This window comes from Patiria miniata, unplaced genomic scaffold (genome assembly GCF_015706575.1).
Source record: "Patiria miniata isolate m_02_andy unplaced genomic scaffold, ASM1570657v1 HiC_scaffold_29, whole genome shotgun sequence".
Classification (NCBI taxonomy): Eukaryota; Metazoa; Echinodermata; class Asteroidea; order Valvatida; family Asterinidae; genus Patiria; species Patiria miniata.
In genome coordinates this window covers 20,601,801-20,669,615 of record NW_024037068.1, presented here as the reverse complement: position 1 = coordinate 20,669,615, position 67,815 = coordinate 20,601,801, and the positions used below count along the sequence as shown (strand labels likewise).

At 41.0% G+C, this 67,815-nt stretch overlaps 5 protein-coding genes across 5 annotated transcripts; 3 read left to right on the top strand and 2 right to left on the bottom strand.

Annotated features, from left to right (window-relative positions):
- Nucleotides 1-4,853: 4,853 nt before the first annotated feature.
- On the top strand, nucleotides 4,854-6,032 carry LOC119735250 (G-protein coupled receptor moody-like). The gene has a single exon (XM_038208954.1). The coding sequence runs from the start codon at nucleotides 4,854-4,856 to the stop codon at nucleotides 6,030-6,032; it is 1,179 nt and encodes a 392-aa protein (XP_038064882.1).
- Nucleotides 6,033-19,805: 13,773 nt separating this feature from the next.
- On the top strand, nucleotides 19,806-30,259 carry LOC119736131 (galectin-4-like). The gene is made up of 9 exons (XM_038210145.1): nucleotides 19,806-19,960; nucleotides 22,282-22,349; nucleotides 22,924-23,012; nucleotides 24,083-24,293; nucleotides 25,736-25,870; nucleotides 26,329-26,466; nucleotides 27,856-27,944; nucleotides 29,089-29,269; nucleotides 29,754-30,259. The coding sequence occupies exons 2-9, from the start codon at nucleotides 22,323-22,325 to the stop codon at nucleotides 29,898-29,900; spliced, it is 1,017 nt and encodes a 338-aa protein (XP_038066073.1). The 5' UTR covers nucleotides 19,806-19,960; nucleotides 22,282-22,322; the 3' UTR covers nucleotides 29,901-30,259.
- A 6,527-nt stretch (nucleotides 30,260-36,786) lies between these two features.
- On the bottom strand, nucleotides 36,787-48,052 carry LOC119736256 (tripartite motif-containing protein 3-like). The gene is made up of 6 exons (XM_038210300.1): nucleotides 47,756-48,052; nucleotides 43,340-43,419; nucleotides 41,529-41,783; nucleotides 40,905-41,096; nucleotides 38,269-39,147; nucleotides 36,787-37,522 (listed from the first exon to the last, which is right to left on the bottom strand). Exons 2-6 carry the CDS (start codon nucleotides 43,392-43,394, stop codon nucleotides 36,897-36,899), a joined length of 2,007 nt encoding a protein of 668 aa, XP_038066228.1. The 5' UTR covers nucleotides 43,395-43,419; nucleotides 47,756-48,052; the 3' UTR covers nucleotides 36,787-36,896.
- Nucleotides 48,053-54,453: 6,401 nt separating this feature from the next.
- LOC119735543 (E3 ubiquitin-protein ligase TRIM33-like) lies at nucleotides 54,454-58,350 on the bottom strand. The gene is made up of 3 exons (XM_038209278.1): nucleotides 58,253-58,350; nucleotides 55,528-56,845; nucleotides 54,454-55,092 (listed from the first exon to the last, which is right to left on the bottom strand). The coding sequence occupies exons 2-3, from the start codon at nucleotides 56,828-56,830 to the stop codon at nucleotides 54,464-54,466; spliced, it is 1,932 nt and encodes a 643-aa protein (XP_038065206.1). The 5' UTR covers nucleotides 56,831-56,845; nucleotides 58,253-58,350; the 3' UTR covers nucleotides 54,454-54,463.
- A 4,262-nt stretch (nucleotides 58,351-62,612) lies between these two features.
- On the top strand, nucleotides 62,613-65,622 carry LOC119735249. The gene is made up of 3 exons (XM_038208953.1): nucleotides 62,613-63,087; nucleotides 63,688-64,053; nucleotides 64,880-65,622. Exons 1-3 carry the CDS (start codon nucleotides 62,613-62,615, stop codon nucleotides 65,530-65,532), a joined length of 1,494 nt encoding a protein of 497 aa, XP_038064881.1. The 3' UTR covers nucleotides 65,533-65,622.
- Nucleotides 65,623-67,815: the final 2,193 nt, after the last annotated feature.

Sequence of the window (67,815 nt, the reverse complement as noted above, 5' to 3'; positions counted from 1 at the left end):
AAAGAATTCGTAATAGAAGCCGTGGTAGATGGCTGCAGCTCTCTGCTCCTCCCCTGTATGTGCGTTGATACCAAATTGTCTGTTGGTATGATGTGAGACAATATGTATTTCAATCACACAAAATGATGATGAAGAGCGCAGTTGAAGTCTTCGTTGTTTTTATCAGCCTAATATTACGACCGGATTGAACCCACACTCCATACAATTAGTCAGATGACCCTGCAGTGATAATATTTAATGGCAGCAGCAATTAGGGTTTTTTTCATGGTCTCCGTTTAAATAATATGGAAAAGTTAAAGGTAGAAGTTTCATCATGTAGTTGGTGATCGAAATTTCAGGGAGATCGCTTAAAGGTTTCTCTATATGCAAATCTAGACAGCGTTCGTAGAATCTAACAGATATAGCAGCGGTCAAAATGGGACGGCCCTGCCTGAAAGTTATGTTCGATTCCCTTCTAGCTGTCGGTCTGGTAGTCTGTATAGATGCTGACAATGGAGCTAGCTAGACTATCCAAAGAGGAGAAATTGAATTTGGAACACTTTTTGGTACATCAATCATTTCTTCCATTTTTTTGTTGACCGTGTGTGTATTTGTGCCCGTTTCCGTTTGTTAAACAGAGTGCTTTATTACCGCTGTTTCTTCTTTTGTCCCTCTTCTTTTCTCCCCTTCTGTACTGCACAACGGATTTTTCTCTTCAAACAGCGGTTAATCACGCCAGTCTCAGCCACTTTGCGACACGAAAGACGACTAATGTTTTCCAAACCAATGGTAAAAAGCTCGACAGTCGGAGGTCGCAGGTTCAAACCCCGCTGCCGTCAAGCATGTCTTCCTTCAACTTTAAAAATTTTTTTTGTAATAGTCAGCCTCCCTTTGTGGTTTATTAGAACAGTTCAAAAAAAGTATCGTTGCTCATTATATTCCCAAAAAAATGTGTACACCACGATGTCTCATGCCGCATGATCATCTTTCTTGGCAAATACCATTGTCATGCTCCTCATATCACCAATAGGCCTAGGGGGGGGGGTGAAATATCTATAAAAATAATAAAAAATAAAAACCACTCCGTGCTGCTATTTAGCAAATTTAATAGGGAAACAAATTATTTCAATAAGTTGCTAAATAAGCTGTTGAGAATTCGTTGATTCCCTTTGGTGAAGGTCATAACTATGAAATTTTAATATTTAGAAATTATCATCTTTAAGTGTACACGGGATCATTTGTCGTTTGTGTTTTTTACGCGGTCAATGGCAACTATACATTTTGAGAAAACAGAGAAAACGTGTACATAATTCTTTAGGTCTCTTGCCTCGATTTCGTGGCTTACGAACTCAAAAGAATGCGCCCGCGAGCACACCTTTTTCGGAACTCTTTGCGAACAAAACAACTTCAGGCGGACTAATTTTCCAGAGTATTCGGTACCATCCAAATTGTCGGACATAGTTCCTCGCGGAGCGGTGTCACTTCCGTGATGTGATTGTTAGAGGTACTGGACAACGTTTGGAAACATTCAAAAACAAAACTGCTAAAATATTACTTGACTGTCAGTAATTAGGCCCCCAAAAAAGTCTCCGGTTTCTGGTATGGAGCTTGCCCAAAGAGTGGTGCGGCGACGCGGCTTTTTTTTTTTTACCTGTTTTTTTTTTTGCTTCAAATGTCGGCCGATGACTGCAAATGGTGCCCGACTAAACTTCGTGCAAATATATGGGAGTCCAGAGAGGCCACATAAAGCTTATTCTCGATCATAACCCCATCTAAAAACATGTTAAAATTGTGCAGCAGCAGGATTCCAGTCAAACCAGTGTGTTTGGCGGTTTGAGACATCATCTTTCATTGAAAAAAAACAACTTTTTTTTTTGCCTTACGTTAAGGATAATTAATACACGAGGAGCGCGCCGTGGGGATGAATGGCCCGAGGGCGATTCTTATTAACCACAAACGGCGCGCTACCGAGTGAATTAACCAACTTAACACCCTCCAAGAACTCTTCATTATTGCTTGAACGAAGGCCTTTGTGAAGGTTCATTGTGAAATTTGTTAAGATAGGCAAATTATGTTTATTCATGAGAAAAGAACAATGAGGCCACATCGTTGTTATTATTTAGTAAATTACATACATTTAAAGCGTTCAAAAGAATGGCAGTCGCCCAGCTGCCACAGTAACGAGATGAGTTATGGATTACAAGGTCCCTGGTTCGAATCCTGCTTATGTCAATTTTTCCTGAGACTATTTTTTCTACTACAACTTTATCGACTGTTTTTATTGAAGGGGGAAAAACGAGAACCAACACCTGAGTGTCTTGCTGTGATTCGATGAAATTTCGGAGTTATTCTTATGTAGCTTCACCCACCAATGCAATATGCATAAAATGCCGAGTGGCACGCTGTGTTCCATTCGTGCTAAGTAATGTCAAGGATAAACGATAGTGTGACGTCACAGGAGGGTGTTAATAGGATCAAGCATCCTGTGCAATCAGTGCGCCTAGTTTGATGTCATTTTCCAATAAAAATGAATTACCGAGTTTATTTCCTCGCGATTGTTTATGGGAATAAAGGCCTAGGTGAAAAAAGACTCCCAATTCATCGAATTAAGTAGTTTGTAATCGGCTGCATATCTGTGGATGGGGATCGTCTACCGATGATCCCCAATACATATGTTCCCCAATACCTATATATGTTCCCCAAAATCCTTAGGGTTAAGGTTAGGGTTAGGTACTATGAGGTTAGGGTTAGGGTTGGAGAACATATTGGTATTGGGTATGCACCCCTGTGGATGAGACGTATTTCCGCAAGAGGGTGCAATTCAAAACGTATTTATGAATATTTTGATATTTTGGAAGGGAGGGCAGGGCTTGCAATGGAAACCTTGCTCTGCGTCTAGAAATACAATGCAGATTTTCACCGTTTTCTCAACAATCAAATCTACTGAGCTGAAATTTCTACATGTTTATTTTTTAATAACCTAATTCAGATTTATTGTACTGTTGTATCCGTGAATCGGCCAATAATATGTTTCGTCGGGTGCCAGGAAGAAGGTCGTAAGGGCGAAAAATGGTCAGAAGGTCAAATTCGGATTTTTCAGGTAATCGATAAAGCTTGGAAATATTTCTCATTTGATGTACATATTGTCTCAAGGGGCTACGTCATTCTGACGTAGTTAACAGTAAACAAAAGTAGGACGGTTTTTTTTTCATTATTTTGTGCCTGGCAAAAGGTCGTAAGGATTTAACATACCGCTTAAGCGTACGTTTAAGGCTTCGGAAGTTCCCGGGAAAGGGTTGTTAGCATAAAAATTGAAATAAAAATAAGTAATATTTTTACATAAAAATGCACAATATTCTTTTAATTATTAACGAATTTCATCAGTCAGAATTTCAACCTTATGCGATTTTTAACCTAGGAATGGCAGCACAAAACCTTTCAACTCGAATATCTCCAAAAGTGCTTTTTGCGTGCCTATTACATGTACCTATTATTGCGATTCTCGTGTGACGTTGAACGCTATTTATGCCTTACAGCGCTGCCAGGAATACTTGAAGCAAGGACAGAAAAGCTTACCGTCGGATGTCAACAACGGGTTTTTTTCTTCACAGTATCCGTTAAACGCATAATGCGGCGTAAGTCTCATTGACAGCTGGGGCTTATAATTTGATGCGTTGAATCGCTGTTGGGAATTTACAGAAACGGCAACAACACAGGCTTTGGGTTTTTTTTTTTCAATTTGTCCTCTGTCAGTGCAAGGCATTTCATGGATATGTTGTAACCAACTGGGCCAATGTGGTAATTACAAAATGTAAAAAGAAAAAAAATATTGCGAAATTTCCACGGGCGGCGATCCGGGGTGAATGGGGAAGTATTCCCCCTTCCACCCCCGCCCGCGATTTTTTTCCCCAAACGACATCCGCATATGGTGTACGCTATCGGACGTTTTGGATTTTACTTCTCTTAAAAACATGGGAGAAAATATAGAATTATAAAAAAAGGAATGAAATCGAACGTAATAAAATTCGGACTTTATTTCCCTTTCAAAAAAAGTCCTCCGAAGCCTCAGAAAAGAAAAAAAAATCGGGTGAAATGATGTTTCGAACCCACATCGCGGGGATCCCTCGCGGTACAAAACCACGACTCTACCGACTGAGCTATCGAACTGCTCGGCTATTCCTGGAAATTCATGGTAATATATACCTGCGTACGTATCATAAAGGTGTCGTAGAGGGCGCTCAACAACCATGTAATGCAGATGTTGTTTAGGGGAAAGAAAATCGCCCCCCCCCCCAACAATTTATCCAAGTGCGTATAGATTTTAACCCAACGTAACAAAATGTTTTAAAAAAATTATAGCTGTAAGATATTGCTTGTTCACTATCCTATTTACGAAAATTGCACATAATGAAAATATTATGTGCATAATTAAATGTGCATACAAACATACATCTGTTTGCAGCGCCCTCTATGGTCACTCCCCACCCCGTCCGTTCCCCCATGCGCTGGAAGATAGCTTTGATTGTTATTACCTCCCACACAGGAAGACGCAGCTCAGCAACTGCAGCGGGCACATTTCCCTGACGACGACACGTGGGAGTTTCAATAGAGAGACTGATATGGAGAAACTAAATCCGAGAACGGATATATATTGTCGTTACCGGACTAGAATCAGTACAATTTGATTGCACCTGTGTCGCGACTTGATCCTTTGAGAAGGTCGTGGATCGGATTTCTACGGGTGCTGTTATATTAGGGATGAGATAAGGTGTAGCACGATGAAGCCAACAGTAGCAGTAGACCATAACATACGGAGTGTACAGTGAAAGTCAACAAGCAAATTCAAGTAAGCTAATAAGACTGAAAGATCCACGATGCAGGACCCTACTCCGACCAAAGCAGACGTGCCGGTGTCGTCGGTGTACGACAGTTTTGCTGAGAAGCAGTTGTTGGCAGCGCTGTACAGCCTCATCTGTTTGATGGGAGTGGTGGGCAATAGTTCTGTCTTGCTGGCCGTGATTCTCTCTCGTAAACCCCGCACCACCACTAACGTCTTCGTGGTCAACTTGGCCGTAGCGGACCTCCTTTCGTGCCTGAATCTTCCCATCATGATCCTGGCGGTGCTGAGCGACAGCAGGGAAGATTTGCTCGTTTCAGAGAGTCTCTGCGCTGTTGAGGGATTCCTGCTCCTCGTGTGCGTGTGGACCAGCCTGAACAACATCACGATCTTCGCCGTTTACCGCGCCTTTATCACTCGCAGGAAAAACCGCAGCCGTTTGTTTAACCGTCGTCGTCTTGCTGCTCTGGTTGTAACAACTTGGCTCGTTCCCTTCGCAGTGGGACTCGTACCCACCGTCATGTACGGATTCAGCTCGTACGGATACGATGATAAACTAAGCACCTGTACCTTCAGCCCAGCTTCAGAGGGCACCGGTGCATTCTCCAGAATCACGACTGCCCTCTTCTACCCGGTTCAACTTACTGTTACCTTTGCTAGTTATGCAGTTATCTTATACACGGTGAGGCAGCACGTCGGTAGAGTCGACGCCATTCCCAAGCAGCCCCTAGCCGTCGTTAGTGGAGTCATGAGCCTCACTTCACAGTCCAGAGGGCCACAACAACTAGTCCATGAGGAAGTTCCAGGGCACAGCCAGCAGCTGCGGGCGCCTACTTCAAACCTACTCTGGTCAGGTACACACAGATCTTTGCACGCCCACCCTCTCCCAACACGCTCCAGCACCGACAGAAGGCAAGCTCGACGCCAATCTCGTCGAAACATCGACATCAATCTGAGTTTGTTCCTCGTCGTGTTCTTCTTCGTGATTTGTTGTGGTCCCTACCCGGTATTGTTGATTCTACTCGGGGACAAGTCCAACAAAGTCGTCCCGTTTTTCGCGGCAATTTTGGTCAGCAACAGCTGCATAAACCCCGTGATTTACACGGCGCGGCACCCAGACTTCAAGACAGTCATCCGCTGTATCTTACTGTGTAGACTCTCCAAGATACCCATGAAATCGGCGTTCCTCCGGCGCATACTGTCACGGTTAGGCTGACCCTAAGATCCGTAGACATTTCGTGAATAGGTCATACTTTTCAACGAAAGTTGACATTTTTAGGATAATAATTGACTGGGTTTCCTAGTTATTGAAACTTGACTATATAGGAATTTAGTTAAACATGCAAAGTTTAATTCACTATGACTAGAAAAAGTAGTTGGATTTGACTCCAATTTTAGTTATTTGCATAACTATTTTTCCTATAGTCAACAATACTTACTGGAAAAATCTAGTCAGATTGACTGATTTTCAGTTGCACCCAGCTGACACTGAATGGCTAGTCAAATTTAACTGTTTTTTTTCTTTTTAGAGTGTACAAACTGCAGATAAATCACAATCCTGGAAAAAATGTAAGAGATTTCAGTGTAATAAAAAAATCAAAGATGATTTTGTTATTTTAATGTAATCTTGAAGATACATCAGCATGGAAAGTAACGTTTAGTATTCATCGGCGCGTACTTTCACTCCGGGTAAGAAATTCTTAGATCTATATCTGTATCTTCGCACTAGTTTTTGCAGTTTCGAACTGACTACCAGATAAACAGCGCACATATTTAACAATGTTGGCCTTTATGACCCCCTTAATGGGCCAGTAAACAGGCCCAAACCAGCCTTCGCAGGCCAAATCACTATTTGCATGCCCCCAAATTCTCTGCTATTAAGGGGTGCATACCTATGTTCCCCAGTACCGATGTTCCCCGAAATCCTTACTCTATAACCCTAATCCTTACCCTATAACCCTAACCACGCTAGCCCTAACCCTAACCCTAATCCTAAGGATATCGGGGAACATCGGTATTGGGGAACATAGGTATTGGGGAACATCGGGTAGACCTCCTTGTAAGTGGGCTATGAACGTGAGGCTCTGTTTAAAAAGAAGAGCGGACAGGGCAGCGAGATTGTATTTCCCTGAACTTTGGAGTGTAGGCATATCATTTTTCAAAATTGCGACGGGCTGATCATCTTTAGATGGAAATTTCTCCGTTAGTCATATCAGATCATCCTAACAAAAAAAAATGAACAGGAAACAAAAGATGTTAAATTAAGTTTTCATTTGATGTGTGTCTTAAGCACCTTGGAGAGTTGAGATTATTTTCCCTGAATTTCGAAGGTGGGCGTATTTATCACTGGGGTCTATGGCAGTCTGCAAACCCTATGCCGCGGACTGTAAGAAAGAATGCAACCAGCAGACTATTTTTCGGACTAATGAACGCTTCGATGACGCTAGTTAATGGGTCAAACAGACGTTAACCTACGTGTAAAGGTTAGTTTAGATTTTGCTACTATTTAAAAAAAAAAGTTGTGTATGATTATATTTTTTGAAAGTCTGTTTTTATTTTATAGGCCACTCAAAAGGATTTAGGAGAGACTAAGAAGTCATTTTTCAAGAGATAATATACTTGTTTTCTGCTGGTAATGGCCATTTCAAATTAACCGGTAATAAACTCCCCCACGGGGATTAAATCTTGAAATGTAATGTAAATCTTTCTGAATCGGCCGGAAAGTAGTTCCAGATTATTTAAATGGCCTTATTGAAATCAAACTGGAACAAAACAGAAAAAAATAGTTGTTTTTATAACACCTCACCCACAGATTCTGTGTCTTGATTGGCCGAGAGCGAGTCACATGTTACTTTCTAATTTTGCTATCTTTCTGTTCACGGCCAAAAGTACTATACCCGTAGCAAGCAAAGTACTATACCATTAGCAGCCAAAGTACTATTTCCACGGCGCGGTATTTACGCGAGTCTAACAAAGTCGTCCCGTTTTTCGCGGCGATTTTGGTCAGCAACAGCTGCATAAACCCCGTGATTTACACGGCGCGGCACCCAGACTTCAAGACAGTCATCCGCTGTATCTTACTGTGTAGACTCTCCAAGATACCCATGAAATCGGCGTTCCTCCGGCGCATACTGTCACGGCTAGGCTGACGATCCGTAGACATTTCGTGAATAGGTCATACTTTTCAACGAAAGTTGACATTTTTAGGATAATAATTGACTGGGTTTCCTAGTTATTGAAACTTGACTATATAGGAATTTAGTTAAACATACAAAGTTTCATACTATGACTAGAAAAAGTAGTTGGATTTGACTCCAATTTTAGTTATTTGCATAACTATTTTTCCTATAGTATACAAATATTGAATGCTTCGAGTGGTGTAGTAAAACTAGCCTCCCGAGGTGATCCATGGACATTCTATTTTCCAGAGGCGAAGCCGAGGGAAAATAGAATGGTCCATGGATCACCGAGGGAGGCTAGTTTTACTTCACTACGAGATAACGCATTTAATATTTGTTTTATAACACTTCACCCACAGATTCTGCTTGATTTTAATATTTTAAATTATCTTAATCTGAACACAGTTGAAATAAACTTCAATTTCAATACAAAATTGGTGGAAAATGTATTTCAGTCTTCCAAACTACCCCTTCACGAAATGTTCGAACCCAAGTCTGTGGCGCGCTCTCTTTGGAACAATACGCGCTACGCGCAACGCGCACACCAGCATGCATTTGCACACAGATACCGCGCCATGGAAATAGTACTTTGGTTGCTAATGGTATAGTACTTTGGTTGCTATGCGCATAGTACTTTTGGCCGTGCACAGAAAGATAGCAAAATTAGAAAGTAACATGTGACTCGCTCTCGGCCAATCAAGACACAGAATCTGTGGGTGAGGTGTTATAATCAACAATACTTCCTGGAAAAATCTAGTCAGATTGACTGATTTTTAGTTGCACCCAGCTGACCCTGAATGGCTATTCAAATTTAACTGGTTTCCAGTCAAATCTGACTGTTGTGTTTTTTAGAGTGTACAAACTGCAGATGAATCACAATCCTGGAAAAAAATGTAAGCGATTTCAGTGTAGTAAAAAATCCAAGATTATTTTGTTATTTTAACGTCATCTTGAAGATACAACAGCATGGAAAGTAACGTTTAGTATTCATCGGCGCGTACTTTCACTCTGGGTAAGAAATTCTTAGATCTATATCTGTATCTTCGCACTAGTATTCGCAGTTTCGAACTGACTACCAGATAAACAGCGCACACATTTAACAATGTTGGCTTTTTATGACCACTTTAATGAGCCAGTAAACAGGCCCAAACCAGCCTTCGCAGGCCAAATCACTATTTGCATGCCCCCAAATTCTCTGCTATTAAGGGGTGCATACCTATGTTCCCCAGTACCGATGTTCCCCGAAATCCTTACCCTATAACCCTAACCCTAGCCCTAACCCTAACCCTAATCCTAAGGATATCGGGGAACATCGGTATTGGGGAACATAGGTATTGGGGAACATCGGGTAGACCCCCTTTTAAGTGGGCTATGAACGTGAGCCTCTGTTTAAAAAGAAGAGCGGACAGGGCAGCAAGATTGTATTTCCGTGACCTTTGGAGTGTAGGCATATCATTTTTCAAAATTGCGACGGGCTGATCATCTTTAGATGGAAATTTCTCCGTTAGTCATATCAGATCACCCTAACAAAAAAAAAATGAACAGGAAATAAAAGATGTTAAATTAAGTTTTCATTTGATGTGTGTCTTAAGCACCTTGGAGAGTTGAGATTATTTTCCCTGAATTTCGAAGGTGGGCGTATTTATCACTGGGGTCTATGGCAGTCTGCAAACCCTATGCCGCGGACTGTAAGAAAGAATGCAACAGACTACTTTTTGAACTAATGAACGTTTCAATGACACTAGTTAATGGGTTAAAACAGACGTGAACCTACGTATAAAGGTTAGTCTAGAATTGCTACGATTTAAAAAAAGGGCCACTCAAAAGGATTTAGGAGAGACTAAGAAGTCATTTATCAAGTGATAATACTTGTTTTCTGCTGGTGATGGCCATTTCAAGTTAATGCCCCACGGGGATTAAATTTTGAGATGTAATGGCAAAAATCTTTCTGAATTGGCCGGAAAGAAGTTTCAGATTATTTAAATGGCCTTATTTAAATCAAACTGACCCGGGGGGGAAACAAAACGGGGAAAAAATAGTTATTTATATCTTACGCGGGACATACTGTAGTGATCATACTGTTGTACACGTACTTCCAGACGTGAATAAGTCACAGATATATGGTGACACATTGACAATTTTATGCCACCCTGAAAAAAAATGTTGATACGCTTATTTTGAATTGTCCGACATCATGGACACAGAAGTGACTTTCTATCAAATTGACGGACATCATGGACACATGTCGTTCGTCCGACATCACGGACACAGAAGTGTCCCTATACTGAATCATCCGACATCATGAAAACATAAGTGTTCGTGTATTGAATTGACCGACATCATGGACACAGAAGCATCTTATTTTAAATTGTCCGACATCACGGACACATGTGTCCCTATACTGAATCGCCCGGCATCATGAACACAGAAGTGTTAGTTTAAGAATTGTCGGACATCATGAACACAGAAGTGTCTTATTCAATTGTCCGACATCATGGACACAGAATTGACTGAACTCGTCCGACATCATGGACATGAACAGATGTATTCGTATATTTGAATTGTCCGACATCAAGCACACAGAAGTGAATGTGTATATAATGATTTGTCCGACAGCATGGACACAGCTAGACGTGTCCGTATATTGAATTAACCAACATCATTGACACATAAGTGTCCGTATATTGACCGACAATCTTGGACACGTGTCCGTTTATAAAATTAACCGACATCGATTGACATAGAAGTGACTGTATATTGAATTGTCCGACATCATAGACAAAGAAGTTGGGGTATAACTGAAAACGAGACTATACACCATGCTGTAAAAACCAAGCAGTCATTTCAGCAGTAGCGTAAACATATTTACGTATTTCAGCGGGGGATAAAAATTGTCAATGTCACAATAAATCTGTGTCTTATTCGCGTCTGAAATACGTGCACAGAAGTATCATGTCTGAAAATACGTGTACAACAGAATGGCCATTGTAATGTGTCCCGCGTCAGACAAAAGCAACTGCCTTTTCCCCTCTCTTCCTCCGAGGTCAGATTCGATGCAGGCCATTCAGATACATGTAATCTGAAACTACTTTCCGGCCATTTCAGAAAGATGTCTGCCCACTACATCTTAGCCTTTAGTCAAGTCCCGTTCGCTTACCCGGAAACGTGACGCACCCCGGATGCTGAGACGTAAAAAGAGGGCCTTTACCATCTCGTGGAGAAAGCTTATGTTTTTCTTTATATTTGTCTACCGATTTGGTAGACATGCATAATGCATTACCCGTTGTGAATTGACCAATGAAAATTCAGAAAAAACGTCTGGACCGCAAACCACCGTTAGATGATTGGTTTATATTGCTTGATTTATATTACGTGAATAAATGAATAAGTGATTAGTTCCACGAGATAGTGAAGGCCCTCGCGGCTTCGCCGCTCGTGCTAGTCTTTACTTGCCAGTATCCGGGGTGCGTTTATACGTGTCCGAAAGGTCCGGGTATAGGCGCGTGGGACTTGACAAAAGGCTAACTACATCTCAAGATTTAATCCCCGTAGGGGATTACCAGTTAGCTTGAAATGGCCATTACCTGCAGAAAATATTCATTATATCACTCTCTCCTAAACCCCTTTGAGTGGCCTAAATACACACAGATTTAGGGGAAGTGGGCCTATATTCGTTTTTAATCATAGCAAAATTTAAACTAACCTTAATAACTTAGGTTCACGTCTGTTAGTGCCCATTAACTACTGTCATTAGAGCCTTCATCCGTTCCCCGTGATTTTCTTTTATTTAACTAGGCCCTATGTCCTGTAAATGTATCTTATTGGAGTTAACTCTGGGTTTTTGTTAAATATTTTTTCTGTTATATCAATATGGCTACGACCACTTTACTAGCTTACATAATAACCCGACAGCTTGGGAATGTTGTTTAGTCTTTACTAGGGCTATTGTTCATTTGTACGTCTGTTTTATGGCGATCGATGGTAGTGCTTGTGAGTTATGTAATAGTCAATGTCCATTCCACCGATACGCTTCCCTTTAATCATTTAAAAAATGACATAATTATTGAACGTTCTCCCTGTAGAACTTCACTAAAAAAAATGGTCCCGAAAAAAAAAATGGTCTGTGTGTATCATACTCAAAGGGGTTTAGGAGAGAGTGATATAATGAATATTTTCTGCAGGTAATGGCCATTTCAAGCTAACTGGTAATCCCCTACGGGGATTAAATCTTGAGATGTAGTTAGCCTTTTGTCAAGTCCCACGCGCCTATACCCGGACCTTTCGGACACGTATAAACGCACCCCGGATGCTGGCAAGTAAAGACTAGCACGAGCGGCGAAGCCGCGAGGGCCTTCACTATCTCGTGGAACTAATCACTTATTCATTTATTCACGTAATATAAATCAAGCAATATAAACCAATCATCTAACGGTGGTTTGCGGTCCAGACGTTTTTTCTGAATTTTCATTGGTCAATTCACAACGGGTAATGCATTATGCATGTCTACCAAATCGGTAGACAAATATAAAGAAAAACATAAGCTTTCTCCACGAGATGGTAAAGGCCCTCTTTTTACGTCTCAGCATCCGGGGTGCGTCACGTTTCCGGGTAAGCGAATGGGACTTGACTAAAGGCTAAGATGTAGTGGGCAGACATCTTTCTGAAATGGCCGGAAAGTATAGTTTCAGATTACATGTATCTGAATGGCCTGCATCGAATCTGACCTCGGAGGAAGACAGGGGAAAAGGCAGTTGCTTTTGTCTGACGCGGGACACATTACAATGGCCATTCTGTTGTACACGTATTTTCAGACATGATACTTCTGTGCACGTATTTCAGACGTGAATAAGACACAGATTTATTGTGACATTGACAATTTTTATCCCCCGCTGAAATACGTAAATATGCTTACGCTACTGCTGAAATGACTGCTTGGTTTTTACAGCATGGTGTATAGTCTCGTTTTCAGTTATACCCCAACTTCTTTGTCTATGATGTCGGACAATTCAATATACAGTCACTTCTGTGTCAATCGATGTCGGTTAATTTTATAAACGGACACGTGTCCAAGATTGTCGGTCAATATACGGACACTTATGTGTCAATGATGTTGGTTAATTCAATATACGGACACGTCTAGCTGTGTCCATGCTGTCGGACAAATCATTATATACACATTCACTTCTGTGTGCTTGATGTCGGACAATTCAAATATACGAATACATCTGTTCATGTCCATGATGTCGGACGAGTTCAGTCAATTCTGTGTCCATGATGTCGGACAATTGAATAAGACACTTCTGTGTTCATGATGTCCGACAATTCTAAAACTAACACTTCTGTGTTCATGATGCCGGGCGATTCAGTATAGGGACACATGTGTCCGTGATGTCGGACAATTTAAAATAAGATGCTTCTGTGTCCATGATGTCGGTCAATTCAATACACGAACACTTATGTTTTCATGATGTCGGATGATTCAGTATAGGGACACTTCTGTGTCCGTGATGTCGGACGAACGACATGTGTCCATGATGTCCGTCAATTTGATAGAAAGTCTGTATATTGAATTGTCCGACATCATAGACAAAGAAGTTGGGGTATAACTGAAAACGAGACTATACACCATGCTGTAAAAACCAAGCAGTCATTTCAGCAGTAGCGTAAGCATATTTACGTATTTCAGCGGGGGATAAAAATTGTCAATGTCACAATAAATCTGTGTCTTATTCACGTCTGAAATACGTGCACAGAAGTATCATGTCTGAAAATACGTGTACAACAGAATGGCCATTGTAATGTGTCCCGCGTCAGACAAAAGCAACTGCCTTTTCCCCTGTCTTCCTCCGAGGTCAGGTTCGATGCAGGCCATTCAGATACATGTAATCTGAAACTATACTTTCCGGCCATTTCAGAAAGATGTCTGCCCACTACATCTTAGCCTTTAGTCAAGTCCCATTCGCTTACCCGGAAACGTGACGCACCCCGGATGCTGAGACGTAAAAAGAGGGCCTTTACCATCTCGTGGAGAAAGCTTATGTTTTTCTTTATATTTGTCTACCGATTTGGTAGACATGCATAATGCATTACCCGTTGTGAATTGACCAATGAAAATTCAGAAAAAACGTCTGGACCGCAAACCACCGTTAGATGATTGGTTTATATTGCTTGATTTATATTACGTGAATAAATGAATAAGTGATTAGTTCCACGAGATAGTGAAGGCCCTCGCGGCTTCGCCGCTCGTGCTAGTCTTTACTTGCCAGTATCCGGGGTGCGTTTATACGTGTCCGAAAGGTCCGGGTATAGGCGCGTGGGACTTGACAAAAGGCTAACTACATCTCAAGATTTAATCCCCGTAGGGGATTACCAGTTAGCTTGAAATGGCCATTACCTGCAGAAAATATTCATTATATCACTCTCTCCTAAACCCCTTTGAGTGGCCTAAATACACACAGATTTAGGGGAAGTGGGCCTATATTCGTTTTTAATCATAGCAAAATTTAAACTAACCTTAATAACTTAGGTTCACGTCTGTTAGTGCCCATTAACTACTGTCATTAGAGCCTTCATCCGTTCCCCGTGATTTTCTTTTATTTAACTAGGCCCTATGTCCTGTAAATGTATCTTATTGGAGTTAACTCTGGGTTTTTGTTAAATATTTTTTCTGTTATATCAATATGGCTACGACCACTTTACTAGCTTACATAATAACCCGACAGCTTGGGAATGTTGTTTAGTCTTTACTAGGGCTATTGTTCATTTGTACGTCTGTTTTATGGCGATCGATGGTAGTGCTTGTGAGTTATGTAATAGTCAATGTCCATTCCACCGATACGCTTCCCTTTAATCATTTAAAAAATGACTTGGTTTTTTTTTCATACAGCTCTTGTACATGGTGAGCCAAAACAAAAAAGAAACCCAAATGTCGGGACCATTTTTTTTAGTGAAGTTCTACAGGGAGAACGTTCAATAATTATGTAGGATTTGAAATCCCAATTCATAATCATTCAAATCACTCATGTACTTGACGTGTTACAGAATTTTAAACACAAACACCGTTTTAAACTTCTGTTCACGGATCACAGAAATAGGTATGTGTTCTTTTAGCAAAATGAAAACAATTGACACACATCCCGATGTGAATTGTTTTCACATTCTCCTGACGACGGACGGGCAGAGCATACTGTTCGAAACGTCGATTCCCTCCGGTTCTTTTCAGAACCACACATACTCACAAAAGAGATTTATTCACATGGTGCTACGGCAAATTTATCTTGTCTTTGAATTGTTTTCGTTTTGCTGAAAGAACACTTACCTTTTTTATTATCCGTGGATAGAACTTCAAAACGGTGTTTGTGTTTAAAATTCCGTAACTTGAAAAGTACATGCGTGATTCGAATATTTCTTATACTAAAGCAAGCTTATGAATTGGGCTTTCATATCCTAGATTACGAATTGCTACATGCAGAACTTCACTTTAAAAAAACATGGTCCCGACATTTGGTTTTCGGGGTTTTTTTACTCACCCTGTAGAACGTCAAACTTACCAAAGATTAGATACTGCTAAACTATTTATGTGACGTCACACCATTGTTAAAAGTGTAGATTATTTTTTTCGAATCTACACTTTACTGTTGATTGTTTTACCAATCTACTTTTTTTTTTAAATAGCCTCTGCAAACAATTCCATGTATAAACGGAACTTTCTACTAGTAGGATTTTTGAAAATAACAGTCCACTTTAAAATGAAAAGAAATGGAAATGTTAATGTGATTTTCCATGAGGACAAATGTAATGTGCATCGTGCTGAATGGAACAAAAGATGTGCGCCCATCCGACGGGTTAACAATAGCATCTTGTCATGATGCAGCACAGGGCCAGGCAAAGTTGAATAAATTGTACGAATCTAAAACTTATGCACAAAGTGGTAAATCGGGGATATTGTTTGCATAAACTATTGATGTTTTAAGAAACTAGCGGGATGGGTTGAGTCCTATCCTAATGTATTACTTTGACCTCAATTTGCATGTTGACCCTAAGTGGGCGTGGTAAATCTTGGTGAAGCAATGATGCCACATTTGTCATCACGAACGTTATGTTTTGCGAAATAGCGATATGTTTTGGAGTGTTTCCATAGAGATAATGTTGTAATATTTAACTATTCAAAGTCTCAAAGAAACAAATTTGCCAAAAAAGCGAAACAAAACAAATAATTTTTTTCCACGTGCTAACCGTGACTTCAGAGGACAGTGAAATCGGTATGATCACATAATCAGAGGAAAAGCTTTTATTAACCATTGTATTCAAGTCATAATTTCAAATATAAACTAAAAACATTCCTTCTTAATTCTCAGAGTGCCTGATTCTTTATTACCTTAAGTTGATTTAGCCATTATTGAAATGTTGTTTATTGTCGTATCTGTTTTGTTATCTGCTTTGTTTAACTGTTACATATTAAATACTGTTATTATTTGTATATTCTATAATTAGTGTCGTTTGTCTTGTTTTGTCTGGTATTGTTGGGCACATCCACCACAAGCCTCGGCTTTCTGGGATGATGCCTCCATAGAGTGGAAATAAATGTTTATTAGATTGAATTGAATTGAATTGAATTGAATTGAACTGAATTGAACTGAACTGAACTGAACTGAACTGAACTGAACTGAACTGAACTGAACTGAACTGAACTGAACTGAACTGAACTGAACTGAACTGAACTGAACTGAACTGAACTGAACTGAACTGAACTGCATTTTGTGCTTCCGCACGCTCCTTAGGCCTTTTACAAAACACGTAACACACAGACATGAGACATCGGACAGACATCAGACAAACATCTAACATACAGAGTAGGATTTTTAATATATGATAGTTTAAGTCGGAGAATAGACTCGGAGCTGTCGATAACTCAGCAAATATACAGTTCCTCGTTCATTGTCCTTAACATTAGCTCTCAAATCTTCAATTCAATCCTCTTATCTTTAAATCATCGGTTTCCAGGGAACTTTGATACTGATCCCGACACAATCTCCCGATTATCTGTTTTCGCATCAGTTTCAAGAAAGGTTTAGGGACAAACTCGTCAAACACTACGTTTCCGCATTTCATTTGAACGCAAGATGTTTTTACAAACGTTTGCGAGAGTATTTGCGATTATCGTGATCTCTCTTGAATTTTCAATTTATCCTTGGTTTTACCGTAACCTGGCTTCATGAAGAGAGCCCTTCATTCGAAATCAATGTCTTTAATTTCTTATTAAATAATAGAGAAGATTAGGCTAGTGGAGGCGTCTCATTGCACATTATTTCTCGATTCCCTCGAATTTCACTTGAGAAATGAGCTCACGTTTAATAGTCAAAAACATTTGTGAGTCACTTTTTATTGAAATACTGCGTTCGGAGCAAAAAAAATAGTATTGTTGGTATATTGCTTTAATCCTGTTACTTTTGTTGAAGGTTGATGCATTTGATGTTGTCCTTCAGCAGATTAATCAAGAAAACAAATATTTCATTATGGATGACTTCCACAGGGCTTCTCCGACACGATTCTCATCTAGCTACTCGGAACTTTGTTAGGCTAATACTAAAAAGCCATTTCAGTAGGCTAATTAGATGGATACCTGGCTTTGGTGGTTCGTAGGACGCATATACAGTTGCTGGATGTAGCGATTGATTACCATGACAAGTTTTCCCTCTACTGCGATCCTTTTTGCGCCCGTAGCCGCCTCAAAACCGTATCATACAGACCCATATGAACAGCGACCTCTATAGTCATATTGGCGTGTAGCTTGGGAGTTCCCCTTTCAGATGCAATCGCAGCGTGTGTACGTGATGCGTGTACATGCAGCAAGCGATAAAGCTATATATAGTCCATCATTATGCACGTACACGATGTACGTACAAGCACTTCCGAGAATAAGCCTGGACAATTTGATCATCCAACATCTAAAACAAACACATCCAAACAGAGATGTTCGTATTAAAATATGGATCATTATGTCGGTCATCAACAGACCCACTCTAGCTTATTTCTTAAACGACTACCAACATCGCAGTCTTCATAGATAATGTAGTTAGACGTCTTTTACGAGGCACCGTACAATTGGCACACAGCCCAGAAAAATGTATACAAACGCGCACTCAGTGCTGTGAACGCGCGAACATCAGCCCTTTTCTGCCTAGCCTGCACACCAAAGTGTGCAATTTGGAGGCCTAGTTCACAACAGCCGTACACTGGCGTTCGGGGAACCTGATTAAAATATTAGAACCAAGAATATTAGGAACCTGGAAATCTTAGGAACCGGGGCAACTTGAGAAATACAAACTTTCTGATTATAATTTATCATTGGCAACTTTATTACAATTTATAGAGCTGGAAGTTGAATCCAAGTCTGTTTTTTGTAACACTTGTTTTGTGAGTTTAGATTGAGATTCAGATCCAGAACTATTGTAATTGATATTGTAAACAAGTAATCTGTAACAAGTTCATGAGACCAAACATAATTTGACTCCTCCTAGTGTTTTGATTTTGTCTGTTTGTCTTGACTCTTCTTGGCGTCCTTAAATCTAATCATTTGAGCGGACCTCCTTAACTTGGCGTACCGCTACAAAAATATCATTTCCAATAATTTTGATGACGTACGTATCTAGTTGTATTCTATTTATTAAAATTACAGATCATCTTCCTATCTTCCAGGTCTCATCATTTAGGCTGCACCTTGTGCTGACAAATTAAGGGTTACTATAACACCATTGTTAATTTTTCGAATGCCTTAATGTGAATTAAACTGATCGGAGTGCAGGCTTTCAATCTATCTCATTCTCAATTTATAAAATTTTCCGATACAAAAAGTTAAATATAAGGCAATCTCTAAACTTTAAAGTTTGATGACACCTGATCGGATTAGGCCTAAAGTATTAACATCAATTGTATCATCAACAAAACAACTGCCTTAAACTAGCAAAAGTACATTTTATGGGTTTTCAAAATGGCAAAGAGAAGTGGCACATATCTAATTGTCAAGTGAAAATAAACAATGATAATTCTCTATCAATTTATAATTTTTGTAAAGTTGTGTTTAGCAATTATTGATCTGTGACACAGCTTTAATTGTTAGGCACATGCATGCTTAGTTTTGCTTGGTCAGACACATCATTCCCAATTTATATAAACTGTTGTGTTGACCAGAACAATTAGTTTTCTTTTAAATGAATTTTGTATTATATTGTCCGAAGATATAAAATAAATAAATAATAATAAATAAATAATACATCCCCCACATGCTTCGGCTTTTTAGGATGCGCCTCCTGCATAGCTTAATAGGATGAACAGTGTGGAATTAAATGTTTTCTCGAATTCATTTGAATTGGATTGAACGCGACATTTCCGGGAACGAAATTAATGTATCTTTTTCGTGGAATTTAAAAGATACCTACAAGTGTCAAACCAACTGGAAAACATTATGCTAACAGTATATAGCTTTGGATATTTCCTCCAGAAAAAAAAATGTATGCCGCCCGGATCGTTAAAAAAGGCGTGCTAAAATCAACGTTATCGCATTCCTCCTTCCATGGTAAATCATGGCATCGACTTTTGTTTTCCTTTTGACCTAGACAGACAAACGTGCTGAATATCTGCCTGTCTGCATGGAGGCATATCCCCGAAGTGAATTTCATGCAGCAAAAACGCGAAGTTCAAAGGTTTTATCCATGCTGCAGTGCTTTATGTGGAGAGAGAAGCCAGGCTACCAAATAGACGGACCTTGAACTGCAGTCATACAAACCATCGCAGTGTACGTGTACGCGCTGCAACGTTTAACATAAAGGGTGGCTTCGCGCGCTCTGATGAAAAGCCTTTCAATGCCGTACTGTATACAGCACCGTCGGGACGCTAGCTGTGTTGTTGCTGCTGCGGTAGTCGAGGCCTAATCTCACGTTGGACGTCATCAAACACTGCCAACAAGGTGATTATATACGGATTTGTTATTGATTATATAATTTATAACACGGTTCACGTGAGTATTTAACGGGATCTCAAACCGTGGATCATGAACGAAGGAATCTATATTCCTTCCATGCGTGGATACTTTCGTGTTGACGGTAGAATTGAATCCTGTACGTAAACACGTACAACCGACAACATAACAATATTATAGAAAGAAACCGGTGACGATCTTCAATTTGTTGCGGCTTTCGGTTCAGTTTTGTGTGTTGTGTTTATCCTTTGGCGAGTCGCTGAGTCGCTGTGTGTACATGTAGTGTGTTTGGAAAAACTGTCAGTTGACTTGAACATTATGTTTTGTTATTCAAATTCAGTTACAATGAAAGCACAAAGTGGCCAATCATGTCACACGTGATGAGGAAAGACCTGCCCACTGTCATGGTGCACCATGGAAATAAGGTCAACCGTGCTCGAATTCTCTCACCATGTTCCAATAATAGACGAGCCTGTCTTACCGAAATACAATATTTAATATTTTACAAGTTAGACATGAACGTCGTTTTAAATGCTCCATTTTCTGTGGGGCTCTCGGCCTATCGTCATAGCGGGTGCGTTCAATCATGGAGGACCATGGTTCAATAGTGCAATACGTATACCATTTCCGCATTCCTTCAGCGGTGAAGGCATGCAAGGATTCCCAATACTGGCATACGGAGGCCTAACGCGGACCCTGTCTGTAAGTGCAAAAGGGGTTTTTGTTCAACCTCGCGTCCTCGTGGTGTGGAGCAGTACTCTCCAAATAGGTGCTCTCTCACCCGATATATACAAGATCATTTGCGTGTTCATTTTGACAGCCTATCAGTAGACTTGAAAATAAGTGACTGAACAGTCGCGTTTTGTCTGTCGGCGTCCTCATATCCCCTAGTACGTACGGCGCAGTGCTTTTCTGGCCTCGACATGTCTAGCGACTTGACTAACATGATTTCGATCCTGATTCATTTATGCGCCCAGCGAATAATGCATGGCATTACGTTGCCATAGCGAGGTCCAATGATACCTCACCTTTACTATACCACTGAGGAAGCATCCATATTTGTTGTTATAATTATTATTTTTTTTTTTATATCGAGGATATATTTTTATAGATCAGCATACTTTTTTCAATTTTTGTTTCAAGATTCTCACAAAAATAATAACCTTTAATTATACAACTTTCGAAAATATAACATGTCAGTATTCTTTCTTTTTTTAAATATGATGGAAACTAATTAACTAAAAAGCTCAGGAATAAGCTGAATGCCGAACTTTTTAGTTTATGAAACAGTTACTATGCATACTTTTCGGTCCGACAAAAATTAGAACTGTTTTTCACGTCATGGACATGCAAAACTTTAACCCTAATAAAAAAGGTCTTCTAAGGGGTTGTTGCTGCCTAAAATAGAATAAAAAGTAGCTTGGTGGGGGGGGGGGCAAAACTTTCTCTATGAACATGGTAGGAGATAACAATGAATTTGCCGAAAACCTTTATATTTTTCTTCTTGCCTCTATACCGTGCACACCCCTGGCACTGTGTAATGGAACATCTCAAAAATAATTATAATTTATTTTAAAGGTGCAGTGGACCATTAATAGCAATCCAAAAGTAACCGACAAAATCATTGTTAAAAAGCTAACTTGCATGTGCGTCGCGAGGAGAAGTATGAGAATATGCAAGAGAAAGTAAAAGGATTTTTTGGGAAATGTGTTTTTGCCCCCCCCCCCCCTTAGAAAAAAATCCTGACGACGACCATGTTTACTTGGTTTAAAAATAGCAATGACACTAAACTCTCTGTGAGATTATTCTTCTGGCATGATGACACGTTGAAGGGAACAATAAAAGGTAATTTCCAAAGATGTGTCAAGTGACACATTTTTTTAAAAAATTACTGGCTGTAGTTGGTTTGTAATTGAACGAATTCGATAATTGGTGCATGCATTGACACTCGACTGCTATTATTCGTCGGTTCAATGTGTGATATTACTAACTACAATCGGCTAAACGAGAATCATGTCCCCAATGCTGATTTCACGAATCTGTCATCTCGAGAGGGTGCAATTCAAAGTATTACACCGCAAAACTTTTTTGAATTGAAAGCGAGATTAAAAATGTCGGTTTTCTCGAAATATTCAGCATTCACAGAGCTAACGCTTCATCGGGTTAGTTGTTCAACACCCGTCTTTAGATTTTGAGCACTTTTCTTGCTTTAAACGAAAATAAATGCACGCATGACAAATGGCCCATTCTGCCTTTAAAGATCCAGTGAACCCTCTTTTTGTAATCATGTTTTGCTCTTCGTTTCACAGATTTCTCATTTCGACTGTAAACAAGAATCAGCTTTGACAAAATGTGTGCCGATATGGTTACTAACCCGGTAAGTGGCAGTATCTTTTGGTGATTTTTATTTTGACAAACCCTGATGAGATATCTGGAGAAAAGGCTACGTCTATGCAACGCATAATAGGCCTTATACGAATGACCTCAGATTTCAAAAGGTTCTGAAAAACGGTGAATCCCTTAAATACATATCAGGCTCAGACGATGTCAACAAGAAGTGTCGGTGTTTTTCTTATTTCATTTTCATAAATGCATTGTTGGTTTTATTTTTCAAGGGGGATCAACGATCTAAACCCTATTTGAAATAAACTAAATATTGGATTTAGGAAAGAAACGGAACAAAGCACTGTTAACTGCTCAACCTTTTAATTGTTATATTGGAAATAACTTTTAAAAAATCATAATAACATGATAATAATGAATTACTTAACAAAAGATGATGAACAAATTCAATCTTTTGAAAGAATTCATTTATGTTTGTATAACTCTTTTGTTATTGTGGACCTTACCCTGAAACTATCCAAATTTCTCACTTGAAATGCAAGAATTACAGCTGATATAATTGTCCAATCCAACCTGATCTAGCCATTGTCTTCGTGATTATATTTTAGGCTATTCCATACAGTGGGCCGATTCCCGGCGGCGTGTTTCCTTCGAAGACCATTCATGTCCAAGGGTTTGTGCCACATGGAAGCCAAAGGTACAACACCTTTCTATGAAAGTTGTTTGTATAGTTTTATATTTAATGGACCGATCCGTTAAGGCCCGCCCAATAATTTTTCGACCAATCACAGCTGTGTCTAATGTTCGACATGTGTGCACGCGCGTATGACGTGCGCGGCTGGAACGTGCAGAGTGGCATCTGAAGAGGTACACGTGTTTAGTTGCCCACGTGTGCAGTGGGCGTGGCTTAATAGATCGGGCTATTGGGGATCCCGTCAAAGAGCTAATTATCCAAAATAATGAGAACACCGTGAAAACAGTTTCCGGTTGAAATTTATAACACAATCTTTTAATTCACGCAAATCACTGTTACAATAAAGTTTACTTTTTCTTTATCATTTTTTAACCGTTTCATTACCAATCAGTGTCAAAAATATTGCATATAATATCACCCCGACTCTTGTGTGGAATGTACGCCTACTAAAAATTCGGTTCCAACCAAATTAAGGCACTGTCGCGGAATTTTCGCTTTGAAGAATTTCCATTGATCCTTACAAGTTCACTATGTGTGCGGACCCCTCGGTACATTATGCGTCATTGTGGGGCATATACTTGGCCCTGTGCGGACTACAAGTATACTCATATCCTGCAGTATGTCAGAAAGCACCTATGGTTGCAGACCAGTAAATAGATTGCCATAGACCTCAGTGATAATTACGCACACTTTAAAAATACTCACAACTTTCCAAGTTGTTTGAGAAGCACATCAAATTAAAGCGTATTTCATCATCTTTAATTTTCCGTTCAATTTTTTCGGGGTTAACTAATGACTTGTGGGAGAAAATTTCATCCAAAGATGATCACCCCTAAAAGCATGCAGTCATGAAGCCCATCGTTATTTTGAAAATGGACGCCTACGAGCCATTGCAAAAAAAGAGCCGTTTTAGTTATTTAGGGCCTAGCTTCATCCAAATTTCACGGCTTTCACCCTTCTTTTTTACACGGCCCTCAAAATGCGCATGTCAATCCTGATTTGGCCGGCGTAGGCGATTTCGGACCTATTTATCATACAGGTCTGCACCCCTATACGCTTGCTGTATTTCTTAGGTTCAGCGTGAACCTCCAGTGTGGAGTTGGCATCAAGGGACCGGACATCGCCTTTCACTTCAACCCCCGTTTCCAGGCGGGCCAGAATCTCATAGTCTGCAACACCCTTAGTGGCGGGAAATGGGGAGCGGAGGAACGTCAACATCAATCCCCCTTTGCTCACGGCCAGAACTTCCACATCATCATTCGTTGCGAGCAAAACTCGTTTAAGGTGAGTCAGAACCAGGATTAGTCCGAGTACCACCCAGGTGACTTGCACCCGTTGTCCAAAGGAGCCCGCTCGCGAATCTTTTTTTCCCAAACAACATCCGCTGCCCATCTTCTGATTGGTCCACTACGTGCATATCTAATGCCTTTTTCTCCACAACACAAACCCAAGATAGGCTTTACGTCTTGTGAGAAATGTTCTTTCCTCACTGTAGTGATTTAAGAGGTAAAATGAGAAGAAGTGAAAAACGCTCTCTGAGATTCGAACTCAAATCACCTGATTAGAAGTCAGGACTATACTTCCAACCAGTCCACGAATGAGCTGCCAATCGTCGGTGATTTATGCACCATTATTCTCTGTTACCCATGTATAACTTATTCCCTAAAGTGCTGGACATCATGAATAAGCATAACGCAGAGAGAGTGCCCTCTTTTGATATTGTCCGATCTCGTTTGGAAAAAAAGAATGAGCAATGCACATTTGGTGCAAGCCCGCGCGCCAGCCAATCTGAGTCGGCTTAGAAATTGTGACTTTATTTCGATTAGAAATGTGGTCTTAGCTGTTGATTGGTCAATTTGGCTGCAATATTTTTTTGTAATACAACCACAGTTTACGGAAGACCGGATAGAATAGGCAGAATCTCAAGATCAAGACACAGTCTCGTTTTGCATGTTTAATCGCCGAATCTGCTCGTATGGCATCTATCCTCTTGCTGCATGCAAGAGGATATGCCATACTAATTGGAGATGGGCACTGTCGAATAAGTTCCAAGCTAAGCGAACAGAATTTGCGAGTAGCCCTGCAAATCGCCAGACAGCCATCCCGTCGGCTTTTTCAGTCACAGTCTGCTTTACCTGAGCAGCCTGTAGATAGACAACGTGGCCGTGACTTTTAAGACATTTTGACCAATCGATGAGCGACGGCCGCGAGGCACATCGAGTGGAGACCACACGGCTTATACAGACCACACGACTTACACGGCCAAAGTGGTTTTCATTTCCGTTTTTCCACTGGCGTTACCTGCTTTTTCCCCCAGGAAAATGACTGAATGAATTTCGTTGTTTTTGGCATTTTATGCCTTAACACCCCCTCCCCAACTGGATACGCCACTGGTTTTCTCCAAACAAAGACCCCCGTGTACGAATATCTTGCCATGAGTTCGAGTATTTTTATTAGGTATCTTTTATTAGGTATCTTACCATGACTACATGAACGTGTGCGAGTACATTTGCACAAGTCATGTTGTGGTACAAGTCATGTACCACAACATGGCCTCCCGTGAGAAGATCTCAGGCACTTGAAAGACGTATGCGACCTGATAGACTTCTGTGTGTAGTCTGCCCTTACTTCATCAAACGTCGGTTTGGTGCCGGTAAACAAACCCGAAAAAACACCCCAAATCGAAAAAAAGCTCAATTTGGTTGACCAACCTCTTCTTTCTTTAGGTGGCTGTCAACGGTCGTCACTTTCTTGAGTACTACTACCGTATTCATAACCTGCAGAGCATTAACGCAGTCATGATAGATGGTACCGTCACCGTCTACAATATCCAATACGAGCCAGCATCTGCAGTTTACATGGTAACCTGAAACTTTGACCAGAAAAAAAAGAGTTTGTTGCTTTTTGTTTGTGTGGATGTGTCACTTTTTCTTCTGCCATTTTTTTTCGGTTGATCTTTTTATCCACAAGGTTATCCACAAGGTTATCACGAAATAGATATATGGATTTTACTCCAAGACTAGGAATTTCCAAGGTGTGTTGATGTGTCGCAAATTGATATTAATTGATATTAATTCCGATTTTCAGCCGAGGATAAAATTATTCTGGTTAAAATAGGAGCATTTTAAATGTACACTTTCAAAATCGCAAACTTTAGTACACGAAAACAAAGAAATGTCTCCACAAAGATACAAATTCAAGTATGTGCGTGTAGATGCGTGTGACTTTTTCTTCTGCCAGTTTTTTTCGGCAGCGGGAGGGGGGAGGGGGTGGAACGCAACATTGATTTGTTTGCATATTTTTTGGTGTTGTCTTGCAGCCACCTCAGCCTGCCTACCCAGCAGCGCAGCCTGCCTACCCAGCAGCGCAGCCGGCCTACCCAGCAGCGCAGCCGGCCTACCCCCATGCCGCAGCCCCACCGGCCTACCCTGCTGGACCAAAGGTCGTCGCCTATCCTGTTAGTACCATTCCTCAATTTTCTCTTTTTGAAATGTAATATATACTAGGCCCGTAGACATGGGGCGGTGGGGTATGGGGTCTGAACGTGACCAGTAGGAAGGTCATGAGTTCAAAGTTGACATCCATTTGTAGAACAGTAAATCTTAATTGTCCTTATACTCTCTGAGTTCAAGCTATAAATCTTAAATTTGTAACCTTCGGAGTTTAGTTGCCGCAGAGCAGTAAAGCTTAATTCTTAACCTTGTCTTGACCTGACCCGAACTGTGAACCTGAATTTTCCTGAACACAGAGTGAATTTATCCATTTGTCTTATTCTAAAAAAAAAACCTTATTGGACATAAATACATCGTTATCAGACAAAACTTCACAACTAAATCTTGGCCCTGCCACAGTAAGAACGACCCTCCCTTCCACCAGGCTTGCTACGGCCCTGTTATGTTAAACTTCTGCTCATTTCGACCCTTGATTATTAAACTGTCAGGGGACAAGTAACCAAGAATCAAAAATGGCTTGTTTATCAGGAACAAGCAGCGGGAACTGAAGAGAAGGGAATAGAGTATGGATGTTGTTGCTGGACCCGAGCTGACTGACCGACTGTCTGTCTCACACTGTGACTATCGGGTCCTGCTTGACTATAGACAAACCTATAAAAGCCATGCATGTTTTAAGGCTATATTTGAGGGGTATCAGCGTGGTCTATTATGATTTGCTTTTTCACACCATAATAATCTATTCGTACATACCTAAGACAGTGAATACCCACTCCTATTGGTGGAGCGCTCGTCACATGTTTGGTTATAAACCGCTGATAAAACACCTGCTGGATTTAATCGCTTTATTCCTGCACCGCTGCGTTCTGCGCCAACAGGAGATGTGTAGCACTACGCGCGCGAGGCAAATATCACAGCATGGCCAGAGGGGTGTTTCACAAAACATGAGGTAAAATTGCTGAACACAATCGTTGGAAAATATTATGAATTTTTGACTTCTAAAAATATTGACATTTGACCGAAAGGTATTTATGAATGGGAATAAAATGTGCGCTTTGCACTGTGCCTGGTCGTGGATAATGGCCCGAGCCGAATTATCCACCGGCTCTGGCCATTAGCCGGTTTTAAACATACTTGTTTAAAACCGGTAAACATACTTGTTTAAAACCGGTTAACATACTTGTTTAAAACCGGCCAAGTACATTCCCTTAATATAATCATATCAGTCTTAGATCAGCTTAAACAAGAGGGAAATCTTAATACCGTATCCGTAGACAGGCAAACTAAAGGAGTACATGAATGGATGTGGCCCCTACCTCCAAAACCTTCACCAAAAAAAAATGTAACTGATGTCCAGTAAAAACTTACCTTTTGTAAAATACGTTTGTGTAACTCAGGCTCTACCATATATGGACTCGATCCCTGGAGGTATGCAGGCTGGAAAGATGATTGTGGTGAAAGTCACCGTGAAGCCCTACCCTACAAGGTCAATATTATCAAATCAAAACAAAACCAAGGGCGGATCCGGGGGGGGGCAGCGGGGGCCATGCCCGCTCCCCCCAAAACGCACCCAATTTTATTTTTTGTGACGTCGCTATAAAGGCAGGCACTGCGTACACCACCATCTTACCCTCCAAAAAGAATTGGTTTAAGTGTCAGAAATTGCCTCAGATCGCACCACAGAGGCCTTTTTTTAACCCACTTTTGGAGGGACAAATTTTTTGCAGCCCCCCCCCCCAACAAAAATTGTGTTCTGGATCCGCCCTTATACAAAAATTGTGGTTTTTTTCCAAAACTGGAAGTGTTTTTAATGAAATGGCAATTTGATGAAAGCAACCTCATCCTGCAATTTGAAATAAAGATACGTCACACGTGATACCAAAATCGGGTAAATGAACATTTCTTATTATCAAGATTGTTGATGTTGAGTCAGATCAACATTCCCAAAATCATTTCCATTGTGACTGTCTCTTAAGGTAATATACAACATTTGCTTTTGCTGTAAATTTCAGAAATGGGCGAGATTGGGGGGTCAGTATTATATAGCAAATATTGTTACGCTGACCTGTTTAAAAGTTTGTGTTCATGGATTCTGGAGGAAAAAAACAAGAAAAGATGCTGTTCTTGCAGTCTCGTTCCCTGACCCTACTTCATATGAAACGGAGCATTTTATAGACGTCAGGGAATTGTCAGGTCAGGGAACCAGACTATAGCTTGCTTGCACCCGTTCACGGATGTGTAACCAATTGCAAACAAAATGTAGACTAATGAAATTTGGTAAATTGGGGGCAATATATATTTGAAAAAAGTCAGGTCTTTTTTCAACCAACGTTGAAAAACACCAGGTGCCATAATTTCACAGGATGCCTGAAACTTTAATTCATTTAAAGTCAGTAAGGTGGCTCATAATAATTTGTTAGTTTTGGGGTTTTTTTTCTAATGTTTGCAAATGTTGTACATTACCTTTAAATCACCATGGTAATGAAAGTATGATAACGGTCAGAAACCTATCCCCAACAATACGTCAAGTTGCAGCATGATCCTGCTTCAATATGATACACCTAGAAACGGTACTTATAGTGGGTTTTTATTTTATGTGTCCGTGTTCTGCCGTTAAACCGAAAACGAAGGTTCCACGTGAACTTCCAATGTGGCATGTGTACCAACCCAAGAAGCGACATCGCATTCCATTTCAACCCACGGTTTAATCAGCAGACGATTGTCATGAACACCCTGCGCACCACCAAATGGGATGGCAACGAGCAGAAGTATCGCACCTACTTCCCGTTCTTCGCAAACGGGACCTATGAGGTAAGAAACCATCGAATGAAAATATGGATTTTTGTGTGATCATAGTTTTGGTTCTAATATGGCCATATTGGGAATCGTGATTTGTGGCTGCGGTATAGCAGCTCAACAAATCATCATGTCTCTGCGTAATAGTCCGTTACTTAGTTAGTAAGTAACAAACGTTGACATTGTCTATTGCTCCTACATAGTGTGACCGGTTTCAGCCAAGCTTTGTCAAAGGTATCAGTAGCCCAGCCCCAACATGTCACATGACCAAACTGGAATCAAAGGTCATCATGCGGTCACTGGGGATAAATATATGATTTTTTTTTCTCAAAACACTACTTCCAGAAATAACATGGCACAATCACGTGACTCTTGCATGACTACGAATTGTGTTGGCCCGCTGCTTCCGAGATATTGCCGATCGAGTTTGTTTATGGAGAGGTTTGTGGTGATGCCGTTTGTGAACCATTGTATGGTTTTGTGATTTATTTACGTGTAGATCATGTTCCTGTGCGAGCATAACCAGTTCAAGGTCGCTCTGAACGGCTCGCATCTCTTGGAGTACCCACACCGTCTGCCGTTTCAAAACATCAGCGCTCTGCACATAGATGGCGATGTTGTCGTGACCGAGGTCAAGTACCACTAAACAAGCCCGGGAATTGGTTTAGTGAGCAGTTTCCATGGCAACGACGGAGATTTTGGACCGATATTTAGTTGAAAATTATTTTAATCATAGAACTACGAATTATTTCGCCTTTGAGTGGTTGCAGGTTTTGAGCATAGAAAAGCTTTTTTAATCTTTGAGGTCTACGCTCTGCACTGAGACTTGATTAAGTGATTCTTACTGTTAAGCGCTATTTTTTTTCTATTATTATTTCTAAACATAATATTTTTGTTTCTGATTCAAGCTCTGTAATATAATGCGTCGAGCCAAGAGTTGTCTTTGAGATTTGTGATTTTGACTGTGATTATGATACGAAGATCTCTGCATTTATATTAGCTCACAATAGTTGTTACTGGTGTATTTCCGTTAGAAGTAATTGCAGTTCGACTGACATATTTAAACAATTTGTAAGGGAAAATAGATTTAAAAGGAACCCAGAATGTTTGCTGATCTTAGGGATGGCTAAGTAGCAAACTGACACTCAAAGAAACGACGGAAGCGGTCATTCCTTTTTTAATATTTCGCCTATACAATTCCATGTAGTAAATCAAAGACACTGAAATGAACATTAAATATTTTTTTCAACTAACATGACTTTTGCTTTTAAAATGGTTTAATTTTTTTCCTAATTTACACAGAAAAAAAATCAAGCAACGTACGTTGTTTGCCTTTTGATTTTCCTTTTCTTCTGTCTGTGCCGAAATTGGCAATGTATTAGTCCGCTTCGGCTCTGTAAAATTATTACTTCACATATAGTACTGATTGAAGTACTGTTTCGGTTTAGGTAGATATTGTACTTTACTATGTATCTCAAAAAGATATAGATTTGTTTGTGAATTTACAAAATTAAATCAACGTAAATGTTTATATTGACAGATTTTAACAAATTCTTATTACGCTTCTAATCTGCATATTGCTTCAAAAGCTGATAGTACTTAATGACGTAATATTTCGGTTCAGGTAAATATCGTAGGGCTTATCTCAAAGAGATGTCAGTAGATCTTTTTGGTGAATTTGCAAATATTAAGTCAACGTAAAATGTTTATATTGACAGATTTTAACAAATTCTTTTTTTCAAATCTGCTCTGTTTATTGCTTCAAAAGCAGATGACGTAATATTTCGGTTCAGGTAAATGTACTTTATTATGTAGGGGCTATCTCAAAGAGATCTAGATTTTTGTTTGTGAATTTGCAAAAATAAGTCAACGTAAAATGTTTATATTGACAGATTTCAATACGTTCGTATTTCGCTTCTGCTCTGCATATTATTTCAAAAATAGATAGTACTAAATAAAGTAATGTTTCCGTATATACAGGAACAGGGTAAGTCAAAAAAGTGGAACCCAAACCCAAAACTTTCATCATTAAAAAAATGTGTAGCCCCAAACATAATAGTGACTGGAAAGCCAATTTCATAAGCTACTTTTAGATGAACAAATTACTAAAATTGCTCAATCCGTTCAAAGAATATCACCATTTAAACACAATGACCCTAAATCCGCCTTCGTCCAAAATGCGATTTCAAGAATGACGTCACAATAATCTTCAAACATCACCAGCGATAAAACATAAGTTTAGAAGTTAAAAAAATATTCAAAAAGTCCTTTTGAAGGCCCGTCTTTAAAAAACAGGGGGGGGGGTGTTTATTAATCATGTTGTTTGCCTAACCAGGGTTTTTAATAAAGATATTGTGTACTACAGTTGTTGACAGTTGTTGAAACAAGTATATCGTGTCATTTGCTTTGTTGTTCCAAACAGTCAGAATACACAATAAACTGCTTTTTGGACGAAATAGGTTTGAGGGTAATTGCGTTTAAATGCTGATATTCTTTGAGCGGATTGAGCAATTTCAGTATTTTTTACATCTAAACGAATCTGATGAAATTGGCTTTCCAGTCATTATCATGTTTGGTGCTACATATTTTTCTTAAATATGAAATATTTCTTTTTGGGGGGGGGGTGGGTTCCGCTTTTTTGACTCGCCCTGTGGATATCGTACTCTATAATGTATCTAGAAAAGAGTTATTTTGTTTTGAAAGTGAATTTACAAAATTCGTAACGAGTTTCCTAGTAATATTGTGCACGGAGTACTTACTCTTTGATGTAATTGTGGAGGATATAACAAAAAAGTTTGGATGTGTGTCATATAAGTCGAATCCAGTGTACGGTTATAAAATAGTAGGACCCTGGAAAACGGGTATTACTTTGTAAATATCATGATGGTAACATATTGGGTGGCACCTTTAAAAATGACAGAAACACCAATAACCTTTTTCTCTATATTTTTCAACGAGATATCTGTACTTATTTTTTACATCTGAAAAACTATTGTTGGGGGGTGGTAAACGGTTAAAAATGATACATTTTAAAATATGTTTTTGTTTGTAGGAAATATTTTAGGTGGAGTAGACCTTTTGCAGCTATTCAAAAAGTAACCGGCCAAATTATTGTTAAAAAGCTTACTTGGTTTAAAGAATGGCAATAAACTCCCTGTTATTCTTTCTGGCATGCTGTCAATTTCAAGAACACAATAAAAGAAGGTCATTTCCAAAGATATGTCAAGTGACTCAATTTTGAAAATGTCCATAGTTGGGCAAATCCGTGAATGGGTACAGGCGAGCCGGATTGACCTCTCGCGACGCGACACGCACGCGCCACGGCTGGGCTGATCAGTAGCATTGATGTCGGTACTCTTGTTCTGTGCTTATTATGTCAAAATAAAATCGAATGAACTGGGGAAAAAACCTGATGACGTCTATGGATACAATGGACACGAGAATCGTCGATTTGGTGTTAGACCGTTATGTACCGTAACTCATTAGCTACAACCGGCTGAATGAGAACCACACTGTAAAAATGGTGTTTAGGATTTAAACACATTTCTAAACACTAATTATGTACCCACTTTTTCCACACGTTTAGCATAATGACATGTTTAGATGTCCTTTTTCTGTGACACGTACGCATTATCCGTTTGACATGTACAATTTATAATATGTTTACCATTTAAACACCTTCCTAAGCGCATTTAGATATACAATCCTAAGCACATGTCCAAAACGTAAACACGTTTAGTTTCACAACATTAAAAAGTGGTAAACGTTTAGAATTGAAACACATTCCTAAACGTCTTAGACCATAAACAGGTTTCTGATGTGTTTAAATGCTAAACACTGTTTTAATAGTGCATGTCCCGAATGCGACTTTCCTTTCCATAGGCTGCATGCTCCAAAGTCAGGAATATTTCAATGGTTTCGATCGGGTCATTTTTTTTCATGAACAGAACAATGAGATCAAGAGCATTGTTGTTATTTAGCCAACCAGTTACCTTTAAAGCATTTTAAAGTACGGACGTCGCCGAGCTACCACACAGTGGCCTAGTGGATAGCATTATAAGCTATGGATACAAAGATCCCTGGTTTGAATCCACGTCGTCGCTGCTCATTTTCACCGACGGTTTTTCTTCTGTGAATTTATCTTTGAGATAATTTTATTTTAAGGGAGAACGAGAGCCTAAGCGTCTTGCAACGATTCAAAGGAAAACTGAATTATGCATGACTTTGGAGCATTCTGCCTGCGGAAAGAGAATTCGCGTCCCGAATGCTGATTTCGGGATTTTGTCACGAGAGGGCGCTCTCGACAACTTTTGAATTGAAATTGAACGTTGTGTACATTGTTGTTGTTTTCTTGAAATATATACAGCGTCACGCAGAGCTCATCTTAAGGTCACGCATCTTAAGATTTTCAATACTTTTGGTTGCTTCAAACGGAAAAAAAATACAAAGTTACAGATGGTCATTCTTCTTTAAACCTGCCGTGGTGATGATGTATGTTCGTGGGATTATGTACCTACGAGGGTCTCGATTAATCTTATACCTGTCTCTCGCAAACACTGAATTTAAAGTTATTCTTAAAAATCTGAACAAAAGCGATAACCACATTCACTCCTCAAAGCAACACATGACATAAACTTGATTTAATTGCACAAGTTTTAGCTTGGAACAAAATACAAGATACGTTTTACACAAACACATGATCGCATATATAGGCACACTTCCAATGTAGGATATTAAATAAAATATCAGTTGCGAAGTTCCAGTCTAAAATAGAAAACTAAAACAATTCGCATCAATACTGAAGCCCGGTTCAAACTCGGCGCGAAAGTGAAAGCGAACTTGAATTTGTGACGTCGTGGCAAGTATTCGCGCTGCGAATTCGTAAAAGTTGAACATAATTCAACTCGGGCAAATTTCGCAGCGAATGTTTTATGACTTCAAATTCGCTTCGCATTCGCTTTCGCATGAAGTGTGAACCGGGCTTTACAGGTCATGGCGAATAATATATTTATATTTCATTGGCGGGTTGACGAGGAGATAATATAGACCCGAGCGGGGATGGGTGAGGCGTTGCAATCACCGCGTTAAGATAGACTTAGCCCAAGTATGGGTTGCGCTCAGTCTGTGCCTAAACAGCGTCGTCTCCAGGGGCGCGTGCGCGTTCCTTACACTAACCCCTGGTCGTGATGATGACGTAAATGACGCTGATTGGCTATTCACAGTGTACTGCGCGTGCATTTCGAAGTTTGCACGCCGGGCGCGCCCATAATGCGCTCGCGTGCTTTGCACGTAAACGTCACGTACGAATAAAAAAAATTGTTATTCAAAAGTCGCGATGCCTGTACGATATGGATTATGGCAGCCTCGTTTTTTACTAAAAAAAAACCCTGTATCTTCGGTTGTAAAGGGACAAAAGGGGTACGTACATTTAATACAAATCTTTGCTAAATAATGCAACGTCCAAACGTTTTGTTTGAAAGGATTGATTCTTCAAAATCACAACTTTTAACATTTTAAAGATGGCGTCGGCACGTAAAACGGATGAACTGCAGCCTAATTATAATGTGCCATATTTTGACACATTTAAATAACACAATTCCAGGGGTTAAGATCGCGCAAGGCATGATGGGAAACAACATGGCGCCGCACGATCGTACCCATGGGGAACGAGGTTGGTGCCTACAGTAAATTCATGCATATGCGCGCGCATACGTACGTCCCTGCAGTATAACGCGCGCCCTCATGCTTCGAATCTGGACCATCATGTTAAAGGGGCACTAGGTCCTGAAATCCCCGAAAATTGTATGTTTTGTATTGTTTACTTAGCCTATTTCAAACATCTGGTCGAAAGGAAACCAACCTAATGTCTTACCGTTCCCGAGAAAAGACGGGAAAAAAACGCTTGTGTACATCGGACACAGTGCACGAAACACACGTTGTGTGTTTCGAGAACAGCGGTGACCAATCACAAATGCAAAAAAAATGGTTTCCTCAACGTCCGCAAAACGCCAACACTTTACGAATCAAATCACAACTAGCATCCAAACAGTTCGAGTTTATGGGGTCGCAAAAGTGGACCCCGAAATTCGTTCTCGCACGCATAATATACAGGAATAACACAAAAACGCCCAGTTTTGAAAGGATAGTTGTGTGGATGTTTATATCCTACTTTTAAATGTTATTTCCGATTAACATCATCTCCTTCAAAGCGCGTTTTGTAGCCCTATTGTCCTCTATTGTTCAACGTCCCCAATTCAATGCAGAAACAAACTCATCTACACACATGTTTACGTTACATACCTAGTACATAGTATAGACATTCCTTTGTTTTCGGGTAGTTATTAAGAAAAACCTCCCAAAAAACACATTTTACTCGCACTTTGACAACTGTTTCAATCCATTTTTTTATATAGTGTTTCTCTTCATTTTGCCACAGCATTGTGGACGTGGGCAAGTCCGCACAGTGTCTCCTCTACCTGGTTCATGTGGACATCTTTTGTTCGGAAGTCCACACAGTGAATGTAATGCTTGTACACACATACATACGCGTTGTACAATGTACATACAGTGTGCGCGCATTGCTATTCGGCACTAATTGAAACGCGTGCTGAAGTGTACCCTGTCGTGCTTCTTGAAAGATGTAAACTAAGTGATTTCTCTGTGATTTTTTGTTTAGTTATTTTTTAAAATACCGACTTAAAGCAATTCTGATTTGATTCAAGTCTCCGTTAAGAGGGCCTCTCTTTCCTAGTTGACGGTAGCAATGTATCATAGTTGAGTGAAAACGTCATTCGGGTTTCGGGGAACTTTTGGAAATTTTGAATTTCAATTTGTTAAAGGCCCTGTCACACTGTCTGCGATCTTATATGCGCTCTCACTGCATCCTTGAAAAATAGCTGGGGCGCAACACCAACTACTAGATCGCAGCGACAACTACATAGGTCGCCAGATGGGCGCCAGAGGGACTTAATGGTCCCCGATGAGCACCAAGGTCTTTGAACATGCTCAAAACAATCGCAACACCTCTGCGCCCTGGCCAGGACGTCGTAATGACGCATCTCGGGCGCTGTGGGAGCGTGAATGGTGCGACATTGAAGTGGCATTGAGGCAGCCTAGGCGCAAGGCAGTCGATGTAGTCTCCATGAGAAAGTAACTCGACTGCGATGAACTTGTAGAATCATTTTGAAACTGGACTGTGTATTGACCGTTTTGTCTTGGTATTTATACAGCGCAAGTGACGTCACATGAGCGTATTTTTGTCGAATATACCGAATATAGAGTGCGACGCATGCTACTAGGACGTATCAACAGCGAGCAAAGCGTAGTGTGAGCACAGTGACAGCGCAGCGGCAGCGACTAGATCGAGTAATTGAGCTTGACAGGGGCGCATAGAGAGCGAGTTGAGCGCATTGTAAGCGCGGGAAGAGCACAGTATGAGCGTAGCTTGAGCTTCTTTGAGACCGAAAGTTTTCATCTTCTTGCGTCCTCGCTGCGATTGTTAAATTTATGAAATATTTTTGGTCGCCGTAAGGTCTCCTATGAGATCGCATATAATGTGACAGGCCCTTAACACAAATCGGTTTAGATAGTGGCGATTAGCCATCCCGACCATCCTTAAGTCCGCCCTCGGAATGCTGTGGCATCAGACTTTATGGAAAATTTTCACCGAGTAGGTGTCGGCCACAGCCAACTGGTGCCCGTCAGCAGTGAAGGTGATCCCCTGTGGGCTGTGCAAACCCTGGGCGATACACGCGCGGAATGCACCGTCTGCATCATACTGGTGCACGTGTCCCTGGTCCCGCTCGTCGCCGGACACTGCCACAAAGATCCCCCCGCTGTCGCAGCACACGCCTGTGCACTGGTACACAGGCTGGCCGTCGATCTGCGGCTTGATGACGGCGAGCACAGCCTCGCTGCAGCTATCCACCACGTGAACCTCCTTCTGAAAACCGCTGCTGACCACAACCCTCTCACGTTGAGCAGCAGGACTGTGGGTGCCCACGTCCACGGCGATAAAGTACGGCTTGATCTTGAGCGAGACGGTGCGCTTGGGGGCGCCGTCGTTGCGGAAGTGCTCCGTGAGGATGCTCCTGTTGACGTCACCCACTACCACGGTACCATCCGTCTTCACCGCCACGCTGCGGAAGTCGCAACGCTTCTTGCCGACCACGGAGGCCGTCATAAAGTTGTACCTTCCGTACAGCTGCACGTGGTTGGCGTCGTCTACGACCGCAAGATGAGTGCGAAGAGCTGCGATGTCGCGGGGAACTGACGGCATAAAAAAATAAGAATCGTGCACAATCACCACAGTGTCTATCATGGTGAGGTTTCGCAAACTGTTTCTTCAAAAGAAATAATCATATTGCCAAAGTTCCTCTGATGAGGGCTGTATCGTAATGGTTCGAGATGCAAACAGGAATCATCATGACACCAGGAACAATGTGCCTTTCCGTCAATTCTGTGGTGAACTTACATACAATAGGCTTTCTACCTGTACCAAGCATTCGCGCATGTGTTTGCTATAAAATGGAGAAGTGAGCACCTGAGAACTTTTCGCTCTTACTCATTGCATTATCTACAAGCGCTAGGGTCTGTTTAACTCTTTCACCAAGTTTTGCAAATGAAATGCAGGCGGCAAATAATTTGGATGGCTAATTGCAACTTTTCTAAGTAAGTAATTGTGATCTGTTGTTGGTTGCACCATATCAGGAAAAGAAGATAAGGTAAGCCAAGTATTTTAAAAGCTGGTCCCAGAATGAACAAAATTGTGATTGTTTGATTCAGTCACTATCCAGCATGCTGATCTTTTTATGCATGTGGCCTTCACAATGGACCTGACTCAGCCCGTTCATTGTTGTTATGGGGTAATCCCACTTCATTTTGGGGACAAAGGGAGGCGCATGCAAGTCACAAGTGACAATCAGTGAGTTATTCAACTCTGGTACAATGAGGACTACAGGCAGGTCCCCCCTAAATCACCAGCAGAAACATGAATACACTAACGAAATACAAACCTCCTTGGGTGGGAATCGTCCTCAAAACCTCGCCCTCAGTGCTGAGTACCACAACTCGTTTGTTGATGTAATCCGCGACCTCGATCTCACCGGCTTGACGAGCGGCGATTCCCTTGGCTAACTGGAACTCTCCCGGCCCACTCCCCTTGCTGCCGAATTCGCGCCGCATCACCCACCGGCCTCCCAGCTCCAGCCGACCCAGACTTATTCCGACACCGTCCACTGCACTCGCGGTGAAGCTCAGATATGACAGCCTGGGATCCCCCTTCGGGCAGTGCTGGCCGTTCACCATGTCGATGACGTTGCTGACCATCAGATACTGCGAGAGGAACTCGGGGTGGGGTCCTACCTTGGCCACGTCGCTGGCCGTCTCCAGTGCGTGTTGCCTGGTGCCTAGGAGCACGGTCGCTCGCTTCTCCTGATCGTGGAACGTCTTGCTTCGATTTTGCTCCAGCTTCTTTGCTTCCTCAATCAGCCGGTTCTCCTCGGCTTTCACCTCCGCGATCACACTGGCAGCTCTTTCTTGCACTTCCTTCACAGTCTTGAAAAATTTATTTTCGAAATCCGTCCTTACCTGAGATGCCTCTTTCAAGAAGTTCTTGATCTCCTTGACCTGTTCGTCCAGGACAGGTATTTTATTCGCCAGCAACAGCCTGTACTTTTCAGAGGCCGTTTCACAGCTCAGGCAGTGATGTCGTGGTTTGCAGTGTTCTTTATCGGCACACTGCGAGCAGATTACTTCTTGGCATGTAATGCACATGAATTTCACTGTCTCTCCCTTATGCTTTGAGCAGCTACAATATGCCTCCTTCGGTCGTCTGTTTTCTGCGGCTTCGCGGTGCTCTGTGTTAACGGTATTCGCCGTCAATTTATCAGTTCCTGAGATAGGAGAAAATAAATTGATATGCATAAAAACAAATGCATTATTTCTGAGGGGATTCAGGCTGGTCTTGCTCGGGCTATGAATTAAAGACATATAGGATCATTTGCTTTTCATGCAGTTTGTTCGTTTCCAATACAATACCACTCAAAATCCAAAAAAGAATGTTCAAACCTAATCGGTTGAAGTTTCAGCACAAGGGATATTACACTTCTCGAGAAAACAGTGAAAACCACGCTCAGCCTTTTCATCACCAAACACGATTTCGTCAAAAGCACTATCTATTTACAAAAATCCGTCGATTATTATACTTATCTTTGGAAATCACCTAGGCCTACATTTCTTGATTTCTTCTAAATGACAGCAAGCCGGACAGAATACTGTCACGGGGTGTTTCAGTACCAATAGACCGCTTGCAGACGCGATCGATAATTGACGCGCGAAGGTGCGCGACGCCATGTTATGGGACAAAATGTGCATAGATAGGTATACGCTTGTCCCACAACATGGCGTCGCGCGCCTTCGCGCGTCGATTATCGAACGCATCTGCAAGCGGTCTATACGATATCCAAGTAAGCTTTGTGTAATATTTGGTAGGTTACTTCGGGATAAATGCGAATAATCATAATGATATGCCTTTAAGATCCAATATTCCACCTGAAACTGATCTCAGGATACATATTTCATGAAAAGTCTGCGTAATAAAATAATAGTGATACTGCATGTTTAAACGAGCACACTTATACAGGGTGAGTCAAAAAAGCGGAACCAAAACCCCCAAAATTATATTTCATATTTAAGAAAAAATATGTAGTACCAAAAATAATAATGACTGGAAAGCCAATTTCATAGGCTACTTTCAGATGAAAAAAATTCCGAAATTGCTTAATCCGTTCAAAGCATATCACCATTTGAGCACAATGACCCTAAAACCTCGTTCGTCCAAAAATACGATTTCAAGAATCGTCGCCACAATAATTGTCTTCACACATCACCAGCAATAAAACCTCAGATTAAAAGTTGAAAATATTCAACAAAGTCCTTTTGAGGGCCTGTCGTTTAAAAAAAAATTGGATGTTGTAAATCATATTTTTGCCTAACCAGGGTTGTTTATATATAAAAGAAATTGTGTACTACATTAGTTGACAGTTGTTGAAACAAGTATTCTGTGTCATTTTCTGTGTTGTTCCAAACAGTAAGAAAGTAAGAATACACAATAAATTGCTTTTTGGGACGAAACAGGTTTTAGGATCATTGCGTTTAAATGGTGATATTCTTTGAACGGATTGAGCAATTTCAGTATTTTTTCATCTAAAAGTAGCTTATGAAATTGGCTTTCCATTCATTATTATTTTGGTGCTACATATATTTTTTTAATATGAAATACAATTTTGGGGGTTTGAGTTCCGCTTTTTTTTACTCACCCTGTATATTCATAGATGGTTCCAATGTTTGTTTCTATCTATTATTCAATTGTACTTTTCCGAGTTGAAATAGGAGGTGATTTCAATGATTAAAAGATGAGTTCATAATCGACGGATGTAGGCCTACAATTAGACACATATCGGCAACCGCCTTAATTATCTTCAAAAAGTCATCGACTTTAACTGGAATCTTCCGAACATCTTTTTCAAAGAATCGGCTGTCGATTAGGACCTGCAATATGAATGTGTGAACCCCATTCCTCCTTATACGATCCCGTCAGATGTTTGAATCACATTTAAGAAAACTGACACTGCCTCACGAAGTTTTTTACCTTTTTCCGACAAACCAGAAACCTCCTGTTGTCCATTGGAGCTTTCATGAGAACGTCCAGGGAGGAGTGAGTGTTGATCTGGTAGAGGTTTGGAGCCTGTCGATTTTTCGTCGCTTGTCGAGTGGCTGGTGTGTTCCACATTTTGTCCAACGGCACCCTGCGGCTGACTTGTTATATTGGAACTTCGAGGACCTGTATTGCGAAACAATTATTACACACATTGGTTTAGGCTATATGAGCCAAGAGTGTGAGAGTGAACCTCTATAATCTTTTCTTGCTGTTTGTATTCTTAATAATTAGAGTTGTATTTAATAATGGACGTAATATGACGACAGGGATTCGGGTTTTTTTATGTACTGTCCGTGTTGCTCATTCCATTAATTTTCTTCCACCAAATTTAAGTTCTTTCATTTGAAACACGAAGATCAATACTTTTTCTCTATTTCGGGCGTCTGCAACCCCGACAAAGAGGCTTCTATATTGGGTTGGCGAAATTGCGCCATTTATATTAAGATTATCTGCCAAGGGGCAGTTGCATTGTACAATAGCGTGCGCAGTAGGTTTTTTTTCCATTGAAGGGGCTTGCGCACGTACGTACAGTAATACGTTGCCGAATTCGTGTACCTTGAAGTTTAACAGCCAAATCCGTTCTTTTAGCCTTTATCAAGGCTGCACTCAGCACTGCCACTTGGTCCACAGTCGGTTCTTGTTTTTGTCTCCATCTAATCAGCATGTTGAAGACTTGGTTCTCTGTTTGGCCGGGAAAGTCCATCTTAAGGACCGACGTCTCGGCCACTTTCATCCCAAGGAACGACGCCAGGGCCTCCCACTCATAGCTGAGCTCCTGGGACAACTCCCGTAAAGTCAGATCTTGTATACCTTGAAAGAAATACAACAAAATTACTTGTGATTTTCTGTGTACTTTTTGTCAAAAAACCTGAGGTGTTTTTTTTGGGGGGGGTGGGGGGTTGCTAAAACTCATGAATTGTGTAAGCAGTCATTTTGGCACCTTGTTTTTGCATGCAAAAAGGCAAATGCTACTGTTTTTGTTTTTAAGGCAGATAGACAGGTTCATATTGTATGCGAAAAGAGGTGTTTTTTTTAAATTACTTTTCCATGTTTTAATTTGTACCAAAGAGGGGGTTTATACGAACTGTAACGTGAACTACTGTGACGTAATATGTGCCTCCAGAGATTTTAATATTATGTAATAACTCAAATGATTGTACACATATGACTTTCACCCTAATGATGTAAGGGCACTAGAAAGATTTGTCCATCAGTGCACGGTATGAGGAAACTTTCAAATGCAGGTTCTTCTCGTAACGTGAGCTACCGATACACTCTAAAAAGTCCCGGGTCAGACTTGACCCGGAAGAGGGTCATTGTGGAGCCTGACCATTTTCCAGGTCAAATATGACATTTTTCCTGATCAAAAATGACACTTTTTTGACCCAGAAAAGTGCCATTTTTGACCCGGAAAAGGGTCAGGCTCCACAAGACCCTTTTCCGGGTCAAGTCTGACCCGGGACATTTTAGAGTGTAAAAAAACTAACTACTAAACGTCACCAGAACTTATTCTGTTAGCGTAACAGGAAAAACAATGAGTACCAGAATCAAAAAATCTTAGAGCACTCTGCTTGTTGACAATGCTCTTATTGATTGGGGGGAGGGGGAAAAACACTTAAAACCCTTTTTTAATTGCAACTTCCGTTGTCCACGGTTTTCCATCAAATAGGACGTTGTGCATCCTGTGCATGGTGTCCAGATGTGCTGTATTCTCGTAAAATCTCGCAGGTTTTTGAGGTCACCTTTCATGCTCTATTGGCTTCTTGTAACAGAACATGCTTGGATTATTCGGGGTCATTGCGTGTAAGAGGAGTTGGTACAATAATACACTGATAAAACTATGCATAGTTGGGGTATTTAACCCTGCGCGGAGTGACCTGCGTACCCCGGGTACGCATGTGACCGAAGTTTTTGAAAAATAAAATGAGGGCCAATGACGTTCACCTTCCATCTAATCCTCATTCAACCCATGCCAAATCAGCTGGTTCAATGAACTTTGCAGCCAGGGTTTCACCCGAGCGGTGTCAACAACCTTGGGACCAGGCCTCCTGCCAAGTCTCATTGAAACATATACAAACACCTGTAACTTGACACAGCCATCTCCCTTCATAGCCGCAAACCGCAGCCACCAGTCAATTATCTTTTAAGTGCCCTGTCTGGCAAATGCCTGGACACTGTCTGGCACGTGGCTTTTTGTTGTTTTGACATGGATAGGGTCTTGCGTAGTGGGGGAAGTACCTGCGTCCCATTGGTACGCAGTTGGCGACTTCGGATAAAAGTTTCTTGTAAACGCTGCGCAGGGTTAAGAAAACGGGGTTTCTAGTCGTCTTGGAAAAGTAAATTGGTATTGATAAACGCCACTTTACCATCCATGTTTAGCTTTCCTGTGCCTGACGTCTTTGCTTCATTGATGTCCGTCATAGTATACACGTAGACCGGGCCACTCCTAGGTAATTAAGAAAATATATTTACATTATCCTCCGTTTATTTACATTAATTGAATGGTTAGATTTTAAACGAATTTAACACTTTCTTGCTATCAGTTTGTAAACATGTTTAAATACTAAACATGTTTAGCGTAAGGATGGATAGTGTTTAGCCATTGAACAATGACGTAAGAATTGGACACATAATGTTCAGCTTTTAAACATGTTCACAAACGAATAGCAAAATTGTGTTTAATTGCTAAAACACAGTTTTAGAGAGTATACAATAGATGATTAGGTCTATTGTGAAAATTACTTGTTCTTTTGTATTGATCATTATGTTTTATATTGATAAATATTTATATTTTGTGAGCGTTCGATTTATATTACTGATGCAGCTCCATGTGATAAGCTGTCAAAAATACTATCAGACTTCGTTGTCAATAGAGGTCGCTATTCAAATGTATTAATCCAAACCTTGAATATAGCGGTTTGCTGCAAAGTTATTTCCTGTGAAATTCGATGGGAAATTCCAAGGAATTACAAACCTGAATGAAAAAAACTTATATATCCCCCACACTTTTGTGACAGAGGCCTTTGGATCACCCCCCCCCCCCTCATCTTTGTGGTGAGAAACCAAACCAAATGCTGATTTTGAGGTGTTATCGGGTAACTTTCCAACGGTTAATGTATTAGGCCAAAAAAAAGAATAGTTCTGCTTCCGGTTACCCGACCGACCCTATTTTTAGGCAGCGACCCTAAAAAAATTTATCGGCAATTAAAAAAAAAAAAAAAAAAGATTGAATAAATAAAAATAAAATTTTGTTGTCTTTTCTGTCTTCACAAAATACCTCTCAACAACCCTTTTGCATAAAAAAATGCTTGTATTTATTTGTTTTCTTACTTACATTCGCTTTCTTTCAAAAGAAACCTCCGTTATTTTTACAAATTCGCTTCGCGATATAGCTACTTCGCAATGCGATGTCACGGCGACTATAATCACGTGGCGACGACTGGTTCCCGCCGCGCCGCGCAGGGGCCAATTTCGAAGACATGATGAAAATGCGGTAACCAGTCCATAGCTATGCGACCGATAGCACGCTAGCAGTGCAGGCCACTGTCAACTGGTCGGATTCGACATCGTAAAAATGCCAAGAAAACACCGATGGAGAAAGAACATTTTTGCAAGTTAATTTACAGAATTGATCTAGCTTGTCTGTGTATGTATTTTCTGTGTTCAAGAGTTCATTTTGAGATCGCACTACTCGTATTTGGAGTGATACACGCCCACTGATCTCTATATAAAGACTGGATAGCGGATATGCATACAACATTCACACAGTAGACTTTGCATATTGACCAATTCGCCCCCGGTCTCACGAAGATGGCCGCGTATAATACGAACGTTCTACGCGTAAATACGCGCCCGTTGTATCAACAGTTGACGCGCATTTTGGTCACGTACACATATTATGATGTTCTAAAAGGAACACATTTCCGTAGTGATTATTATTTCAAAAACGCCGAAAAAGTGATTTGCGGCATTATAAAAGTAACCACTACGTTAGAAAAATTGTAGTAAACCTTGGTCAGTTGGTCAGTGGTGGTGGCCAAAATATAAGTCAAGTGAGCCGCGACGTTACAAAAGAAATCAAGCTGTCTATAAAGACGGCAACTTGTCCTTTGTAGATCACCAGCCGGTCTCACCAATATGGCGTCAAATTCGTACATTGTGCGGCTCTTTATTAGCTATCCAGTCTTTATATAGAGATCAGTGTACACGCCGCGTGTTTCCCAAAATTTTTGACCTTAAAAACAGGTCTGTCGGCCCATGGTGGGCCGCTACACACGCACGCATCACACACCTCGGAGTTTTGGCCAGCTCCCCGCGTCTTGACTAGCGTTGTGCATATGGTGCGAACGACCTGAATTTTCCATTATTTTCCGAAATTATCGAACGTAAATTTATTTACAATAATTAAAAGGTAGTTTTTATTCACTCTTTGTTGCCATTTCGTGTATAGCTTTCGTAGTGCAATGGAAATAGTTCAGGCTAAAAACTTCGCATATAATTGAATACCCCATTAAATCTGCATAAAAAAAAATGGCAAAAAAATAAAAACAAATTCCGACCAACCGACCCTATTTTTGAAAGGCATGTAATCGGAAGCAGAACTATATTTTTATTTTGCCTTATCTGCCACCCAGTGGCGTAGCCAGGAATTTTTCTGTGGGGGGGGGGGCGCTGGGGGGGGGGGGGCGACTGGGGGCGACAAGGTTTCATGGGGGGGGGGGGGGGCTGTCGCCCCCCACAGCAAATATTCTGATTGAATTTCGTTAAAAGATACTTGTTGGTGAGGTATCACATATTCTAGCAAATTGATAAAAATGTACAATATTACAATATGCAATTTTGAGGGAAATGGGCAAAATACTGCATAAATAATTTCACTTGATCATATTCATAATACACAAACCGACAATTTTCATTTTCAGACCCACAACGAGAAATAGTGTTAAAACTGGCCTTATTGTGAGGAGTTTTGTGGGAATCCACGAGATGTTATTTTCAACATTATTTTCGGAGAACATCAATGAGGCAATCGAACAGTTCTCGTATCATGTAATCCATGTGTCTATCAGTTCTAAGTTTCAAGTGGTGACACGTTAAAGGCTGTGCGACGGAGCTGCCCTGCAATTCATTCCTGAAATTATTGTTGCATTCCCTATTAGTTCATTAACTTTATATTAGAATCAACCTTATTATCTATGATAACGAATTTGGCGGGAAACAGAGCTTTCACACAGTGACTTTACTGGTTTATTTAACTTTGCGGGGATTCCTCCAACGTCAGGCTTTTCCTTGGTTTCAACACCGGTGTCGGAGTCTCACAACACTAACTCGGGGAACCAAGTAAGCCAAAGATTCTAGCTGAACCGAGTGGGCACGGTACGAGCTATCGCTTCGCAGAGACGGCCGGACTGAAGCGGGAGCGGACCGCTACAGTGACGGGGAAGCAACAGCTGGACGGGGCCAGCGAGTGTACCGAATCACTCTACAGTTCGAGCCATGGTGTGCATGGTCAACCGGGGCCAGTGGCGTAGCCAGGAATTTTTCAGTGGGGGGGGGGGGGGGCCGCTGGGGGGGCTGGAACATTTCATGGGGGGCGTCATGTAGATCAATGATAATTTTTTTAGAAACTCGAAATCTCAGTGGGGGGCGACAAGGTTTCATGGGGGTTGTGCCCCCCCCCCCGTTACTACGCCACTACTGCCACCAGATTACTGAAGAGCAGTCTTTTCCAATAGTTGGACATGTACCACACTGGTCTTAGGCCTCCAATTGAAATCACTTGGCTTCACTCTCGGGGGCATAATATTGAAGAAAAGTCTCCTTAAAACATTGAATTGACACTTCAAACTTGGCTGGTGAAAAACTGAGGACCTTGTCTTTGCCTCATGAAAATTGTGGAGAATTTCGTCGGCTAAAGACTGAGTAAAGTTAGCCTGAATTTATTTTGCATGTCTTCTGCACTCTAAGTCCCACTCTGGATCTGCCCCTGAATATTATAGTAAACTCTTTACCAGACTGGGACCGTGAGTGCATAAAAACGTGCAAAATTACTACTGAGGTTTTTTCACTCACCATTCGGCTAATTAATGCAGGATATGGATACCTTAAGTTTTGGGACTCTCATACGCAGTATTGAGAGTCTCAAATTTTCGGACTAACTCTTTACATGTATTGGGCTGTTGTGTTTTTATAAAGTGTGATTTCAAAATAGATTAGTAAATCCGAGATAAGGCAAATATCACCCATTTGAAGACTTTTATATAAAGCTTACGATATTGACCGGTGACGCTGAATAGAAACCTTTTTATTGTCGTGTTTTCTCCAGTGAATCGAGAAAAGCAATGGGTATTTGTTACAACTGATACCCAACGGATAACGTATCACCAACCGATAATATCACCCAAAAAAATGACCGATATTTTATCACTATAACCGATTTTGGCGGGAAATTGCCGCCATCTTTCCAATCTAGTACATTGAACTAGTGTTGTTGATCATTTACTATATTAATTATTTGGCTTAGTGTTAAGATTCCTATTCATGATTGTAATTTTGTAAATATTTTAAGTGGATTCCTATGCTAACTGGAGCCGAGGAAACACCTTGTCTTAAAACTGAGCTTCCCTTTCCCGTATTTTCATCTTTCAGTGAGTGTGAGAATAAATCACCACATGAGAACTGAGAAGCCGAGTCCTCTTCCCCTTTATTACTGACTCTAATAATACTAAAGGTCACATAAGTAAGATACCTTATTCGCCGGCATTAACAGTATTCGAACTTACCGTTTAGGCCCTATAGGCAGTCCACTGAAGACTAGCTACTGGACTCCCTCAGCTCCAATCATGCTCAAACCATCAATGTAGGAAAACAGATCCAACAGTATACGTGTGCAGTTTGAAGGGGTCTTCAGATGAAAGGACAATTGTCCTTTTTTATCCTGACCACAACGCCAAAATATGACTAACTGAGAAAAACCCAACAACAGAAAGTCAGAATTGTGAACCAGTCCTAGTAAACATGGCTACCGGCACCGGTTCGTTTCCGTGTGTTGCCTCTTTATAGTGCTAAGGTCACTGATCACCAACTGGGACGCAAGCTACCGCGTGCAACACAGGAAACCATTCAGGACAAATAAAACGTCACGTTTGTATCCGGTTTTAGGGGCTGTAGGCCTACATGTACTTTGATGCACTTTACGGTCCGTGTACATACCGTCCAATCAGTTACCGTTTGAAAATTGTCAAAAGAAAAATGAAAAACGAACCCTGTACCGTTTACCCTATTACAATCTTGGTAAAGAAACAGAAAAGGGACATCGTTTACCAGTTTCCGTTTATGCGTCTAAAAAACGAAAACAGAAAAACAAAAGTGTTTTACCTTTTACCATTTTTGAAATTGTAAACAGAAAAATGAAAACACAAACCCTTTTCCAATTTTTGGTTTTAGATTTATGAACAGAAAAATGAAAAAGCAAACCCTTTTCCAATTTTTGGTTTGGAATTTTTGGACAGAAAAATGAAAAAGCAAACCCTTTTTTAATTTTTGGTTTTGGATTTTTGAACAGAAAAATGAAGAAGCAAACCCATTTCCATTTTTTGGTTTGGAATTTTTGAACCGAAAAATGAAAAAGCAAACCCTATTCCAATTTTTGGTTTGGAATTTTTAAACAGAAAAATGAAAAAGCAAACCCTTTTTCATTTTTTGGTTTGGAATTTTTGAACGGAAAAATGAAAAAGCAAACCCTTTTCCAATTTTTGGTTTGGAATTTTTGGACAGAAAAATGAAAAAGCAAACCCTTTTTTAATTTTTGGTTTTGGATTTTTGAACAGAAAAATGAAGAAGCAAACCCATTTCCATTTTTTGGTTTGGAATTTTTAAACAGGAAAATGAAAAAGCAAACCCTTAACCAGTTTTTGTTTTGGAATTTTTGAACAGAAAAATGAAAAAGCAAACCCTTTTTCATTTTTTGGTTTGGAATTTTTGAACGGAAAAATGAAAAAGCAAACCCTTTTCCAATTTTTGGTTTTGATTTTTGAACAGAAAAATGAAAAAGCCAACCCTTTACTAATTTCCGTTTTTGAATTTTTGAAAAGAAAAATGAAAAAGCAAACCCTTTTCCAATTTTTGGTTTTGAATTTTTAAACAGGAAAATGAAAAAGCAAACCCTTAACCAGTTTTTGTTTTTGAAGTTTTGAAAAGAAAAAAGAAAAGCCAACCCTTTACTAATTTCCGTTTTTGAATTTTTGAAAAGAAAAAAGAAAAAGCAACCCCTTTACCAGTTTTTGTTTTGAAATTTTTGAACCAAAAAAGGAAAAAGCAAACCCTTTACCCGTTTTTGCTTTTGAAATTTTGAAAAGAAAGACAAAAAGAAAACCATTTGCCAGTTAACCATTTTTTAATTTTAAAAAGAAAAAAGAAGAAGCAAACCCTTTACCAGTTACCGTTTTTTAATTTTAAAAAGAAATAAAAGGAAAAGCAAACCATGTACTGTACACTGTTTTAGAGTCTGTGTTCAGAAAAAGAGACAACGCATCGAGTTACAGCATTCCGTTTTTGATGCGTATAAAACAACATCGTCAATTGTTTTTCTTTGTATACAGTTAACATTATGTAAATAAACGCAGCACACTCATATCTGTTTCATTTTGTTTCTCTGAAACACAAACAACTAAAAACTAAGACAACGTTTTCTTTGCCAAAACAAAAACGAAAAAGGGTAACCGGAAAAGGAAAAACAAACCTGTTACCAGTCTAAGCCCAACGAAACCCGAGTGCGGCCGAGTTCGTCAGAAAGTGTCTCGCGGCTGTTTCCTGTGAAAAAAAACCTGTCCACGGGGCATGGCGGGAACTCATGCGCGACCACGGGCATGCACATGTTTACTGTACTTGCTGTAATTGCTCTCTTTAGGCCCCCTACTTTGTCTTATCATAGTCACTTTTGTGCTGTTTTTGTGTGTATGTGAAGAATTGTTTGGAATTGACAACTTTGTTTGTGTAGAGGGACTAAATGCCTTTCTTTAAATGAGGAAGACATGAGACTAGCCGTATTTTTCAGGTACGTATTTGTTTTTAGGCTTACTTGTAGTTTTTACAGTAAAACTTCAAACAGCGCAGCTGCAACGTATGGCTTTGACCTTAAGTGAGCAGTCTGCTGAATGGGAGGGGGATGGCGATGATGCCAGGATGAGGGCGCGTGACGTAACCCCCACCCGTAGAAGAACCAAGTTCTGTACCTTTTTCTTAACATTTGTATTGTTTCGCCAACTTGAAGCAAAGCTTGTTTTAATTATTATTTCTTTCTTCTATTTTATTATTTAAAACCAGGACAGTCTATAATATATATTTTATTTATATAAAAAAAATCAGTACTACACCGAGCCCAGGCCTATGCCCTAGTACTAAAAGTATGAACAATAATCTATGCTATGGAGCCTAAATATTATTTTCGAATATATTTCCTACACTTGATTTTGATTTGGTTTTGTAGAAAAAAACTACAACAAATGATTTAATAGTTTTTATGTAGAGTCTGTTGGAATCGGCGAACCAAATAAAAATGTATGCATGTTTTTTTTAGACTGTGAGTGAAATGTAATTCGCTTTAGTTTAAGTGTGATTATTTTTACATAGTTACCCCAAAAAGGGCAGAACTGATATGATTAAAATGCTGTCAAGTCACATTTGTCTAAATCTTTTTTTGTGTCATTATTTCAATCAAGGCATGTGGCAATTATGATTTCAAAAATTGTGATATTTGAACATAAATTGAGCAGTATCAATGTGGACAAAACAAAAATCCAAATTTTAATGACAATTTCCTGTTCAGACTATACGGTCTCTAAAAAGAAAAGCGCCCTTGCATATTTTCTAATGCGGTTACCTAGGCCTAATAATAACAAAATAATTTGTTTTGTTTTACCTAGGCCTAATAATAACAAAATATTTTCACATGTTAAATACCATTTCAAGTGAAAGGGGACAGCAGTGATATAGCCCGGGGCCTGGTTGGGCACATGCATGCCCCTCATAAACTTCCAGCACCACCAGGTGTCCGCCCCCAACAAAAAAGGACGTGTCTTATGTGTCCCTTCATAAAATGCTTCCTATGCCGCTGGGGGATTTTATTTTCCATGATGCCTATAAATCATACATGTGTATAAAGGAGAACCTTTAAGGCCCCTCCCTTCCCAGGCGCAGATCCAGTGGGGGAATTAGAGGTCACTCCCACCCACAGCTCTGTCTTGATTTTTTTTACAATAGCAATTCATGAAAAATAAAAAATTATAAAACGAACCCCTTCCCCTCCCCCTCCCCCCCCCCCCCTGTGACACCCCAAAAATGTTAGCGTTTATATCCGCCTACAAGCGGACGGAACAGCTGGGTATAAGGGGGTATGTGTACAGCATTCTTTGATATTGTTAGTGTTCATAATGGTCGGATTTAAACAGCACCCCAATTGAAAGTATGGTATCCCCCCCCCCCCCCCCCACCCATTCAGCAGACTGCTCTCTAAAGGCCATAGCCATATAACGTTGTAGCTGCATGCGCTGTTTGAAATTTTACTGTACAAAATTAGGCCTAAACAAATACGTACCTGAAAATACGGCTGGTCTCATGACTTCCTCTCTAAAAGAACGTTGATTACTCCCTCTACATAAAGCAAAGGTGTCCATTCCAAACAATTCCTCACACAAAAAAGAACGCAAAAGTTACTATAATAAGACACGGGGCGTAACTAAGTTTTTTCTTTCCACAAATTCAAAAACAAAAAGTGTAAAAGGTTTGCTTTTCCTCTTTTTGGTTCAAAAATTTCAAAACAAAAACTGGTAAAGGGGTTGCTTTTTCTTTTTTCTTTTCAAAAATTCAAAAACAAAAATTGGTTAAGGCTTTGCTTTTTCATTTTCCTGTTCAAAAATTTCAAACCAAAAATTGGAAAAGGGTTTGCTTTTTCATTTTTCTTTTCAAAAATTCAAAAACGGAAATTAGTAAAGGGTTGGCTTTTTCATTTTTCTGTTCAAAAATTCCAAACCAAAAAATGAAAAAGGGTTTGCTTTTTCATTTTTCTGTTCAAAAATTCCAAACCAAAAATTGGAAAAGGGTTTGCTTTTTCATTTTTCCGTTCAAAAATTCCAAACCAAAAAATGAAAAAGGGTTTGCTTTTTCATTTTTCCGTTCAAAAATTCCAAACCAAAAAATGAAAAAGGGTTTGCTTTTTCATTTTTCTGTTCAAAAATTCCAAACCAAAAATTGGAATAGGGTTTGCTTTTTCATTTTTCGGTTCAAAAATTCCAAACCAAAAAATGGAAATGGGTTTGCTTCTTCATTTTTCTGTTCAAAAATCCAAAACCAAAAATTAAAAAAGGGTTTGCTTTTTCATTTTTCTGTCCAAAAATTCCAAACCAAAAATTGGAAAAGGGTTTGCTTTTTCATTTTTCTGTTACACAGACCATTTACGTATTCAATATGGAGGCCACTATTGTTAAACAAGCCTGGATGACTCCATGCATGGATGCATGGCAAACTGAAACCAAACAACGTCATGTCAACTTAAAAACCCCAATCGCATGTGGTGTTTTTTTTCTGGCTGAAGAAGCGAAATCGGAACATCAGACCAGCTTAGAAAACTCCCATTTTGGGGAGTTTCATCATTATTCTGCGAAATTGTCCACCATCAATTTCATGTACGTAGAATTCGACAGTACGTTCTGCTGGAAAAAGGCGTGTGTGTACTTGCATATACATGTTTAATAGTACCATTATGAGAGTCAGATCGGTTCAAATACCCCCTCCCCCCCCCCCCTTGAAAGTTTCCAAGGTGGTGTAATGGTCCTGTCCCCTATCCAAACGCACCTTCCCACTTGAGGTTGTCGACAAGCAAATAGACTGCCTCAGACCTCAGTGATAAATCTCCAAGCTCGCAGTCCTCTGCACAGTTTCCACCCTTCTTTGTTTACAAACCCTCAAGTTCATGGACTCAAAATGATCTAATACTGGAGAATTTAATGCAAATTGTGATTTGGCCGGCGTAGGCAAGTCCGGTCCATTTTAATACAGGCCTGCACCCTTTAAATCCTGCGTGCACGAGGGACGCTATCATTAATCTGATAGGGACGCTATCATTAATTTCTGCTGGTCGGTTTAATAATTATTCTGTTTGAGAGACTGACACTATCTTTTAACGGCAATCATTCAACATAAGTTAATGTTTTACGGCACGTTTCCATGTGTTTTATTAACGGCCGCGCTGTTTTGACGTTACCTGTTTATATAGATGACATTGGCATTTTTGTCACACTAAAATGTCGAACAAAAACTAAGATCATTGGGTATTTCAATCAATGGAGTATAATTATTAATATTTCGATTAGCAGTAGTCACTTTCTTTTATTCTTTAGGAAGAAAAATAATGAGATTCATATTCTCTTTATTCTCTTTGTGGCTTGTATTCTGCATAATACTCTTTTAATTGTTAAATATTTATGTTAGTTTTCCCACAAACAAACACCATATATAGAAAAGGTAATTTATATTCAGGTCCTTAAAAACCTATAAAACTAAAAGGTTACAAGAGGATTTGACTATTACTAAAAGATATATAAATATTACTTGCTTTTAAACTGGTATGGGATCAGTTACCCCTGATAACGTTATGTGCTCTTTGGGGGCGTCGTACATTTTGCATTGTAACAAACGTATACCTTTCCCTTTTTGAACACTTTCGTAGGCGAGGCACATCGGGATAATGTTTTTTTGGCAATTTTGGATGAAATCATCAAGGCAGGAGATTGCACATTGAATCTGACTACATATTAGGTCATAGCCCTCAGTAGTTGAGTTGTACTGCTCAGGTATTCCAATAAAATCTCCAAAAACACAACTTGATTGTTTTGTTATTTTGACAATTTTTGGCTGCAGTACAGTGTTCGAGACCATTTTACGACACTTCTTGGAAATACCTATATCACAGAACTTCAATGTTCAGTCAAGTCCGATTTGGAAGGGAAAAAACTCTCATATTTCCTCCGACTGTAACGTCAGTGTACGAAACAGTCGGTTTCTTGGTATGCATGCAGTAAGATTTGTGGAAAAAAATCATCTTGATGGTCTCTGAAAGATCCCAAAAGACCCTGACCCCATAAAAATCCATACATTGAAATTTTACTTAATTTTGACTGGGAAACTTACAAGTAAACATTAATTAATGATCACAATTACTGAGGTCTCGAGAAACCTCGACTAAAAATGCTTCTTGGTGGCATATCTAAATTAATAGAAGGGAACATATTTGCTTAATTACAGTCATTAGAAGGACTCAGCTTTAAAAAGCCTTCGCTAATCTTTGAAAATAAGGAAACTACATTTCTGTGTTTTGATGAACAGGTTCCGTTTCATTAAACCTTATTTTCCTCACTCGTCTGTGGTAACAAACGCCCTCTACAATTTCCGTATGTATCTCATTAGTCACAAGGATGTAGTCTGTAAAGAGTTTTCTAGATGTGTTCCAACTGGAAAATCTTGACAGACGTCCAGTCGGCTACGGCCAGCTGCTGCTGGCCAGCACAAACCTTGATGTTCATCGGGTAGTGGAGATCCCGAGCTATACAGCCGCGGAACTTTCCCTGGGCGTCGTAGTGGTGGATGTGCCCAGTATCGCTGCCGTTGTGCATGGCCAGGAAGATCCCCGAGCTGTAACAGCACACGCCGGTGCAGTACTCTACTCGTTCGTTGGCCATGCGCGGCTTCAGGCTGAAGAGCGTCACTCCCGCGTCGACGTCGACCGCGTCCAGCACGCGTCCGTCGGCGCCGCTGACCAGCAGCCTCCCGGTGGCGTTGTCGATTGCCAGGTAGTGGGGCGGTGTGTTCACCGGCACGGTGCGTATGAGCGAGCCGTCAGCCGGCCGGTGCTCCGTTAACACCTTCCTGTAGATGTCGCCCACCACGATGGTGCCGTCTCTCTTGACCACGATGCTGGCAAGGTTGACGCGAGTCTTGCCCACCTCGGCAGCCGGCACGGTGGGGAAGTCAAACAACAACGTCTTGTCGGTGCTGAAGACTTTGACGTAGTTTGTGGTGTCAATGACTATCAGTTGGTGGTTGAAGGTTGCTACATCAAACGGGTCTGAAAATGGCCAAAGAAATCCAACAAATCAACAATGACTTAACCTCAAATTTAAAAAGGAACTTCGTACTAACCTCAACAATTTGCCTAGGTAGTATTCAACAACTAATACGCCCAACCATGCAGGAAAATAGAAGAAAGGACTACCTCTAAACTATGCCTTTCGGAGCACAACGAATTACAATGGTTCGTTTTAATGACTGATCGTCATTTTTGATCGTTAGGTTATAAAAAGAAACCTCATAGACATGTTCGTTTTTGAGGCAATTTAAATAAGCTGAGTGTCCGTGAACATTTTTGTCCTTGGTGTAAACGTTTTATATTCCGATCCCGTATACACTTATACAAGAAAGATATTGATTTCTACATCGAAACAATTTTAGCACTTTTTTTTTTATTATTCAACCCCTTGCATTGCTAAGATTTCATACTCACAGTCTTCAGTTGGAATAGTTTGTTTCAGCGTCCCGTCCGTACAGCAGATGACCACTCGCTTGTTCCACTGATCAGCCACCGCGATGTCTCCAGAAGGTAGAGCAGCAATCCCCCGGGCGCAGCTGAATTCCCCCTCGCCGTTTCCTTCCTTCCCGAATTGCCGGTATATCTCCCACTTTCCTTCCATCACCAGGTTGCCCAGGTTGACGCGGCCGTCGATCTCGTTGCTGCCAGCGAACCTCAAGAAGCCCAGCCGGGGATCGATCTTCTGCGTCTTCTGGTTGCTCAACTGCTTCAGCTCCTTGCTGATGGTGGAGTGAAGCGAGAGGAAGTCGGTCTTAGATGCCGTGCTGGAGAGATTCCGGGCCGTCGTCAGTGAGTGTTGTATCCGTTCTTTCTTCTCGTTGACCTTGCTCGCGTACTCCTGGAACTTTGCCGCCCGGTCGGTTTTGATCCTCTGGACGTTCTCGATCATCCGGGTCTCCTCGGCGGTTACCATGGCTCTCATCTCTGCTGCCCTCCTGTTGATATCTTTGACAGCTTCCTCGCTGGACGCCAGCAAGCCGGCGTTCATCTCGCTTGCGTTTTCCACCGACTCTTCCATGACCAACACCGTGTAGTGCAGTGCGGGAAACAACTCCCCCAGCGACTGTTTGCGGTCGGCGAAAGCGGTATTGATGTCCACGAACGTGTGCTTGCGGGCTTGGCTGTGGTCGACCAGGGTGCAGTCGTGGCAGATGAGCTCCTGGCAAGTCTCGCAGAGGAAGGCCAGTGTTTCCCCGTAGTGACGACGGCACTTGGGTGCGATATCCAGCCGGGCCTTGCTGACTTCTACCACCCCGTGCTTGATCTCATCCAAGGTGGCGATCGTGTGGCTGGACAGGGCGGCGAAGCGTGTGTGGACTTTCTCGCAGCCGGCGCAGAGGTACAGCGCGCAGTCCATGCACCGGGAGACGGCTGTATTGCCGGTGTCTTCGCATGACCCGCAAGTCAGCTTGGTGTCACCGCAGTGCGCCACCTGTTCCTGCATGACGATCTCGTCGATCAGTCCGATCAGGTAGACGTTGGTCTTGAGACCGTCCACGCCGGTCGGGAGCTCCGTCTCCTGCCGGCAGACTGGGCAGACGATCCGAGGCACCTGCTGGGCCTGACTGCTGGCGGGCTTCAGCCGGGGAGAGCTGGACGTCTTGTGTTTCTTGAGACAGTCTGCGCATAAGCTGTGGAGACAATCCAGCAGCTTGGGTTGGTGAAATCTTCCGCAACAGAGGGCGCACTCCAGCTGGCTCTTTTTACCATTTTCCATACTCTACTTCAGTTTCTACGATAAAAAAAAACAAATATATGTATCAGATTTCAGTGTAAGATTGACCAATTGGAGATCTTGTCAGGAATGGTTTTGAACCGCTTTATTTTTCAACAGGAATAAAATAGCGGAACGTGAGAGTCTGAAATATTTCAAAATAGAGGAAATTTCCTTTCATTTGTCATTTTCAAAAAAAAAAACCATTTTCTTTCTTTAGTCCAGATCTGTTGTTCCCGTATGTAGAAAACATGGCACAGATCTGTTGTTCCCGTATGTAGAAAACATGGCACAATTATAAGAGAGTGACGGTGATTGCAAACATATTTCATTCTAAAATCGATCCTCATCTGTGGATATTTACAGTCAGATTATATCAAGGGGCTGAAGGGGTGCGGCCACCTCCCTCGCCCCCTACAATTTTAAATGTGAAGTGATTGATTTTTTGATTAAATAATGTTTTCTTAACAATAAGGTCCTGAACAAAGATATGCTCCCATGAGTCAGAAAGATCCTCTATCCGTTTCTTTGCACCTCCATGTAAAATATATAAATTCAGACACAGTCAGTCAACAAAACATAGGGTATCCAAAACATTTCTTCAGTGTGAGTCACAAAGACATTGACCGAGTTAGACACACAAAAAACGTTTAAAAGATAGTCCTGTGTGGCTCGATCTATGAAAATAGAATCGGGATAAAATAATTGCATGTCGTTGGCTATTAACTGTGAAAATTCCACGAAATTTCTTACTCTTACTCACGAGTTATTTCTGTTTTTAATAGAAATACCACCAAAAAAATACAATAAATACAATGAACTAAAACCTGCAAAGGCAAACACAAAACCCATCATTCTCAAATCATAAAAGACCTTATTTATTCCTCATATAAAAAAAAAACAATCTCGTTAAAATGACTTCTTTTAGTCAAATATGTTTCAGTACATCCATACATAATTTTTCTTTAGATGAGTGGACGAACATTGTGGTTTAATACGTGCTTTATTGGTGTTTCCAAATTAATTGCTTTTTTTAAGAGGAACAATGATTAATCTCGGTAACTCTTTCTTAATCATTATTTTCATGGCGCCGGTAAGCACACGATATTCTGTAAAGGAAACCGCTATTTCACGGAGACTGTAGGCAGTAAGTACAGCAACAGATACAATGTATCTCGGGAAAACATTGCTTGAATTAATAACAATAGAAGTATCCGTGAACGTGCAACCGATCGCACCACCACGCCGTAAAGACCTAATAGTGCGGAAGGTTAAGAGCACTATTTTGCTCTTGTCAGCACAACTCTTCTACAGCAGCGCTATGTATTTGCTACCGGTCAGTTGGCACTGACCGCAGTGTAAGCCTATGCGAAAATGAAACATTGAATTAAGAAATAAAATATCTGACTGCTTCATGGCTCTTACCTTAGACTGTGTTCACCCGATGAGTTCGGTATCATCACCACAAAATCATTGAAACTAAATCAGCTAGACTCGATGTTCTTATAAGCTGAGCCAGGACGTGATTGTGTCTGCAAAACAAATTAATGTGATTCGAACCGAAACTGGGTATAGGTGCAGACCACGCGTCAGCGGGTGGCAAACGGAAGGCAGAGATGACTCGCTCAAATTACTGACTGGCCCTAAATGTTTAGCAGACTAACAGGGCAAAGTAAACCTCTCTTTGCTCCAGATCTTTATTCACGAGTCGGCCACATTAAATTGAAAGCGAAGTAAACTCTATAACTCAAAGACTACAATAGTAGCTGGTCGAGGTTTTCCAAAAACGGGGAGGGCGAGGATGTTGAGGTCCAAAGCTTCTCAAGAGGGAGAGGAAAGAGTTGGATAATAATAATAATGATAATATTTTATTCGGCAGATTGACATATATACACACAATTACAATAAATACATAAAATTTGATATCAAAACAAAAGGATATACAAACAATAAGAAACCAAGTAAACACTACACACGAAAGACAGAACGTGGACAGTGCGGGGCTGCCAAGGAGAAGAACAAAAGTGAAACAAAACACTGTCGCCAATAGGGCGTGTCTCTCCAACCCTGCACAATGACAGACACATAACACAGACCAAGCACACAACAATTAAAAACACCAAAATTGCACAAGGGAGGAAATGTCCAAGGATGAAACGCTACAGACAAGGCAAAAAAGGGGTCCGCTCATAAGTCCGACGCCTCATAGGTCAGACGCCTCATTAGTCCGAAAAATGGCATCCCCTAACCAAATAAAGGCCCATAAGTCCGACGCCTCATAGGTCCGACGCCTCATAAGTCCGACGAGGCGTCGGACTTATGAGGCGTCGGACCTATGGGGCGTCGGACTTATGATACGGCCCCCAAAAAGACCAGAGACCTGAAGCAATGAATACAAAATTTTGCCTAGCAGGGACTATAGACCTTATTCGTGGCGGCCATCTTACAGGTTATATTTTATTTCAATTCAGTTACAATGAATGCAAAAAAGGTTCACTCATACATATCAAAGCAAAACTTAAGGCGGAATTAGAGGGCAATGGTTTTGTATCGCGTGGACAGGCATGAATAAACCCCGTTGTGCATTCATTGTTAATTGAATAAAATAGAAAAGAACACCCTCTGAAACACATGCAACGCAAAGTCTATTCTGCACAATTCCATTTTGTCTTCGCGTGAGCGTCGGGCGCCCTCAGCTGTCCGTTCGAGAGATCTTCAGAGTGGTTTCGCTCGTACCCCCGCCCTGCAAACAGGGCGCTGGTAAGGGCTGATGAGCTTCACAGAATCTTGTGAAGGAAGTACAGATTGACCTTCGCATGCAGCTAACGCGCTACGCATGATGGGCACCGGAAGCTAGTTTGTGTGACGCGTTCTACGTCACAGGTCACGCAAATAGATCAAATGAGAGCTCAAATGACGTCAGCCCTTACCGGCGTCCTGTTTGCAGGGCGGGGGGTACGAGTGAACAGAGTGGTCTCCCCAAGTCTCCTTTTTTTTACCGCTGACTGTAAGTCCATCTTGCGTAATAATAATCGCTCATGTGATAATCAGGATAAGTGTTAACTTTAGCAGACCATTAAAAAAATCATGGGTGTAACATCCACACACACACACAAACCGATTACATTAATTACATGTGTTTTCAAAATGGTTCTACTCAATGGCATCGGTTTTATTAGCAGGCGTTTGACTCAATTTTCGTTTTTCAATTTAAGCAATTACGAATCTTTTTCTTACTTCAGAAGGAAGCTTGTTGTCATTTGTAAACCAATATTGAGTTTACAGTCATAGATGAATCAAAATTGCTATTCGAATAATAGGCAACTTCATAAATGCTAATATCATTTCCTGTTGGCTGTCGTAACAGACTGTATGACTCGACAATGTGTGTGGTGTGTGATGACCTCGTCCCCGGGACTTACTTTTTTAACCTCCGTTCCTTAGTAGGCCTAACCCCTGGCAGGAAACCTTGTTTCCTGTATCCCGATTCAATACCGCAATAGCAAGTAATTGATTGGTGATATTATTTCCAAAGTGTATTACGTGTTTTAACGTTCATTGTGAATGATAACGTCCACACCTTCTTGAAAATATCCTCCTTTTCCTTTTGTTTTTCTTATGGACTTGCGTAACATTCATTCAAGAAAAAAAATCGAGTTTTCAGATCTCACGCATCGATGAATTGGTCCGTCTGTAACCTGGACACTGCATACAAAACCACACTGATTTAAAACATATGGGCAGGTACCAGACTATTCCGTACTAATTTGCGTGTACCATTACCAGGGTGAGAGAGCAGATAGTGTGGGAGCGTACTGCTCTACACCATGGGGACGGCGGTGGGAAAGGAGGGCATTTCCCCAGAAGTCTGGTATAAACACAGGTCATTATGACGGAAATGATTTAATAGTTGTAATCGTGCTGCACAAATCGGAGACGGGAAATGACACTCGAGCGGCAGTCAAGGTTGGTGACCTCTCGGTTATCACCGAGCTCATAATGCATTAAAGATGATACCTTCTTGCTATTAAAAAAAAATTATATATAGTTTTCTCTCCAAACGAATTTTCGATTTGTATGTTTTGTTTTAATGGGAAAAACTACTTGATTCCAATTTGGGGCGTCTGCAACCCTCTGAAAAAAGGAATTTCATTTTGCGCACAAACGAACCCGCACTGACAGAGCCGATTGATTGTCTGACAGCTAATAATACGATTTTTGTGGAGAAATAAATCAATAACTAAACGTTGAAGGATTGATTGTTTGTCGTTTGATGTCTCATTCAAAAGTGAAACACTTTTCTATTTCCAGGAAAAAAAAGCAATTGAATTTTATTTTCCAGGTGAAAATTGGTAATAGAATGGGGAATCTATCTTTAAACACCGTACAAAAACGATATCAATTTACGACCTTTTCCTGGGTCCAAATTACACGCTCAAGTGGAACAGACAAACTGACCTATACTCCTGATGCCATTCGTCCCACGTTTTTATCAAAAAGTGTATGCGTCAACGATCGAGGTCCATAAACATTTGTTGATTGAACTTTAAAAAATGTAATGGGCGTTATGCTGCACATCTTGTTGGTACTGTTAATTTGACAAGAAGGAAGAGAACATTCCATTGTAAGGTGAGTATTGGGGCGGGGGGGGGGGTTGACATTATGGATAGCTCCGACCATAATAGACTTATGAATTGCAGTGTTTAATTTTAATTTAAAATTGTATTCACCTTTCTTTTCGGGCCCATATGCAAGATTATTATGTATGGGCGTCGCCAGGATTTTTTCCAGGGGGGGGGGGGCAAAGCAAATTTTTCCCCAAAATTCCTTAACTTTTTCCTTATATTCTCAAAAAAATTTCGAGCGTGAGCCTGGGAGCATTTGCCCTACCCCCCCCCCCCCCCAATCAAATTAACAGCAATGTGGCTTCGCGCCTCTTTTTCCTTCCCCCCCCCCTTTTTTTTCGTTTTTTTTTCGCCCCCTTGGCAAAATGTCTCTGCCCCCTCTGAAACTGATAAATCGAGAATTTGTTGAGAAAATACAAGACTTTTTGTAGGAAGATATGTTTTGCCCCCTCTAGAAAAAATCCTGGCGACGCCCATGAGGGCTGGTACAATACCCTGTGAAATTATTCCGCCTGAAATGGTATCATTCGGAAGAAAACAATCATACAAGGTGGTTTGAATAAGAGTGCCTGCGGTTGTTGTTTTTTACGTGCGTTAGCAACCGAATCCAGTTACGTGGACCCAAAAAATTGTGCAAACGTTTTCTGATTCTCAACATGTAGAGTATCCAGAGATTCTGGAATTTGTATCCTTGTTTCAAAACGCTCCTTTTGTAACCAGAACTAATTTTCTGTGCTGAAATTCGGGCTTAATATCCCTTACACAGAGATGCCAACTTTACAGACTACAAAATAGTACTGATTCTTCCTGCAAAGAGTAATGCTAATGTAAATACATAGGCCAACAGTCAAGTTTAAGAGTAACCACAGTACTTTTCAGAGTAACCACAACGTTGGCGTATAAACTAAACCATAACCACTGATTTCCCATGTAAACAAAAACTGGATATCTCGTTGGCCATTCCGAGTTGTACAAAATAGTGCATAGTTTTTCACTGTTTTCTCGAAAGGTGTAAAATCCACTGAGCTAAAATTTCAACAGGACAGGTTTTGAGCATTCTTCTTTGGATTTTGAGTGGTGTCATTATTGGAAGCGAACAAAATCCACGAAAAACAAATGCTTTAACCCAGAATATATTCCATTAATCTTCAGGTGCAAAGATGGCATCCTTGGAAGACATCCACAGAGAAAAGAAGGCGGATGCGAGACAGCCGAGGTGCAACAAACACGATGAGTTCAAAAGGCTTTACTGCGAGACCTGTCAAGAGTTGCTCTGCCGGGGCTGCGCAACCCAAAGTCACTGTGAACCGCAGCACCGCGTCACAGACGCCGGAGCTGCCTCCAGCGACTGCGAGCCGACAGACTTCACCCTGCTGTCTTCCGATTCAGAACTACGGCAACTCGAAGACTCAGCCACGTCTCGGGCCAGGCGGGAGCTCGAGGCCGCGGTGACTGCGAGCCTTCAGGAGGTGGAGGACACCGCGGATGGCATCATAGCAGACGTCCGCGCCGAAGCGAGTCGGGTGTCTGAGCTGATCAAAGCCGTCCGACAGATTCGCCTCGGAGCATTCGATGAGAGAGCGAAAGCCCAAACCGCTAAGCAGCGCAACAAACAACGATCACTCCAAGCTGCCGGTGAGCTCTTTTGCCTTTTGCAACAAGGTATAGCCAATCACAGTAATGCGAAAAGTTCAAAGCAACTCCGTGACCTATTAATGCTGATTTGTGCTAGTGTCAGAATGGCCTACAGTCCTCTTTGTACCAGACTCACTGACTCCACTCACTGACTGTCACTTGTGCATAAGACTTTCTTAATTCTAAATCAACTCTTGGCCCAAAAGATGAACTAGGATTAGGCCTACCCTGTAACGCCATTGAATGGGTGTAATCCAGCCCACTATGTGGGCCATACAAAATGACAGGATTTGTTAGTGAATAGCCATATTAAATCGATTGAAAAGAATGTTGCGAGATCTGGTGTTAGCTTTGACAGACTTGCCTTGTCTTGTTAAACACTTAAGGCCCGAATCATGGCAACATACATGTATATGCCACCTTTTCGCCAAAATGTAAATTTTCTCTTATATTGTGTCAATTCAAGTGTGTTTTCAATGATATGAATTTCTTTCCAATCCAAGAGTCTGGAAAAAATTTCGGGGAAAGTAAAGTCCGAGAACCATACCGTTTAATACCTCACGCATGTTCATCATGGTCAGTGACTATACTTGGTTTCAGGAAAAGTAATCGAGAATGGTGGTGACAAAGATGAAGAGAGTGACCCCCTTGATCGCCGTCCCGCGGTCAAAAGCAAGGTCGAGGAGTCGCCAAATCTCTCCGAGATTTATCAGGGGCTTGCCTACGTCAGGTTCCAGAGAGGGCCGGGGCTGAGCGGCTTCTTTCTTGGCACACTGCGACTGGAAGCCAAGTGGGAGCTGTGCTGCGAGTTTGGCGAGCAGGGTCTGGGTCCGGGGGAGTTCAACGGGGCTCACGCCATCGCCTTCCTGTCAACGGACCGGATCGCCGTGGCAGACTGGTACAACAAGAGAGTTGTGATCTGCGGCACTGACGGACGGATCATGAACACCATCCTCATCAAAAGCAGTGAGTCTTGTGAATATTCTATTCGCTTGGCTCAGAATCGCTCGGAATAGAAAATAAGGCTCAGGGTTCAAAAGAATGACTCTTTTAAATTAAAGGCTTAAGGATCATTTGCATTTATCCCCAAAGTATCCTTACGGTAGACAGATTAATTATCAAAAAATTTACTTGGATTAAAGATCGTAATGGTAATAAACATCCTGTGAAACTATTCCGTCTGCCCTGCTGTCATTTTATAGAACAAATCAAGAAATTTAGTTGATTTCCAACAAGCAGTCAATTGACCGATTTTTGGAAATAAGGAGTGCTGTTGACGAAATCGTGTTTGTGAAAAACCCTTTAAAACCATTGGTTATGAAGAAACAAATGTGTTAAAAGGTAGCAGCAGTTTCAGGGACAAACTCTACTCACTACTTACTGCACATCGAACATGACGGGTATTGATTCTGACCTGGAATTTCTTAGAAAAAAATGCGATGAAGCGCAAACAAATGCAGGCACTTCTCATTTCACATCAACACCTCTGACTTTATAATCCAACAAATCAAGTAAATCAACATGATGACGGGATTGAAGTATATTTATGTAAGATTGCGGATGCACCATACAAAATGTCCAACTCTAAAATATACATGTGGTGCTGAAAAGAGTTGGTACTGGTAAGGACTCAACATTTCTAATGTGTTCTGACCGTCATCCGGAGACAGTCAGCACATACTGAGCGAAACGTTGAGTACCCTCCAGGCAGGCTGAAACAACAGGAACATTAAGCAGTAAAAAGCTTACCTATAACATTGAGAACTTTGTGTCTTGTGTGACGACTTTTCAGATCCTCGTGGTGTGGCAGCCATAGGAGATCAGATAGCGATTGTGGACACGTCGCCCTGGGTAGCCATGTTCAATCGCGACTGTGAATTTGTCTCAAAGTTCGCCACCGTGCTGCAGAGCAAGGACAATGCCAAGACAGACGTGGACCTGCGAGGCATCGCCGTCACGAAGGACGGTACCCTCCTCGTGGGAGACGCCAAACAGAACGTCCTGACGGAACACAGCCCCGACGGCACGCTGATAGGGTCAGCACCGGTCAGCGTGCGGCCCAGCTACCTGGCAGCGGACGGTGGTGGGAGATTGATGGTCATCAGCGGGGGAGTCCAGGAGGTGCATGTCCTCCATGGCTCCACTCATCGGGCTTCATCCAACACCACAGTCACTACCACCACCACCACCACCATCCGACCGTCTATTGACGGCCGGCCGGTCAAGCACAGCAACGGCGTCTGCTGCGACCGTTCCGGATGCGTCTACATCGCAGTGGACAGCGGAGAGGGCACGGGGCACATTCACCGCTACCGCTCGGATGGTAAATTTCTGGAGTGCGCAGTGCAGGATCTGTGTAACCCGTATGGGATCGCTTTCACTGCTGATGGGCAGCAGCTGGCAGTTGCAGACTGCTACTCCGTCAAGTTGTATCGCAAGGTGTGATTGTATTGTAAAGGCCCCACGCAAAATGACGGTCTTCAACCGCATAAAGTGCTTATGTCAACTGTACAACTAAATAAATCTCTTTTGTGTAAGGCCAAAAAAAAAAATGTTCGGTCTCTGGTCAGACCAGTTCCGGAATTGACGTGGCAACGCGGCTTTTTTTTTATTTTTTGCTCTTTTTTTTTCAAGCTCGGATTGTACAGACAAGGTGGGGTACTATTTTGCTTTTTTGGTGTCCTCATGTACATTGGTGTCCTCCATAATTTGCCTTGGTGTTTTCGATCATTTGCCTTGGTGCAATTTCCCATTCCTTGGTGCTCTTTGGTAAAACAAATTGAGAAGGTGCGGAAATAGAGGGCGCTGTTGGAGCTACCGCGGAACATTTTGGGGAAAAAAAGATCGACGCGCATGATTAAAATCGACGTGCGCGCTGACCAGAGACCGACTTATTTTTTTTTTTGGCCTAAACTTAAAACTTCAAATCAATGGAATAAAACCTCAAGTCACATATCTTGGCCTATTTGATGTAAATTCTTAGACTGCGTCAGCTCCAGATGTTAAAAAAAGCACAGGTGACTCTAGGGGGCACCATTCAAAAAAGGATGACTATTATTTCACATCCCTGCAATATAAAAAGTCGAATTCATGAAAAACGGTCGATTGACGAGTGATATCTTAGAAAACAAAGAATATCGGCCAATTGACAAAGGTATTGCAATTGTATCTTGCAGGTAGGATTATTCTTGATGTAGGCTTAATGGTAAAATGTGGGTAGGCATTACATTCACTGTGTGGACTTCCGAACAAAAGAGGCCAACATGAACCAGGTAGAAGAGACGTTGTGTGGACTTGGGCAAGTCCACACAGTTTTCACAAGTCCACAAGAGTTTTCACTGTTTGGGAAAAATGAGTTTTTTCACTCGTTTTTCTTAACTACACAAAATCAATGGAATGTCCACACTTGGTATGTAACGTATACATGCGTGTGTACGTGTGAAATATGTAAACACCGACAATTGTGGACTAGGGACAAAAGAGTTAGGGCACAAACAAAGGGTCCACAATTGACCGACAATTCGTGTACAAAACCAATGAGAGCTGTTGCTAAAAAGTTAAGAGTACAAACAAAGGAATGAGGATTAGGGACAATGAGGGGTCCACAATTGCCGGTGTTGGCGGGAGACTTCAAGTCCAAAGAATTGATTATTGGAGAATCATCGTTCCAAAGATTGTGAACTTTGATTTGTTCATGTCGTATGATAGCACAAAAATCTCGTACGAAATGTAGGTCGAATTACATTTTAAACTTAGTAGCAGTATTGGGCAATGATTTGCGTTCTGTGTGATTCATACATGTAGTGATTTTCCAAAAGAATTTTTTTTTGAAATCCAGTACGCATTTTGTAAAATTCTGCCACCATAAGACACCTTTATTCAGTTAAATATAGCTATTTATACATCAAAATTGCGTGAAAACAATGCATATTCTAATCGGTGTAATGGAAATAAAAATGATATCATTTGTTTCTTCCACGGAAATGATATATGAAAGGATAAAATTCTGTGCTGTATTCGAGTCCACAATAAGCCCAGTGTGAGTCATACTCTCTAATGTCAGACACTCTAATGAGCTGCTGTTGGAACAGTGAATGTGATACATCACTAACCCTTCTACTATTTAAACAGTCACAGACAGTCAAAATTGCCATCCACTTCCCCTGCTATACTTTTAACACCACTTCCCCTGCTATACTTTTAACACAGGCTAGTCACCAACAGTAAGAATGTCGGATCATATCAAGCTAGCACTGTGACTAGTCAAAATTCAGTCGACGGACCATGAACAGACAAAGCAGACTAGTTGTGAGCACAGCTGGCTTATCAATCACCCACAGTCAAAGCCAGCTGTCTCAAGTTACATAAGCAGTCACAGCCAGTCAATTCTGCTTCATGTAGGTTGGGAATTCTTAACTGTTGAAAACAGTCACCGGACTGATTTTGACTGCAAGGACAACTTGGCACAGAATGTATGTTTGCATAGGAGGGTTAATATGTGGCATCGAATGAGTAGAAAACAATTACAAACCAAACTATTAAAGGTGCCACCACCTTAACGACCCTGAACTTGTACTTCATGTGGTCGGACGTACATTGGATTTCACGGAATTTCCCTTGAATAATTATACAGAAGAGGAATGTACAAATGGGCAATTCCACGGTTACTCACGTTACGAAAATGTAACGTGAGTAACGGATTTTGTGCGTCTTGTTTATCATACATAA

Excerpts from the sequence above, each read along its gene's own strand:
- LOC119735543 (XM_038209278.1), bottom strand. The coding sequence starts at position 56,830 with ATGGAAAATGGTAAAAAGAGCCAGCTGGAGTGCGCCCTCTGTTGCGGA. Across the intron at positions 55,093-55,527 it reads AACTATTCCAACTGAAGACT|ACCCGTTTGATGTAGCAACC; the intron begins GTGAGTATGAAA and ends GGCCATTTTCAG.
- LOC119735250 (XM_038208954.1), top strand. The coding sequence starts at position 4,854 with ATGCAGGACCCTACTCCGACCAAAGCAGACGTGCCGGTGTCGTCGGTG.
- LOC119736131 (XM_038210145.1), top strand. The coding sequence starts at position 22,323 with ATGTGTGCCGATATGGTTACTAACCCG. Across the intron at positions 23,013-24,082 it reads GTGCCACATGGAAGCCAAAG|GTTCAGCGTGAACCTCCAGT; the intron begins GTACAACACCTT and ends TGTATTTCTTAG. Across the intron at positions 29,270-29,753 it reads TCGCAAACGGGACCTATGAG|ATCATGTTCCTGTGCGAGCA; the intron begins GTAAGAAACCAT and ends ATTTACGTGTAG.
- LOC119736256 (XM_038210300.1), bottom strand. The coding sequence starts at position 43,394 with ATGACGGACATCAATGAAGCAAAGACGTCAGGCACAGGAAAGCTAAAC. Across the intron at positions 41,097-41,528 it reads TTTGGCTGTTAAACTTCAAG|GTCCTCGAAGTTCCAATATA; the intron begins GTACACGAATTC and ends TTCGCAATACAG. Across the intron at positions 39,148-40,904 it reads TTCTGGTTTGTCGGAAAAAG|GAACTGATAAATTGACGGCG; the intron begins GTAAAAAACTTC and ends CTCCTATCTCAG.
- LOC119735249 (XM_038208953.1), top strand. The coding sequence starts at position 62,613 with ATGGCATCCTTGGAAGACATCCACAGAGAAAAGAAGGCGGATGCGAGA. Across the intron at positions 63,088-63,687 it reads ACGATCACTCCAAGCTGCCG|GAAAAGTAATCGAGAATGGT; the intron begins GTGAGCTCTTTT and ends ACTTGGTTTCAG. Across the intron at positions 64,054-64,879 it reads CACCATCCTCATCAAAAGCA|ATCCTCGTGGTGTGGCAGCC; the intron begins GTGAGTCTTGTG and ends ACGACTTTTCAG.